The 72,089-nt window shown below is 27.0% G+C and overlaps 1 protein-coding gene across 1 annotated transcript; it reads right to left on the bottom strand.

The window, feature by feature from the left end:
• Window positions 1–38,300: 38,300 nt before the first annotated feature.
• LOC149063292 (uncharacterized) lies at window positions 38,301–44,885 on the bottom strand. Its single transcript, XM_089216944.1, has 2 exons — window positions 44,852–44,885; window positions 38,301–38,947 (listed from the first exon to the last, which is right to left on the bottom strand). The coding sequence occupies exon 2, from the start codon at window positions 38,945–38,947 to the stop codon at window positions 38,324–38,326; it is 624 nt and encodes a 207-aa protein (XP_089073070.1). The 5' UTR covers window positions 44,852–44,885; the 3' UTR covers window positions 38,301–38,323.
• Between the last annotated feature and the right edge of the window lie 27,204 nt (window positions 44,886–72,089).

The raw sequence follows: 72,089 nt of genomic DNA, 5'->3' as shown, positions 1-72,089 counted from the left end.
ATATTCACCCAAATGTATTGTAAAGACGTGTTTTAGATGTAAAATAATGTGAACTTAACGTTAAAAATATAAAAAGTATGATTGGTTTAATAGAAATGACTTAAGACGATATTTAGCGGATTCATCACCTGTATTTCAAAATTTTTTTACGACCTTTTATATTCACCCAAATGTATTGTAAAGACGTGTTTTAGATGTAAAATTATGTGAACTTAACGATAAAAATATAAAAAGTATGATTAGTTCAATACAAATGACTTTAAACGATATTTAGCGGAATTATCACCATTTTTTACCCAATTTTTTCCCAAATTTTTTTTCTATTTTTTTATTCACCCAAATGTATTGTAAATACGTGTTTTAGATGTAAAATAATGTGAACTTAACGTTAAAAATATAAAAAGTATGATTAGTTCAATACAAATGACTTTAATCGATATTTAGCGAAATTATCACCATTTTTTACCAAATTTTTTCCCAAATTTTTTTTCTATTTTTTTATTCACCCAAATGTATTGTAAAGACGTGTTTTAGATGTAAAATAATGTGAACTTAACGTTAAAAATATAAAAAGTATGATTAGTTTAATAGAAATGACTTAGGACGATATTTAGCGGATTCATCACCTGTATTTCAAAATTTTTTTACGACCTTTTATATTCACCCAAATGTATTGTAAAGACGTGTTTTAGATGTAAAATAATGTGAACTTAACGTTAAAAATATAAAAAGTATGATTAGTTTAATAGAAATGACTGAGGACGATATTTAGCGGATTCATCACCTGTATTTCAAAATTTTTTTACGACCTTTTATATTCACCCAAATGTATTGTAAAGACGTGTTTTAGATGTAAAATTATGTGAACTTAACGATAAAAATATAAAAAGGTATGATTAGTTCAATACAAATGACTTTAAACGATATTTAGCGGAATTATCACCTGTATTTCAAAATTTTTTTACGACCTTTTATATTCACCCAAATGTATTGTAAAGACGTGTTTTAGATGTAAAATAATGTGAACTTAACGATAAAAATATAAAAAGTATGATTAGTTCAATACAAATGACTTTAAACGTAATTTGGCGGAATTATCACCATTTTATACCCAATTTTTTCCCAAATTTTTTTTCTATTTTTTGTATTCACCCAAATGTATTGTAAATACGTGTTTTAGATGGAAAATAATGTGAATTTAACGTTAAAAATATAAAAAGTATGATTAGTTTAATAGAAATGACTTAAGACAATATTTAGCGGTTTCATCACCTGTATTTCAAAATTTTTTTACGACCTTTTATATTCACCCAAATGTATTGTAAAGACGTGTTTTAGATGTAAAATAATGTGAACTTAACGATAAAAATATAAAAAGTATGATTAGTTCAATACAAATGACTTTAAACGATATTTAGCGGAATTATCACCATTTTTTACCAAATTTTTTCCCAAATTTTTTTACGACCTTTTATATTCTCCCAAATGTATTGTAAAGACGTGTTTTAGATGTAAAATAATGTGAACTTAACGTTAAAAATATAAAAAGTATGATTAGTTTAATAGAAATGACTTAGGAAGATATTTAGCGGATTCATCACCTGTATTTCAAAATTTTTTTACGACCTATTATATTCACCCAAATGTATTATAAAGACGTGTTTTAGATGTAAAATTATGTGAACGTAACGATAAAAATATAAAAAGTATGATTAGTTCAATACAAATGACTTTAAACGATATTTAGCGGAATTATCACCATTTTTTACCCAATTTTTTCCCAAATTTTTTTTCTATTTTTTTATTCACCCAAATGTATTGTAAAGACGTGTTTTAGATGTAAAATAATGTGAACTTAACGTTAAAAATATAAAAAGTATGATTAGTTTAATAGAAATGACTTAGGACGATATTTATCAGATTCATCACCTGTATTTCAAAATTTTTTTACGACCTTTTATATTCACCCAAATGTATTATAAAGACGTGTTTTAGATGTAAAATTATGTGAACGTAACGATAAAAATATAAAAAGTATGATTAGTTCAATACAAATGACTTTAAACGATATTTAGCGGAATTATCACCATTTTTTACCCAATTTTTTCCCAAATTTTTTTTCTATTTTTTGTATTCACCCAAATGTATTGTAAACACGTGTTTTAGATGTAAAATAATGTGAACTTAACGTTAAAAATATAAAAAGTATGATTAGTTTAATAGAAATGACTTAGGACGATATTTAGCGGATTCATCACCTGTATTTCAAAATTTTTTTACGACCTTTTATATTCACCCAAATGTATTGTAAAGACGTGTTTTAGATGTAAAATTATGTGAACGTAACGATAAAAATATAAAAAGTATGATTAGTTCAATACAAATGACTTTAAACGATATTTAGCGGAATTATCACCATTTTTTACCCAATTTTTTCCCAAATTTTTTTTCTATTTTTTGTATTCACCCAAATGTATTGTAAACACGTGTTTTAGATGTAAAATAATGTGAACTTAACGTTAAAAATATAAAAAGTATGATTAGTTTAATAGAAATGACTTAGGACGATATTTAGCGGATTCATCACCTGTATTTCAAAATTTTTTTACGACCTTTTATATTCACCCAAATGTATTGTAAAGACGTGTTTTAGATGTAAAATTATGTGAACTTAACGATAAAAATATAAAAAGGTATGATTAGTTCAATACAAATGACTTTAAACGATATTTAGCGGAATTATCACCATTTTTTACCAAATTTTTTTTCTATTTATTGTATTCACCCAAATGTATTGTAAACACGTGTTTTAGATGTAAAATAATGTGAACTTAACGTTAAAAATATAAATAGTATGATTAGTTTAATAGAAATGACTTAAGACGATATTTAGCGGATTCATCACCTGTATTTCAAAATTTTTTTACGACCTTTTATATTCACCCAAATGTATTGTAAAGACGTGTTTTAGATGTAAAATAATGTGAACTTAACGATAAAAATATAAAAAGTATGATTAGTTCAATACAAATGACTTTAAACGATATTTAGCGGAATTATCACCATTTTTTACCAAATTTTTTTTCTATTTATTGTATTCACCCAAATGTATTGTAAACACGTGTTTTAGATGTAAAATAATGTGAACTTAACGTTAAAAATATAAATAGTATGATTAGTTTAATAGAAATGACTTAAGACGATATTTAGCGGATTCATCACCTGTATTTCAAAATTTTTTTACGACCTTTTATATTCACCCAAATGTATTGTAAAGACGTGTTTTAGATGTAAAATAATGTGAACTTAACGTTAAAAATATAAAAAGTATGATTAGTTTAATAGAAATGACTTAGGACGATATTTAGCGGATTCATCACCTGTATTTCAAAATTTTTTTACGACCTTTTATATTCACCCAAATGTATTGTAAAGACGTGTTTTAGATGTAAAATTATGTGAACGTAACGATAAAAATATAAAAAGTATGATTAGTTCAATACAAATGACTTTAAACGATATTTAGCGGAATTATCACCATTTTTTACCCAATTTTTTCCCAAATTTTTTTTCTATTTTTTGTATTCACCCAAATGTATTGTAAATACGTGTTTTAGATGTAAAATAATGTGAACGTAACGATAAAAATATAAAAAGTATGATTAGTTCAATACAAATGACTTTAAACGATATTTAGCGGAATTATCACCATTTTTTAACCAATTTTTTCCCAAATTTTTTTTCTATTTTTTCATTCACCCAAATGTATTGTAAAGACGTGTTTTAGATGTAAATTAATGTGAACTTAACGTTAAAAATATAAAAAGTATGATTAGTTTAATAGAAATGACTTAAGTCGATATTTGACGGATTCATCACCTGTATTTCAAAATTTTTTACGACCATTTATATTCACCCAAATGTATTGTAAAGACGTGTTTTAGATGTAAAATTATGTGAACTTAACGTTAAAAATATAAAATGTATGATTAGTTTAATAGAAATGACTTAGGACGATATTTAGCGGATTCATCACCTGTATTTCAAAATTTTTTTACGACCTTTTATATTCACCCAAATGTATTATAAAGACGTGTTTTAGATGTAAAATTATGTGAACGTAACGATAAAAATATAAAAAGTATGATTAGTTCAATACAAATGACTTTAAACGATATTTAGCGGAATTATCACCATTTTTTACCCAATTTTTTCCCAAATTTTTTTTCTATTTTTTTATTCACCCAAATGTATTGTAAATACGTGTTTTAGATGTAAAATAATGTGAACTTAACGTTAAAAATATAAAAAGTATGATTAGTTCAATACAAATGACTTTAATCAATATTTAGCGAAATTATCACCATTTTTTACCAAATTTTTTCCCAAATTTTTTTTCTATTTTTTTATTCACCCAAATGTATTGTAAATACGTGTTTTAGATGTAAAATAATGTGAACTTAACGTTAAAAATATAAAAAGTATGATTAGTTTAATAGAAATGACTTAGGACGATATTTAGCGGATTCATCACCTGTATTTCAAAATTTTTTTACGACCTTTTATATTCACCCAAATGTATTGTAAAGCCGTGTTTTAGATGTAAAATTATGTGAACTTAACGTTAAAAATATAAAAAGTATGATTAGTTCAATACAAATGACTTTAATCGATATTTAGCGAAATTATCACCATTTTTTACCAAATTTTTTCCCAAATTTTTTTTCTATTTTTTTATTCACCCAAATGTATTATAAAGACGTGTTTTAGATGTAAAATTATGTGAACGTAACGATAAAAATATAAAAAGTATGATTAGTTCAATACAAATGACTTTAAACGATATTTAGCGGAATTATCACCATTTTTTAACCAATTTTTTCCCAAATTTTTTTTCTATTTTTTTATTCACCCAAATGTATTGTAAAGACGTGTTTTAGATGTAAAATTATGTGAACATAACGTTAAAAATATAAAAAGTATGATTAGTTTTTAATAGAAATGACTTAGGACGATATTTAGCGGATTCATCACCTGTATTTCAAAATTTTTTTACGACCTTTTATATTCACCCAAATGTATTGTAAAGACGTGTTTTAGATGTAAAATAATGTGAACTTAACGTTAAAAATATAAAAAGTATGATTAGTTTAATAGAAATGACTTAGGACGATATTTAGCGGATTCATCACCTGTATTTCAAAATTTTTTTACGACCTTTTATATTCACCCAAATGTATTGTAAAGACGTGTTTTAGATGTAAAATTATGTGAACTTAACGTTAAAAATATAAAAAGTATGATTAGTTTAATAGAAATGACTTAGGACGATATTTAGCGGATTCATCACCTGTATTTCAAAATTTTTTTACGACCTTTTATATTCACCCAAATGTATTGTTAAGACGTGTTTTAGATGTAAAATTATGTGAACGTAACGATAAAAATATAAAAAGTATGATTAGTTCAATACAAATGACTTTAAACGATATTTAGCGGAATTATCACCATTTTTTACCCAATTTTTTCCCAAATTTTTTTTCTATTTTTTTATTCACCCAAATGTATTGTAAAGACGTGTTTTAGATGTAAAATTATGTGAACTTAACGATAAAAATATAAAAAGGTATGATTAGTTCAATACAAATGACTTTAAACGATATTTAGCGGAATTATCACCATTTTTTACCAAATTTTTTTTCTATTTATTGTATTCACCCAAATGTATTGTAAACACGTGTTTTAGATGTAAAATAATGTGAACTTAACGTTAAAAATATAAATAGTATGATTAGTTTAATAGAAATGACTTAAGACGATATTTAGCGGATTCATCACCTGTATTTCAAAATTTTTTTACGACCTTTTATATTCACCCAAATGTATTGTAAAGACGTGTTTTAGATGTAAAATTATGTGAACTTAACGATAAAAATATAAAAAGTATGATTAGTTCAATACAAATGACTTTAAACGATATTTAGCGGAATTATCACCATTTTTTACCCAATATTTTCCCAAATTTTTTTTCTATTTTTTGTATTCACCCAAATGTATTGTAAATACGTGTTTTAGATGTAAAATAATGTGAACGTAACGATAAAAATATAAAAAGTATGATTAGTTCAATACAAATGACTTTAAACGATATTTAGCGGAATTATCACCATTTTTTAACCAATTTTTTCCCAAATTTTTTTTCTATTTTTTTATTCACCCAAATGTATTGTAAAGACGTGTTTTAGATGTAAATTAATGTGAACTTAACGTTAAAAATATAAAAAGTATGATTAGTTTAATAGAAATGACTTAAGTCGATATTTGACGGATTCATCACCTGTATTTCAAAATTTTTTACGACCATTTATATTCACCCAAATGTATTGTAAAGACGTGTTTTAGATGTAAAATTATGTGAACTTAACGTTAAAAATATAAAATGTATGATTAGTTTAATAGAAATGACTTAGGACGATATTTAGCGGATTCATCACCTGTATTTCAAAATTTTTTTACGACCTTTTATATTCACCCAAATGTATTATAAAGACGTGTTTTAGATGTAAAATTATGTGAACGTAACGATAAAAATATAAAAAGTATGATTAGTTCAATACAAATGACTTTAAACGATATTTAGCGGAATTATCACCATTTTTTACCCAATTTTTTCCCAAATTTTTTTTCTATTTTTTTATTCACCCAAATGTATTGTAAATACGTGTTTTAGATGTAAAATAATGTGAACTTAACGTTAAAAATATAAAAAGTATGATTAGTTCAATACAAATGACTTTAATCAATATTTAGCGAAATTATCACCATTTTTTACCAAATTTTTTCCCAAATTTTTTTTCTATTTTTTTATTCACCCAAATGTATTGTAAAGACGTGTTTTAGATGTAAAATAATGTGAACATAACGTTAAAAATATAAAAAGTATGATTAGTTTAATAGAAATGACTTAGGACGATATTTAGCGGATTCATCACCTGTATTTCAAAATTTTTTTACGACCTTTTATATTCACCCAAATGTATTGTAAAGACGTGTATTAGATGTAAAATAATGTTAACTTAACGTTAAAAATATAAAAAGTATGATTAGTTTAATAGAAATGACTTAAGACGATATTTGGCGGATTCATCACCTGTATTTCAAAATGTTTTACGACCTTTTATATTCATCCAAATGTATTGTAAAGACGTGTTTTAGATGTAAAATAATGTGAACTTAACGTTAAAAATATAAAAAGTATGATTAGTTTAAAAGAAATGACTTAGAACGATATTTAGCGGATTCATCACCTGTATTTCAAAATTTTTTTACGACCTTTTATATTCACCCAAATGTATTGTAAAGACGTGTTTTAGATGTAAAATTATGTGAACTTAACGATAAAAATATAAAAAGGTATGATTAGTTCAATACAAATAACTTTAAACGATATTTAGCGGAATTATCACCATGTTTTACCAAATTTTTTCCCAAATTTTTTTTCTATTTTTTTATTCACCCAAATGTATTGTAAATACGTGTTTTAGATGTAAAATAATGTGAACTTAACGTTAAAAATATAAAAAGTATGATTAGTTTAATAGAAATGACTTAGGACGATATTTAGCGGATTCATCACCTGTATTTCAAAATTTTTTTACGACCTTTTATATTCACCCAAATGTATTGTAAAGCCGTGTTTTAGATGTAAAATTATGTGAACTTAACGTTAAAAATATAAAAAGTATGATTAGTTCAATACAAATGACTTTAATCGATATTTAGCGAAATTATCACCATTTTTTACCAAATTTTTTCCCAAATTTTTTTTCTATTTTTTTATTCACCCAAATGTATTGTAAAGACGTGTTTTAGATGTAAAATAATGTGAACATAACGTTAAAAATATAAAAAGTATGATTAGTTTAATAGAAATGACTTAGGACGATATTTAGCGGATTCATCACCTGTATTTCAAAATTTTTTTACGACCTTTTATATTCACCCAAATGTATTGTAAAGACGTGTTTTAGATGTAAAATAATGTGAACTTAACGTTAAAAATATAAAAAGTATGATTAGTTTAATAGAAATGACTTAGGACGATATTTAGCGGATTCATCACCTGTATTTCAAAATTTTTTTACGACCTTTTATATTCACCCAAATGTATTGTAAAGACGTGTTTTAGATGTAAAATTATGTGAACTTAACGATAAAAATATAAAAAGGTATGATTAGTTCAATACAAATGACTTTAAACGATATTTAGCGGAATTATCACCTGTATTTCAAAATTTTTTTACGACCTTTTATATTCACCCAAATGTATTGTAAAGACGTGTTTTAGATGTAAAATAATGTGAACTTAACGTTAAAAATATAAAAAGTATGATTAGTTCAATACAAATGACTTTAAACGATATTTAGCGGAATTATCACCATTTTATACCCAATTTTTTCCCAAATTTTTTTTCTATTTTTTGTATTCACCCAAATGTATTGTAAATACGTGTTTTAGATGGAAAATAATGTGAATTTAACGTTAAAAATATAAAAAGTATGATTAGTTTAATAGAAATGACTTAAGACGATATTTAGCGGTTTCATCACCTGTATTTCAAAATTTTTTTACGACCTTTTATATTCACCCAAATGTATTGTAAAGACGTGTTTTAGATGTAAAATAATGTGAACTTAACGATAAAAATATAAAAAGTATGATTAGTTCAATACAAATGACTTTAAACGATATTTAGCGGAATTATCACCATTTTTTACCAAATTTTTTTTCTATTTATTGTATTCACCCAAATGTATTGTAAACACGTGTTTTAGATGTAAAATAATGTGAACTTAACGTTAAAAATATAAATAGTATGATTAGTTTAATAGAAATGACTTAAGACGATATTTAGCGGATTCATCACCTGTATTTCAAAATTTTTTTACGACCTTTTATATTCACCCAAATGTATTGTAAAGACGTGTTTTAGATGTAAAATAATGTGAACTTAACGTTAAAAATATAAAAAGTATGATTAGTTTAATAGAAATGACTTAGGACGATATTTAGCGGATTCATCACCTGTATTTCAAAATTTTTTACGACCTTTTATATTCACCCAAATGTATTGTAAAGACGTGTTTTAGATGTAAAATTATGTGAACGTAACGATAAAAATATAAAAAGTATGATTAGTTCAATACAAATGACTTTAAACGATATTTAGCGGAATTATCACCATTTTTTACCCAATTTTTTCCCAAATTTTTTTTCTATTTTTTTATTCACCCAAATGTATTGTAAATACGTGTTTTAGATGTAAAATAATGTGAACTTAACGTTAAAAATATAAAAAGTATGATTAGTTTAATAGAAATGACTTAGGACGATATTTAGCGGATTCATCACCTGTATTTCAAAATTTTTTTACGACCTTTTATATTCACCCAAATGTATTGTAAAGCCGTGTTTTAGATGTAAAATTATGTGAACTTAACGTTAAAAATATAAAAAGTATGATTAGTTCAATACAAATGACTTTAATCGATATTTAGCGGAATTATCACCATTTTTTACCCAATTTTTTCCCAAATTTTTTTTCTATTTTTTTATTCACCCAAATGTATTGTAAAGACGTGTTTTAGATGTAAAATAATGTGAACTTAACGATAAAAATATAAAAAGTATGATTAGTTCAATACAAATGACTTTAAACGATATTTAGCGGAATTATCACCATTTTATACCCAATTTTTTCCCAAATTTTTTTTCTATTTTTTGTATTCACCCAAATGTATTGTAAATACGTGTTTTAGATGGAAAATAATGTGAATTTAACGTTAAAAATATAAAAAGTATGATTAGTTTAATAGAAATGACTTAAGACGATATTTAGCGGTTTCATCACCTGTATTTCAAAATTTTTTTACGACCTTTTATATTCACCCAAATGTATTGTAAAGACGTGTTTTAGATGTAAAATTTTGTGAACTTAACGATAAAAATATAAAAAGTATGATTAGTTCAATACAAATGACTTTAAACGATATTTAGCGGAATTATCACCATTTTTTACCAAATTTTTTCCCAAATTTTTTTACGACCTTTTATATTCACCCAAATGTATTGTAAATACGTGTTTTAGATGTAAAATAATGTGAACTTAACGTTAAAAATATAAAAAGTATGATTAGTTCAATACAAATGACTTAGGACGATATATAGCGGATTCATCACCTGTATTTCAAAATTTTTTTACGACCTTTTATATTCACCCAAATGTATTGTAAAGACGTGTATTAGATGTAAAATAATGTTAACTTAACGTTAAAAATATAAAAAGTATGATTAGTTTAATAGAAATGACTTAAGACGATATTTGGCGGATTCATCACCTGTATTTCAAAATTTTTTACGACCTTTTATATTCACCCAAATGTATTGTAAAGACGTGTTTTAGATGTAAAATAATGTGAACTTAACGTTAAAAATATAAAAAGTATGATTAGTTTAATAGAAATGACTTAGGACGATATTTAGCGGATTCATCACCTGTATTTCAAAATTTTTTTACGACCTTTTATATTCACCCAAATGTATTGTAAAGACGTGTATTAGATGTAAAATAATGTTAACTTAACGTTAAAAATATAAAAAGTATGATTAGTTTAATAGAAATGACTTAAGACGATATTTGGCGGATTCATCACCTGTATTTCAAAATGTTTTACGACCTTTTATATTCATCCAAATGTATTGTAAAGACGTGTTTTAGATGTAAAATAATGTGAACTTAACGTTAAAAATATAAAAAGTATGATTAGTTTAAAAGAAATGACTTAGGACGATATTTAGCGGATTCATCACCTGTATTTCAAAATTTTTTTACGACCTTTTATATTCACCCAAATGTATTGTAAACACGTGTTTTAGATGTAAAATAATGTGAACTTAACGTTAAAAATATAAAAAGTATGATTAGTTTAATAGAAATGACTTAGGACGATATTTAGCGGATTCATCACCTGTATTTCAAAATTTTTTTACGACCTTTTATATTCACCCAAATGTATTGTAAAGACGTGTTTTAGATGTAAAATTATGTGAACTTAACGATAAAAATATAAAAAGGTATGATTAGTTCAATACAAATGACTTTAAACGATATTTAGCGGAATTATCACCATTTTTTACCAAATTTTTTTTCTATTTATTGTATTCACCCAAATGTATTATAAAGACGTGTTTTAGATGTAAAATTATGTGAACGTAACGATAAAAATATAAAAAGTATGATTAGTTCAATACAAATGACTTTAAACGATATTTAGCGGAATTATCACCATTTTTTAACCAATTTTTTCCCAAATTTTTTTTCTATTTTTTTATTCACCCAAATGTATTGTAAAGACGTGTTTTAGATGTAAATTAATGTGAACTTAACGTTAAAAATATAAAAAGTATGATTAGTTTAATAGAAATGACTTAAGTCGATATTTGACGGATTCATCACCTGTATTTCAAAATTTTTTACGACCATTTATATTCACCCAAATGTATTGTAAATACGTGTTTTAGATGTAAAATAATGTGAACTTAACGTTAAAAATATAAAAAGTATGATTAGTTCAATACAAATGACTTTAATCAATATTTAGCGAAATTATCACCATTTTTTACCAAATTTTTTCCCAAATTTTTTTTCTATTTTTTTATTCACCCAAATGTATTGTAAAGACGTGTTTTAGATGTAAAATAATGTGAACATAACGTTAAAAATATAAAAAGTATGATTAGTTTAATAGAAATGACTTAGGACGATATTTAGCGGATTCATCACCTGTATTTCAAAATTTTTTTACGACCTTTTATATTCACCCAAATGTATTGTAAAGACGTGTTTTAGATGTAAAATAATGTGAACTTAACGTTAAAAATATAAAAAGTATGATTAGTTTAATAGAAATGACTTAGGACGATATTTAGCGGATTCATCACCTGTATTTCAAAATTTTTTTACGACCTTTTATATTCACCCAAATGTATTGTAAAGACGTGTATTAGATGTAAAATAATGTTAACTTAACGTTAAAAATATAAAAAGTATGATTAGTTTAATAGAAATGACTTAAGACGATATTTGGCGGATTCATCACCTGTATTTCAAAATGTTTTACGACCTTTTATATTCATCCAAATGTATTGTAAAGACGTGTTTTAGATGTAAAATAATGTGAACTTAACGTTAAAAATATAAAAAGTATGATTAGTTTAAAAGAAATGACTTAGGACGATATTTAGCGGATTCATCACCTGTATTTCAAAATTTTTTTACGACCTTTTATATTCACCCAAATGTATTGTAAAGACGTGTTTTAGATGTAAAATTATGTGAACTTAACGATAAAAATATAAAAAGGTATGATTAGTTCAATACAAATAACTTTAAACGATATTTAGCGGAATTATCACCATGTTTTACCAAATTTTTTCCCAAATTTTTTTTCTATTTTTTTATTCACCCAAATGTATTGTAAATACGTGTTTTAGATGTAAAATAATGTGAACTTAACGTTAAAAATATAAAAAGTATGATTAGTTTAATAGAAATGACTTAGGACGATATTTAGCGGATTCATCACCTGTATTTCAAAATTTTTTTACGACCTTTTATATTCACCCAAATGTATTGTAAAGCCGTGTTTTAGATGTAAAATTATGTGAACTTAACGTTAAAAATATAAAAAGTATGATTAGTTCAATACAAATGACTTTAATCGATATTTAGCGAAATTATCACCATTTTTTACCAAATTTTTTCCCAAATTTTTTTTCTATTTTTTTATTCACCCAAATGTATTGTAAAGACGTGTTTTAGATGTAAAATAATGTGAACATAACGTTAAAAATATAAAAAGTATGATTAGTTTAATAGAAATGACTTAGGACGATATTTAGCGGATTCATCACCTGTATTTCAAAATTTTTTTACGACCTTTTATATTCACCCAAATGTATTATAAAGACGTGTTTTAGATGTAAAATTATGTGAACGTAACGATAAAAATATAAAAAGTATGATTAGTTCAATACAAATTACTTTAAACGATATTTAGCGGAATTATCACCATTTTTTACCAAATTTTTTCCCAAATTTTTTTTCTATTTTTTGTATTCACCAAAATGTATTGTAAACACGTGTTTTAGATGTAAAATAATGTGAACTTAACGTTAAAAATATAAAAAGTATGATTAGTTTAATAGAAATGACTTAGGACGATATTTAGCAGATTCATCACCTGTATTTCAAAATTTTTTTACGACCTTTTATATTCACCCAAATGTATTATAAAGACGTGTTTTAGATGTAAAATTATGTGAACGTAACGATAAAAATATAAAAAGTATGATTAGTTCAATACAAATGACTTTAAACGATATTTAGCGGAATTATCACCATTTTTTACCCAATTTTTTCCCAAATTTTTTTTCTATTTTTTGTATTCACCCAAATGTATTGTAAACACGTGTTTTAGATGTAAAATAATGTGAACTTAACGTTAAAAATATAAAAAGTATGATTAGTTTAATAGAAATGACTTAGGACGATATTTAGCGGATTCATCACCTGTATTTCAAAATTTTTTTACGACCTTTTATATTCACCCAAATGTATTGTAAAGACGTGTTTTAGATGTAAAATTATGTGAACTTAACGATAAAAATATAAAAAGGTATGATTAGTTCAATACAAATGACTTTAAACGATATTTAGCGGAATTATCACCATTTTTTACCAAATTTTTTTTCTATTTATTGTATTCACCCAAATGTATTGTAAACACGTGTTTTAGATGTAAAATAATGTGAACTTAACGTTAAAAATATAAATAGTATGATTAGTTTAATAGAAATGACTTAAGACGATATTTAGCGGATTCATCACCTGTATTTCAAAATTTTTTTACGAACTTTTATATTCACCCAAATGTATTATAAAGACGTGTTTTAGATGTAAAATTATGTGAACGTAACGATAAAAATATAAAAAGTATGATTAGTTCAATACAAATGACTTTAAACGATATTTAGCGGAATTATCACCATTTTTTACCCAATTTTTTCCCAAATTTTTTTTCTATTTTTTTATTCACCCAAATGTATTGTAAATACGTGTTTTAGATGTAAAATAATGTGAACTTAACGTTAAAAATATAAAAAGTATGATTAGTTCAATACAAATGACTTTAATCAATATTTAGCGAAATTATCACCATTTTTTACCAAATTTTTTCCCAAATTTTTTTTCTATTTTTTTATTCACCCAAATGTATTGTAAAGACGTGTTTTAGATGTAAAATAATGTGAACATAACGTTAAAAATATAAAAAGTATGATTAGTTTAATAGAAATGACTTAGGACGATATTTAGCGGATTCATCACCTGTATTTCAAAATTTTTTTACGACCTTTTATATTCACCCAAATGTATTGTAAAGACGTGTTTTAGATGTAAAATAATGTGAACTTAACGTTAAAAATATAAAAAGTATGATTAGTTTAATAGAAATGACTTAGGACGATATTTAGCGGATTCATCACCTGTATTTCAAAATTTTTTTACGACCTTTTATATTCACCCAAATGTATTGTAAAGACGTGTATTAGATGTAAAATAATGTTAACTTAACGTTAAAAATATAAAAAGTATGATTAGTTTAATAGAAATGACTTAAGACGATATTTGGCGGATTCATCACCTGTATTTCAAAATGTTTTACGACCTTTTATATTCATCCAAATGTATTGTAAAGACGTGTTTTAGATGTAAAATAATGTGAACTTAACGTTAAAAATATAAAAAGTATGATTAGTTTAAAAGAAATGACTTAGGACGATATTTAGCGGATTCATCACCTGTATTTCAAAATTTTTTTTCGACCTTTTATATTCACCCAAATGTATTGTAAAGACGTGTTTTAGATGTAAAATTATGTGAACTTAACGATAAAAATATAAAAAGGTATGATTAGTTCAATACAAATAACTTTAAACGATATTTAGCGGAATTATCACCATGTTTTACCAAATTTTTTCCCAAATTTTTTTTCTATTTTTTTATTCACCCAAATGTATTGTAAATACGTGTTTTAGATGTAAAATAATGTGAACTTAACGTTAAAAATATAAAAAGTATGATTAGTTTAATAGAAATGACTTAGGACGATATTTAGCGGATTCATCACCTGTATTTCAAAATTTTTTTACGACCTTTTATATTCACCCAAATGTATTGTAAAGCCGTGTTTTAGATGTAAAATTATGTGAACTTAACGTTAAAAATATAAAAAGTATGATTAGTTCAATACAAATGACTTTAATCGATATTTAGCGAAATTATCACCATTTTTTACCAAATTTTTTCCCAAATTTTTTTTCTATTTTTTTATTCACCCAAATGTATTGTAAAGACGTGTTTTAGATGTAAAATAATGTGAACATAACGTTAAAAATATAAAAAGTATGATTAGTTTAATAGAAATGACTTAGGACGATATTTAGCGGATTCATCACCTGTATTTCAAAATTTTTTTACGACCTTTTATATTCACCCAAATGTATTATAAAGACGTGTTTTAGATGTAAAATTATGTGAACGTAACGATAAAAATATAAAAAGTATGATTAGTTCAATACAAATGACTTTAAACGATATTTAGCGGAATTATCACCATTTTTTACCCAATTTTTTCCCAAATTTTTTTTCTATTTTTTTATTCACCCAAATGTATTGTAAATACGTGTTTTAGATGTAAAATAATGTGAACTTAACGTTAAAAATATAAAAAGTATGATTAGTTCAATACAAATGACTTTAATCAATATTTAGCGAAATTATCACCATTTTTTACCAAATTTTTTCCCAAATTTTTTTTCTATTTTTTTATTCACCCAAATGTATTGTAAAGACGTGTTTTAGATGTAAAATAATGTGAACATAACGTTAAAAATATAAAAAGTATGATTAGTTTAATAGAAATGACTTAGGACGATATTTAGCGGATTCATCACCTGTATTTCAAAATTTTTTTACGACCTTTTATATTCACCCAAATGTATTGTAAAGACGTGTTTTAGATGTAAAATAATGTGAACTTAACGTTAAAAATATAAAAAGTATGATTAGTTTAATAGAAATGACTTAGGACGATATTTAGCGGATTCATCACCTGTATTTCAAAATTTTTTTACGACCTTTTATATTCACCCAAATGTATTGTAAAGACGTGTATTAGATGTAAAATAATGTTAACTTAACGTTAAAAATATAAAAAGTATGATTAGTTTAATAGAAATGACTTAAGACGATATTTGGCGGATTCATCACCTGTATTTCAAAATGTTTTACGACCTTTTATATTCATCCAAATGTATTGTAAAGACGTGTTTTAGATGTAAAATAATGTGAACTTAACGTTAAAAATATAAAAAGTATGATTAGTTTAAAAGAAATGACTTAGGACGATATTTAGCGGATTCATCACCTGTATTTCAAAATTTTTTTACGACCTTTTATATTCACCCAAATGTATTGTAAAGACGTGTTTTAGATGTAAAATTATGTGAACTTAACGATAAAAATATAAAAAGGTATGATTAGTTCAATACAAATAACTTTAAACGATATTTAGCGGAATTATCACCATGTTTTACCAAATTTTTTCCCAAATTTTTTTTCTATTTTTTTATTCACCCAAATGTATTGTAAATACGTGTTTTAGATGTAAAATAATGTGAACTTAACGTTAAAAATATAAAAAGTATGATTAGTTTAATAGAAATGACTTAGGACGATATTTAGCGGATTCATCACCTGTATTTCAAAATTTTTTTACGACCTTTTATATTCACCCAAATGTATTGTAAAGCCGTGTTTTAGATGTAAAATTATGTGAACTTAACGTTAAAAATATAAAAAGTATGATTAGTTCAATACAAATGACTTTAATCGATATTTAGCGAAATTATCACCATTTTTTACCAAATTTTTTCCCAAATTTTTTTTCTATTTTTTTATTCACCCAAATGTATTGTAAAGACGTGTTTTAGATGTAAAATAATGTGAACATAACGTTAAAAATATAAAAAGTATGATTAGTTTAATAGAAATGACTTAGGACGATATTTAGCGGATTCATCACCTGTATTTCAAAATTTTTTTACGACCTTTTATATTCACCCAAATGTATTGTAAAGACGTGTATTAGATGTAAAATAATGTTAACTTAACGTTAAAAATATAAAAAGTATGATTAGTTTAATAGAAATGACTTAAGACGATATTTGGCGGATTCATCACCTGTATTTCAAAATGTTTTACGACCTTTTATATTCATCCAAATGTATTGTAAAGACGTGTTTTAGATGTAAAATAATGTGAACTTAACGTTAAAAATATAAAAAGTATGATTAGTTTAAAAGAAATGACTTAGAACGATATTTAGCGGATTCATCACCTGTATTTCAAAATTTTTTTACGACCTTTTATATTCACCCAAATGTATTGTAAAGACGTGTTTTAGATGTAAAATTATGTGAACTTAACGATAAAAATATAAAAAGTATGATTAGTTCAATACAAATGACTTTAAACGATATTTAGCGGAATTATCACCATTTTTTACCAAATTTTTTCCCAAATTTTTTTTCTTTTTTTTGTATTCACCCAAATGTATTGTAATACGTGTTTTAGATGTAAAATAATGTGAACATAACGATAAAAATATAAAATGTATGATTAGTTTAATAGAAATGACTTAGGACGATATTTAGCGGATTCATCACCTGTATTTCAAAATTTTTTTACGACCTTTTATATTCACCTAAATGTATTATAAAGACGTGTTTTAGATGTAAAATTATGTGAACGTAACGATAAAAATATAAAAAGTATGATTAGTTCAATACAAATGACTTTAAACGATATTTAGCGGAATTATCACCATTTTTTACCCAATTTTTTCCCAAATTTTTTTTCTATTTTTTGTATTCACCCAAATGTATTGTAATACGTGTTTTAGATGTAAAATAATGTGAATTTAACGTTAAAAATATAAAAAGTATGATTAGTTTAATAGAAATGACTTAAGACGATATTTAGCGGTTTCATCACCTGTATTTCAAAATTTTTTTACGACCTTTTATATTCACCCAAATGTATTGTAAAGACGTGTTTTAGATGTAAAATAATGTGAACTTAACGATAAAAATATAAAAAGTATGATTAGTTCAATACAAATGACTTTAAACGATATTTAGCGGAATTATCACCATTTTTTACCAAATTTTTTCCCAAATTTTTTTACGACCTTTTATATTCACTCAAATGTATTGTAAAGACAAGTTTTAGATGTAAAATAATGTGAACTTAACGATACAAATATAAAAAGTTTGATTAGTTCAATACAAATGACTTTAAACGATATTTAGCGGAATTATCACCATTTTTTACCAAATTTTTTCCCAAATTTTTTTTCTATTTTTTGTATTCACCCAAATGTATTGTAAATACGTGTTTTAGATGTAAAATAATTGTGAACTTAACGATAAAAAATATAAAAAGTATGATTAGTTCAATACAAATGACTTTAAACGATATTTAGCGGAATTATCACCATTTTTTACCAAATTTTTTTTCTATTTATTGTATTCACCCAAATGTATTGTAAACACGTGTTTTAGATGTAAAATAATGTGAACTTAACGTTAAAAATATAAATAGTATGATTAGTTTAATTGAAATGACTTAAGTCGATATTTGGCGGATTCATCACCTGTATTTCAAAATTTTTTACGACCATTTATATTCACCCAAATGTATTGTAAAGACGTGTTTTAGATGTAAAATAATGTGAACTTAACGTTAAAAATATAAAGAGTATGATTAGTTTAATAGAAATGACTTAGGACGATATTTAGCGGATTCATCACCTGTATTTCAAAATTTTTTTACGACCTTTTATATTCACCTAAATGTATTATAAAGACGTGTTTTAGATGTAAAATTATGTGAACGTAACGATAAAAATATAAAAAGTATGATTAGTTCAATACAAATGACTTTAAACGATATTTAGCGGAATTATCACCATTTTTTACCCAATTTTTTCCCAAATTTTTTTTCTATTTTTTTATTCACCCAAATGTATTGTAAATACGTGTTTTAGATGTAAAATAATGTGAACTTAACGTTAAAAATATAAAAAGTATGATTAGTTTAATAGAAATGACTTAGGACGATATTTAGCGGATTCATCACCTGTATTTCAAAATTTTTTTACGACCTTTTATATTCACCCAAATGTATTGTAAAGACGTGTTTTAGATGTAAAATAATGTGAACTTAACGTTAAAAATATAAAAAGTATGATTAGTTTAATAGAAATGACTTAAGACGATATTTGGCGGATTCATCACCTGTATTTCAAAATTTTTTACTACCTTTTATATTCACCCAAATGTATTGTAAAGACGTGTTTTAGATGTAAAATAATGTGAACTTAACGTTAAAAATATAAAAAGTATGATTAGTTTAATAGAAATGACTTAGAACGATATTTAGCGGATTCATCACCTGTATTTCAAAATTTTTTTACGACCTTTTATATTCACCCAAATGTATTGTAAAGAAGTGTTTTAGATGTAAAATAATGTGAACTTAACGTTAAAAATATAAAAAGTATGATTAGTTTAATAGAAATGATTTTAAACGATATTTAGCGGAATTATCACCATTTTTTACCCATTTTTTTTCTATTTTTGTATTCACCCAAATGTATTGTAAATACGTGTTTTAGATGTAAAATAATGTGAACTTAACGTTAAAAATATAAAAAGTATGATTAGTTTAATAGAAATGACTTAGGACGATATTTAGCGGATTCATCACCTGTATTTCAAAATTTTTTTACGACCTTTTATATTCACCCAAATGTATTATAAAGACGTGTTTTAGATGTAAAATTATGTGAACGTAACGATAAAAATATAAAAAGTATGATTAGTTCAATACAAATGACTTTAAACGATATTTAGCGGAATTATCACCATTTTTTACCCAATTTTTTCCCAAATTTTTTTTCTATTTTTTTATTCACCCAAATGTATTGTAAAGTCGTGTTTTAGATGTAAAATAATGTGAACTTAACGTTAAAAATATAAAAAGTATGATTAGTTTAATAGAAATGACTTAAGACGATATTTGGCGGATTCATCACCTGTATTTCAAAATGTTTTACGACCTTTTATATTCATCCAAATGTATTGTAAAGACGTGTTTTAGATGTAAAATAATGTGAACTTAACGTTAAAAATATAAAAAGTATGATTAGTTTAAAAGAAATGACTTAGGACGATATTTAGCGGATTCATCACCTGTATTTCAAAATTTTTTTACGACCTTTTATATTCACCCAAATGTATTGTAAAGACGTGTTTTAGATGTAAAATTATGTGAACTTAACGATAAAAATATAAAAAGGTATGATTAGTTCAATACAAATAACTTTAAACGATATTTAGCGGAATTATCACCATTTTTTACCAAATTTTTTCCCAAATTTTTTTTCTATTTTTTTATTCACCCAAATGTATTGTAAATACGTGTTTTAGATGTAAAATAATGTGAACTTAACGTTAAAAATATAAAAAGTATGATTAGTTTAATAGAAATGACTTAGGACGATATTTAGCGGATTCATCACCTGTATTTCAAAATTTTTTTACGACCTTTTATATTCACCCAAATGTATTGTAAAGCCGTGTTTTAGATGTAAAATTATGTGAACTTAACGTTAAAAATATAAAAAGTATGATTAGTTCAATACAAATGACTTTAATCGATATTTAGCGAAATTATCACCATTTTTTACCAAATTTTTTCCCAAATTTTTTTTCTATTTTTTTATTCACCCAAATGTATTGTAAAGACGTGTTTTAGATGTAAAATAATGTGAACATAACGTTAAAAATATAAAAAGTATGATTAGTTTAATAGAAATGACTTAGGACGATATTTAGCGGATTCATCACCTGTATTTCAAAATTTTTTTACGACCTTTTATATTGACCCAAATGTATTGTAAAGACGTGTATTAGATGTAAAATAATGTTAACTTAACGTTAAAAATATAAAAAGTATGATTAGTTTAATAGAAATGACTTAAGACGATATTTGGCGGATTCATCACCTGTATTTCAAAATGTTTTACAACCTTTTATATTCATCCAAATGTATTGTAAAGACGTGTTTTAGATGTAAAATAATGTGAACTTAACGTTAAAAATATAAAAAGTATGATTAGTTTAAAAGAAATGACTTAGAACGATATTTAGCGGATTCATCACCTGTATTTCAAAATTTTTTTACGACCTTTTATATTCACCCAAATGTATTGTAAAGACGTGTTTTAGATGTAAAATTATGTGAACTTAACGATAAAAATATAAAAAGTATGATTAGTTCAATACAAATGACTTTAAACGATATTTAGCGGAATTATCACCATTTTTTACCAAATTTTTTCCCAAATTTTTTTTCTTTTTTTTGTATTCACCCAAATGTATTGTAATACGTGTTTTAGATGTAAAATAATGTGAACATAACGATAAAAATATAAAATGTATGATTAGTTTAATAGAAATGACTTAGGACGATATTTAGCGGATTCATCACCTGTATTTCAAAATTTTTTTACGACCTTTTATATTCACCTAAATGTATTATAAAGACGTGTTTTAGATGTAAAATTATGTGAACGTAACGATAAAAATATAAAAAGTATGATTAGTTCAATACAAATGACTTTAAACGATATTTAGCGGAATTATCACCATTTTTTACCCAATTTTTTCCCAAATTTTTTTTCTATTTTTTTATTCACCCAAATGTATTGTAAATACGTGTTTTAGATGTAAAATAATGTGAACTTAACGTTAAAAATATAAAAAGTATGATTAGTTTAATAGAAATGACTTAGGACGATATTTAGCGGATTCATCACCTGTATTTCAAAATTTTTTTACGACCTTTTATATTCACCCAAATGTATTGTAAAGACGTGTTTTAGATGTAAAATTATGTGAACTTAACGATAAAAATATAAAAAGGTATGATTAGTTCAATACAAATGACTTTAAACGATATTTAGCGGAATTATCACCTGTATTTCAAAATTTTTTTACGACCTTTTATATTCACCCAAATGTATTGTAAAGACGTGTTTTAGATGTAAAATTATGTGAACTTAACGATAAAAATATAAAAAGTATGTTTAGTTCAATACAAATGACTTTAAACGATATTTAGCGGAATTATCACCATTTTTTACCCAATTTTTTCCCAAATTTTTTTTCTATTTTTTTATTCACCCAAATGTATTGTAAATACGTGTTTTAGATGTAAAATAATGTGAATTTAACGTTAAAAATATAAAAAGTATGATTAGTTTAATAGAAATGACTTAAGACGATATTTAGCGGTTTCATCACCTGTATTTCAAAATTTTTTTACGACCTTTTATATTCACCCAAATGTATTGTAAAGACGTGTTTTAGATGTAAAATAATGTGAACTTAACGATAAAAATATAAAAAGTATGATTAGTTCAATACAAATGACTTTAAACGATATTTAGCGGAATTATCACCATTTTTTACCAAATTTTTTCCCAAATTTTTTTACGACCTTTTATATTCACTCAAATGTATTGTAAAGACAAGTTTTAGATGTAAAATAATGTGAACTTAACGTTAAAAATATAAAAAGTATGATTAGTTTAATTGAAATGACTTAAGTCGATATTTGGCGGATTCATCACCTGTATTTCAAAATTTTTTACGACCATTTATATTCACCCAAATGTATTGTAAAGACGTGTTTTAGATGTAAAATAATGTGAACTTAACGTTAAAAATATAAAGAGTATGATTAGTTTAATAGAAATGACTTAGGACGATATTTAGCGGATTCATCACCTGTATTTCAAAATTTTTTTACGACCTTTTATATTCACCTAAATGTATTATAAAGACGTGTTTTAGATGTAAAATTATGTGAACGTAACGATAAAAATATAAAAAGTATGATTAGTTCAATACAAATGACTTTTAACGATATTTAGCGGAATTATCACCATTTTTTACCCAATTTTTTCCCAAATTTTTTTTCTATTTTTTTATTCACCCAAATGTATTGTAAATACGTGTTTTAGATGTAAAATAATGTGAACTTAACGTTAAAAATATAAAAAGTATGATTAGTTTAATAGAAATGACTTAGGACGATATTTAGCGGATTCATCACCTGTATTTCAAAATTTTTTTACGACCTTTTATATTCACCCAAATGTATTGTAAAGACGTGTTTTAGATGTAAAATAATGTGAACTTAACGTTAAAAATATAAAAAGTATGATTAGTTTAATAGAAATGACTTAAGACGATATTTAGCGGATTCATCACCTGTATTTCAAAATTTTTTTACGACCTTTTATATTCACCCAAATGTATTGTAAAGACGTGTTTTAGATGTAAAATAATGTGAACTTAACGTTAAAAATATAAAAAGTATGATTAGTTTAATAAAAATGATTTTAAACGATATTTAGCGGAATTATCACCATTTTTTACCCATTTTTTTTCTATTTTTGTATTCACCCAAATGTATTGTAAATACGTGTTTTAGATGTAAAATAATGTGAACTTAACGTTAAAAATATAAAAAGTATGATAAGTTTAATAGAAATGACTTAGGACGATATTTAGCGGATTCATCACCTGTATTTCAAAATTTTTTTACGACCTTATATATTCACCCAAATGTATTGTAAAGCCGTGTTTTAGATGTAAAATTATGTGAACTTAACGTTAAAAATATAAAAAGTATGATTAGTTCAATACAAATGACTTTAAACGATATTTAGCGGAATTATCACCATTTTTTACCAAATTTTTTTTCTATTTATTGTATTCACCCAAATGTATTGTAAACACGTGTTTTAGATGTAAAATAATGTGAACTTAACGTTAAAAATATAAATAGTATGATTAGTTTAATAGAAATGACTTAAGACGATATTTAGCGGATTCATCACCTGTATTTCAAAATTTTTTTACGACCTTTTATATTCACCCAAATGTATTGTAAAGACGTGTTTTAGATGTAAAATTATGTGAACTTAACGATAAAAATATAAAAAGTATGATTAGTTCAATACAAATGACTTTAAACGATATTTAGTGGAATTATCACCATTTTTTACCAAATTTTTTTTCTATTTTTTGTATTCACCCAAATGTATTGTAAATACGTGTTTTAGATGTAAAATAATGTGAACTTAACGTTAAAAATATAAAAAGTATGATTAGTTTAATAGAAATGACTTAGGATGATATTTAGCGGATTCATCACCTGTATTTCAAAATTTTTTTACGACCTTTTATATTCACCCAAATGTATTATAAAGACGTGTTTTAGATGTAAAATTATGTGAATGTTACGATAAAAATATAAAAGTATGATTAGTTCAATACAAATGACTTTAAACGATATTTAGCGGAATTATCACCATTTTTTACCAAATTTTTTTTCTATTTATTGTATTCACCCAAATGTATTGTAAACACGTGTTTTAGATGTAAAATAATGTGAACTTAACGTTAAAAATATAAATAGTATGATTAGTTTAATAGAAATGACTTAGGACGATATTTAGCGGATTCATCACCTGTATTTCAAAATTTTTTTACGACCTTTTATATTCACCCAAATGTATTATAAAGACGTGTTTTAGATGTAAAATTATGTGAACTTAACGATAAAAATATAAAAAGTATGATTAGTTCAATACAAATGACTTTAAACGATATTTAGCGGAATTATCACAATTTTTTACCCAATTTTTTCCCAAATTTTTTTTCTATTTTTTTTATTCACCCAAATGTTTTGTAAATACGTCTTTTAGATGTAACATAATGTGAACTTAACGTTAAAAATATAAAAAGTATGATTAGTTTAATAAAAATGATTTAAGACGATATTTAGCGGATTCATCACCTGTATTTCAAAATTTTTTTACGACCTTTTATATTCACCCAACTGTATTGTAAAGACGTGTTTTATAATGTAAAATAATGTGAACTTAACGTTAAAAATATAAAAAGTATGATTAGTTTAATAAAAATGACTTTAAACGATATTTAGCGGAATTATCTCCATTTTTTACCCAATTTTTTCCCAAATTTTTTTTCTATTTTTTGTATTCACCCAAATGTATTGTAAATGCGTGTTTTAGATGTAAAATAATGTGAACTTAACGTTAAAAATATAAAAAGTATGATTAGTTCAATACAAATGACTTTAAACGATATTTAGCGGAATTATCACCATTTTTTAACCAATTTTTTCCCAAATTTTTTTTCTATTTTTTTATTCACCCAAATGTATTGTAAATACGTGTTTTAGATGTAAAATAATGTGAACTTAACGTTAAAATATAAAAAGTATGATTAGTTTAATAGAAATGACTAAAGACGATATTTAGCGGATTCATCACCTGTATTTCAAAATTTTTTTACGACCTTTTATATTCACCCAAATGTATTGTAAATACGTGTTTTAGATGTAAAATAATGTGAACTAAACGTTAAAAATATAAAAAGTATGATTAGTTTAATAGAAATGACTTAGGATGATATTTAGCGGATTCATCACCTGTATTTCAAAATTTTTTTACGACCTTTTATATTCACCCAAATGTATTATAAAGACGTGTTTTAGATGTAAAATTATGTGAATGTTACGATAAAAATATAAAAGTATGATTAGTTCAATACAAATGACTTTAAACGATATTTAGCGGAATTATCACCATTTTTTACCAAATTTTTTTTCTATTTATTGTATTCACCCAAATGTATTGTAAACACGTGTTTTAGATGTAAAATAATGTGAACTTAACGTTAAAAATATAAATAGTATGATTAGTTTAATAGAAATGACTTAGGACGATATTTAGCGGATTCATCACCTGTATTTCAAAATTTTTTTACGACCTTTTATATTCACCCAAATGTATTATAAAGACGTGTTTTAGATGTAAAATTATGTGAACTTAACGATAAAAATATAAAAAGTATGATTAGTTCAATACAAATGACTTTAAACGATATTTAGCGGAATTATCACCATTTTTTACCCAATTTTTTCCCAAATTTTTTTTCTATTTTTTTTATTCACCCAAATGTTTTGTAAATACGTCTTTTAGATGTAACATAATGTGAACTTAACGTTAAAAATATAAAAAGTATGATTAGTTTAATAGAAATGATTTAAGACGATATTTAGCGGATTCATCCCCTGTATTTCAAAATTTTTTTACGACCTTTTATATTCACCCAAATGTATTGTAAAGACGTGTTTTAGATGTAAAATAATGTGAACTTAACGTTAAAAATATAAAAAGTATGATTAGTTTAATAAAAATGACTTTAAACGATATTTAGCGGAATTATCTCCATTTTTTACCCAATTTTTTCCCAAATTTTTTTTCTATTTTTTGTATTCACCCAAATGTATTGTAAATGCGTGTTTTAGATGTAAAATAATGTGAACTTAACGTTAAAAATATAAAAAGTATGATTAGTTCAATACAAATGACTTTAAACGATATTTAGCGGAATTATCACCATTTTTTAACCAATTTTTTCCCAAATTTTTTTTCTATTTTTTTATTCACCCAAATGTATTGTAAATACGTGTTTTAGATGTAAAATAATGTGAACTTAACGTTAAAATATAAAAAGTATGATTAGTTTAATAGAAATGACTAAAGACGATATTTAGCGGATTCATCACCTGTATTTCAAAATTTTTTTACGACCTTTTATATTCACCCAAATGTATTGTAAAGACGTGTTTTAGATGTAAAATAATGTGAACTTAACGTTAAAAATATAAAAAGTATGATTAGTTTAATATAAATGACTTAGGACGATATTTAGCGGATTCATCACCTGTATTTCAAAATCTTTTTACGACCTTTTATATTCACCCAAATGTATTGTAAAGACGTGTTTTAGATGTAAAATTATGTGAACTTAACGATAAAAATATAAAAAGGTATGATTAGTTCAATACAAATGACTTTAAACGATATTTAGCGGAATTATCACCTGTATTTCAAAATTTTTTTACGACCTTTTATATTCACCCAAATGTATTGTAAAGACGTGTTTTAGATGTAAAATTATGTGAACTTAACGATAAAAATATAAAAAGTATGATTAGTTCAATACAAATGACTTTAAACGATATTTAGCGGAATTATCACCATTTTTTACCCAATTTTTTCCCAAATTTTTTTTCTATTTTTTTATTCACCCAAATTTATTGTAAATACGTGTTTTAGATGTAAAATAATGTGAACTTAACGTTAAAAATATAAAAAGTATGATTAGTTCAATACAAATGACTTTAAACGATATTTAGCGGAATTATCACCATTTTTTACCCAATTTTTTCCCAAATTTTTTTTCTATTTTTTTATTCACCCAAATGTATTGTAAAGACGTGTTTTAGATGTAAAATAATGTGAACTTAACGTTAAAAATATAAAAAGTATGATTAGTTTAATAGAAATGACTTAAGACGATATTTGGCGGATTCATCACCTGTATTTCAAAATGTTTTACGACCTTTTATATTCATCCAAATGTATTGTAAAGACGTGTTTTAGATGTAAAATAATGTGAACTTAACGTTAAAAATATAAAAAGTATGATTAGTTTAAAAGAAATGACTTAGGACGATATTTAGCGGATTCATCACCTGTATTTCAAAATTTTTTTACGACCTTTTATATTCACCCAAATGTATTGTAAAGACGTGTTTTAAATGTAAAATTATGTGAACTTAACGATAAAAATATAAAAAGGTATGATTAGTTCAATACAAATAACTTTAAACGATATTTAGCGGAATTATCACCATGTTTTATCAAATTTTTTCCCAAATTTTTTTTCTATTTTTTTATTCACCCAAATGTATTGTAAATACGTGTTTTAGATGTAAAATAATGTGAACTTAACGTTAAAAATATAAAAAGTATGATTAGTTTAATAGAAATGACTTAGGACGATATTTAGCGGATTCATCACCTGTATTTCAAAATTTTTTTACGACCTTTTATATTCACCCAAATGTATTATAAAGCCGTGTTTTAGATGTAAAATTATGTGAACTTAACGTTAAAAATATAAAAAGTATGATTAGTTCAATACAAATGACTTTAATCGATATTTAGCGAAATTATCACCATTTTTTACCAAATTTTTTCCCAAATTTTTTTTCTATTTTTTTATTCACCCAAATGTATTGTAAAGACGTGTTTTAGATGTAAAATAATGTGAACATAACGTTAAAAATATAAAAAGTATGATTAGTTTAATAGAAATGACTTAGGACGTTATTTAGCGGATTCATCACCTGTATTTCAAAATTTTTTTACGACCTTTTATATTCACCCAAATGTATTATAAAGACGTGTTATAGATGTAAAATTATGTGAATGTTACGATAAAAATATAAAAGTATGATTAGTTCAATACAAATGACTTTAAACGATATTTAGCGGAATTATCACCATTTTTTACCAAATTTTTTTTCTATTTATTGTATTCACCCAAATGTATTGTAAACACGTGTTTTAGATGTAAAATAATGTGAACTTAACGTTAAAAATATAAATAGTATGATTAGTTTAATAGAAATGACTTAGGACGATATTTAGCGGATTCATCACCTGTATTTCAAAATTTTTTTACGACCTTTTATATTCACCCAAATGTATTGTAAAGACGTGTTTTAGATGTAAAATTATGTGAACTTAACGATAAAAATATAAAAAGGTATGATTAGTTCAATACAAATGACTTTAAACGATATTTAGCGGAATTATCACCTGTATTTCAAAATTTTTTTACGACCTTTTATATTCACCCAAATGTATTGTAAAGACGTGTTTTAGATGTAAAATAATGTGAACTTAACGATAAAAATATAAAAAGTATGATTAGTTCAATACAAATGACTTTAAACGATATTTAGCGGAATTATCACCATTTTTTACCAATTTTTTTTTCTATTTATTGTATTCACCCAAATGTATTGTAAACACGTGTTTTAGATGTAAAATAATGTGAACTTAACGTTAAAAATATAAATAGTATGATTAGTTTAATAGAAATGACTTAAGACGATATTTAGCGGATTCATCACCTGTATTTCAAAATTTTTTTACGACCTTTTATATTCACCCAAATGTATTGTAAAGACGTGTTTTAGATGTAAAATTATGTGAACTTAACGATTAAAATATAAAAAGTATGATTAGTTCAATACAAATGACTTTAAACGATATTTAGTGGAATTATCACCATTTTTTACCCAATTTTTTCCCAAATTTTTTTTCTATTTTTTGTATTCACCCAAATGTATTGTAAATACGTGTTTTAGATGTAAAATAATGTGAACTTAACGTTAAAAATATAAAAAGTATGATTAGTTTAATAGAAATGACTTAGGATGATATTTAGCGGATTCATCACCTGTATTTCAAAATTTTTTTACGACCTTTTATATTCACCCAAATGTATTATAAAGACGTGTTTTAGATGTAAAATTATGTGAATGTTACGATAAAAATATAAAAGTATGATTAGTTCAATACAAATGACTTTAAACGATATTTAGCGGAATTATCACCATTTTTTACCAAATTTTTTTTCTATTTATTGTATTCACCCAAATGTATTGTAAACACGTGTTTTAGATGTAAAATAATGTGAACTTAACGTTAAAAATATAAATAGTATGATTAGTTTAATAGAAATGACTTAGGACGATATTTAGCGGATTCATCACCTGTATTTCAAAATTTTTTTACGACCTTTTATATTCACCCAAATGTATTATAAAGACGTGTTTTAGATGTAAAATTATGTGAACTTAACGATAAAAATATAAAAAGTATGATTAGTTCAATACAAATGACTTTAAACGATATTTAGCAGAATTATCACCATTTTTTACCCAATTTTTTCCCAAATTTTTTTTCTATTTTTTTTATTCACCCAAATGTTTTGTAAATACGTCTTTTAGATGTAACATAATGTGAACTTAACGTTAAAAATATAAAAAGTATGATTAGTTTAATAGAAATGATTTAAGACGATATTTAGCGGATTCATCACCTGTATTTCAAAATTATTTTACGACCTTTTATATTCACCCAAATGTATTGTAAAGACGTGTTTTAGATGTAAAATAATGTGAACTTAACGTTAAAAATATAAAAAGTATGATTAGTTTAATAAAAATGACTTTAAACGATATTTAGCGGAATTATCTCCATTTTTTACCCAATTTTTTCCCAAATTTTTTTTCTATTTTTTGTATTCACCCAAATGTATTGTAAATGCGTGTTTTAGATGTAAAATAATGTGAACTTAACGTTAAAAATATAAAAAGTATGATTAGTTCAATACAAATGACTTTAAACGATATTTAGCGGAATTATCACCATTTTTTAACCAATTTTTTCCCAAATTTTTTTTCTATTTTTTTATTCACCCAAATGTATTGTAAATACGTGTTTTAGATGTAAAATAATGTGAACTTAACGTTAAAATATAAAAAGTATGATTAGTTTAATAGAAATGACTAAAGACGTTATTTAGCGGATTCATCACCTGTATTTCAAAATTTTTTTACGACCTTTTATATTCACCCAAATGTATTGTAAAGACGTGTTTTAGATGTAAAATAATGTGAACTTAACGTTAAAAATATAAAAAGTATGATTAGTTTAATAGAAATGACTTAGGACGATATTTAGCGGATTCATCACCTGTATTTCAAAATTTTTTTACGACCTTTTATATTCACCCAAATGTATTGTAAAGACGTGTTTTAGATGTAAAATTATGTGAACTTAACGATAAAAATATAAAAAGGTATGATTAGTTCAATACAAATGACTTTAAACGATATTTAGCGGAAATATCACCTGTATTTCAAAATTTTTTTACGACCTTTTATATTCACCCAAATGTATTGTAAAGACGTGTTTTAGATGTAAAATTATGTGAACTTAACGATAAAAATATAAAAAGTATGATTAGTTCAATACAAATGACTTTAAACGATATTTAGCGGAATTATCACCATTTTTTACCCAATTTTTTCCCAAATTTTTTTTCTATTTTTTTATTCACCCAAATGTATTGTAAATACGTGTTTTAGATGTAAAATAATGTGAATTTAACGTTAAAAATATAAAAAGTATGATTAGTTTAATAGAAATGACTTAAGACGATATTTAGCAGTTTCATCACCTGTATTTCAAAATTTTTTTACGACCTTTTATATTCACCCAAATGTATTGTAAAGACGTGTTTTAGATGTAAAATAATGTGAACTTAACGATAAAAATATAAAAAGTATGATTAGTTCAATACAAATGACTTTAAACGATATTTAGCGGAATTATCACCATTTTTTACCAAATTTTTTCCCAAATTTTTTTACGACCTTTTATATTTACTCAAATGTATTGTAAAGACGTGTTTTAGATGTAAAATAATGTGAACTTAACGTTAAAAATATAAAAAGTATGATTAGTTTAATTGAAATGACTTAAGTCGATATTTGGCGGATTCATCACCTGTATTTCAAAATTTATTACGACCATTTATATTCACCCAAATGTATTGTAAAGACGTGTTTTAGATGTAAAATAATGTGAACTTAACGTTAAAAATATAAATAGTATGATTAGTTTAATAGAAATGACTTAAGACGATATTTAGCGGATTCATCACCTGTATTTCAAAATTTTTTTACGACCTTTTATATTCACCCAAATGTATTGTAAAGACGTGTTTTAGATGTAAAATTATGTGAACTTAACGATAAAAATATAAAAAGTATGATTAGTTCAATACAAATGACTTTAAACGATATTTAGCGGAATTATCACCATTTTTTACCAAATTTTTTCCCAAATTTTTTTTCTTTTTTTTGTATTCACCCAAATGTATTGTAATACGTGTTTTAGATGTAAAATAATGTGAACTTAACGATAAAAATATAAAATGTATGATTAGTTTAATAGAAATGACTTAGGACGATATTTAGCGGATTCATCACCTGTATTTCAAAATTTTTTTACGACCTTTTATATTCACCTAAATGTATTATAAAGACGTGTTTTAGATGTAAAATTATGTGAACGTAACGATAAAAATATAAAAAGTATGATTAGTTCAATACAAATGACTTTAAACGATATTTAGCGGAATTATCACCATTTTTTACCCAATTTTTTCCCAAATTTTTTTTCTATTTTTTTATTCACCCAAATGTATTGTAAATACGTGTTTTAGATGTAAAATAATGTGAACTTAACGTTAAAAATATAAAAAGTATGATTAGTTTAATAGAAATGACTTAGGACGATATTTAGCGGATTCATCACCTGTATTTCAAAATTTTTTTACGACCTTTTATATTCACCCAAATGTATTGTAAAGACGTGTTTTAGATGTAAAATAATGTGAACTTAACGTTAAAAATATAAAAAGTATGATTAGTTTAATAGAAATGACTTAAGACGATATTTGGCGGATTCATCACCTGTATTTCAAAATTTTTTACGACCTTTTATATTCACCCAAATGTATTGTAAAGACGTGTTTTAGATGTAAAATAATGTGAACTTAACGTTAAAAATATAAAAAGTATGATTAGTTTAATAGAAATGACTTAAGACGATATTTAGCGGATTCATCACCTGTATTTCAAAATTTTTTTACGACCTTTTATATTCACCCAAATGTATTGTAAAGACGTGTTTTAGATGTAAAATAATGTGAACTTAACGATAAAAATATAAAATGTATAATTAGTTTAATAGAAATGACTTAGGACGATATTTAGCGGATTCATCACCTGTATTTCAAAATTTTTTTACGACCTTTTATATTCACCTAAATGTATTATAAAGACGTGTTTTAGATGTAAAATTATGTGAACGTAACGATAAAAATATAAAAAGTATGATTAGTTCAATACAAATGACTTTAAACGATATTTAGCGGAATTATCACCATTTTTTACCCAATTTTTTCCCAAATTTTTTTTCTATTTTTTTATTCACCCAAATGTATTGTAAATACGTGTTTTAGATGTAAAATAATGTGAACTTAACGTTAAAAATATAAAAAGTATGATTAGTTTAATAGAAATGACTTAGGACGATATTTAGCGGATTCATCACCTGTATTTCAAAATTTTTTTACGACCTTTTATATTCACCCAAATGTATTGTAAAGACGTGTTTTAGATGTAAAATAATGTGAACTTAACGTTAAAAATATAAAAAGTATGATTAGTTTAATAGAAATGACTTAAGACGATATTTGGCGGATTCATCACCTGTATTTCAAAATTTTTTACGACCTTTTATATTCACCCAAATGTATTGTAAAGACGTGTTTTAGATGTAAAATAATGTGAACTTAACGTTAAAAATATAAAAAGTATGATTAGTTTAATAGAAATGACTTAAGACGATATTTAGCGGATTCATCACCTGTATTTCAAAATTTTTTTACGACCTTTTATATTCACCCAAATGTATTGTAAAGACGTGTTTTAGATGTAAAATAATGTGAACTTAACGTTAAAAATATAAAAAGTATGATTAGTTTAATAGAAATGATTTTAAACGATATTTAGCGGAATTATCACCATTTTTTACCCATTTTTTTCCCAAATTTTTTTTCTATTTTTGTATTCACCCAAATGTATTGTAAATACGTGTTTTAGATGTAAAATAATGTGAACTTAACGTTAAAAATATAAAAAGTATGATTAGTTTAATAGAAATGACTTAGGACGATATTTAGCGGATTCATCACCTGTATTTCAAAATTTTTTTTCGACCTTTTATATTCACCCAAATGTATTATAAAGACGTGTTTTAGATGTAAAATTATGTGAACGTAACGATAAAAATATAAAAAGTATGATTAGTTCAATACAAATGACTTTAAACGATATTTAGCGGAATTATCACCATTTTTTACCCAATTTTTTCCCAAATTTTTTTTCTATTTTTTTATTCACCCAAATGTATTGTAAAGACGTGTTTTAGATGTAAAATAATGTGAACTTAACGTTAAAAATATAAAAAGTATGATTAGTTTAATAGAAATGACTTAGGACGATATTTAGCGGATTCATCACCTGTATTTCAAAATTTTTTTACGACCTTTTATATTCACCCAAATGTATTGTAATGACGTGTTTTAGATGTAAAATAATGTGAACTTAACGTTAAAAATATAAAAAGTATGATTAGTTTAATAGAAATGACTTAAGACGATATTTAGCGGATTCATCACCTGTATTTCAAAATTTTTTTACGACCTTTTATATTCACCCAAATGTATTGTAAAGACGTGTTTTAGATGTAAAATAATGTGAACTTAACGTTAAAAATATAAAAAGTATGATTAGTTTAATAGAAATGATTTTAAACGATATTTAGCGGAATTATCACCATTTTTTACCCATTTTTTTCCCAAATTTTTTTTCTATTTTTGTATTCACCCAAATGTATTGTAAATACGTGTTTTAGATGTAAAATAATGTGAACTTAACGTTAAAAATATAAAAAGTATGATTAGTTTAATAGAAATGACTTAGGACGATATTTAGCGGATTCATCACCTGTATTTCAAAATTTTTTTTCGACCTTTTATATTCACCCAAATGTATTATAAAGACGTGTTTTAGATGTAAAATTATGTGAACGTAACGATAAAAATATAAAAAGTATGATTAGTTCAATACAAATGACTTTAAACGATATTTAGCGGAATTATCACCATTTTTTACCCAATTTTTTCCCAAATTTTTTTACGACCTTTTATATTCACTCAAATTTATTGTAAAGACGTGTTTTAGATGTAAAATAATGTGAACTTAACGTTAAAAATATAAAAAGTATGATTAGTTTAATAGAAATGACTTAAGTCGATATTTGGCGGATTCATCACCTGTATTTCAAAATTTTTTACGACCATTTATATTCACCCAAATGTATTGTAAAGACGTGTTTTAGATGTAAAATAATGTGAACTTAACGTTAAAAATATAAATAGTATGATTAGTTTAATAGAAATGACTTAAGACGATATTTAGCGGATTCATCACCTGTATTTCAAAATTTTTTTACGACCTTTTATATTCACCTAAATGTATTATAAAGACGTGTTTTAGATGTAAAATTATGTGAACGTAACGATAAAAATATAAAAAGTATGATTAGTTCAATACAAATGACTTTAAACGATATTTAGCGGAATTATCACCATTTTTTACCCAATTTTTTCCCAAAATTTTTTCTATTTTTTTATTCACCCAAATGTATTGTAAATACGTGTTTTAGATGTAAAATAATGTGAACTTAACGTTAAAAATATAAAAAGTATGATTAGTTTAATAGAAATGACTTAGGACGATATTTGGCGGATTCATCACCTGTATTTCAAAATTTTTTACGACCTTTTATATTCACCCAAATGTATTGTAAAGACGTGTTTTAGATGTAAAATAATGTGAACTTAACGTTAAAAATATAAAAAGTATGATTAGTTTAATAGAAATGACTTAAGACGATATTTGGCGGATTCATCACCTGTATTTCAAAATTTTTTACGACCTTTTATATTCACCCAAATGTATTGTAAAGACGTGTTTTAGATGTAAAATAATGTGAACTTAACGTTAAAAATATAAAAAGTATGATTAGTTTAATAGAAATGACTTAAGACGATATTTAGCGGATTCATCACCTGTATTTCAAAATTTTTTTACGACCTTTTATATTCACCCAAATGTATTGTAAAGACGTGTTTTAGATGTAAAATAATGTGAACTTAACGTTAAAAATATAAAAAGTATGATTAGTTTAATAGAAATGATTTTAAACGATATTTAGCGGAATTATCACCATTTTTTACCCAATTTTTTCCCAAATTTTTTTTCTATTTTTTGTATTCACCCAAATGTATTGTAAACACGTGTTTTAGATGTAAAATAATGTGAACTTAACGTTAAAAATATAAAAAGTATGATTAGTTTAATAGAAATGACTTAGGACGATATTTAGCGGATTCATCACCTGTATTTCAAAATTTTTTTACGAAATTTTATATTCACCCAAATGTATTGTAAAGACGTGTTTTAGATGTAAAATAATGTGAACTTAACGATAAAAATATAAAAAGTATGATTAGTTCAATACAAATGACTAAGGACGATATTTAGCGGATTCATCACCTGTATTTCAAAATTTTTTTACGACCTTTTATATTCACCCAAATGTATTGTAAAGACGTGTTTTAGATGTAAAATAATGTGAACTTAACGTTAAAAATATAAAAAGTATGATTAGTTTAATAGAAATGACTTAAGACGATATTTGGCGGATTCATCACCTGTATTTCAAAATTTTTTAGGACCTTTTATATTCTCCCAAATGTATTGTAAAGACGTGTTTTAGATGTAAAATAATGTGAACTTAACGTTAAAAATATAAAAAGTATGATTAGTTTAATAGAAATGACTTAAGACGATATTTAGCGGATTCATCACCTGTATTTCAAAATTTTTTTACGACCTTTTATATTCACCCAAATGTATTGTAAAGACGTATTTTAGATGTAAAATAATGTGAACTTAACGATAAAAATATAAAAAGTATGATAAGTTCAATACAAATGACTTTAAACGATATTTAGCGGAATTATCACCATTTTTTACCCATTTTTTTCCCAAATTTTTTTTCTATTTTTGTATTCACCCAAATGTATTGTAAATACGTGTTTTAGATGTAATATAATGTGAACTTAACGTTAAAAATATAAAAAGTATGATTAGTTTAATAGAAATGACTTAGGACGATATTTAGCGGATTCATCACCTGTATTTCAAAATTTTTTTACGACCTTTTATATTCACCCAAATGTATTATAAAGACGTGTTTTAGATGTAAAATTATGTGAACGTAACGATAAAAATATAAAAAGTATGATTAGTTCAATACAAATGACTTTAAACGATATTTAGCGGAATTATCACCATTTTTTACCCAATTTTTTCCCAAATTTTTTTTCTATTTTTTTATTCACCCAAATGTATTGTAAAGACGTGTTTTAGATGTAAAATAATGTGAACTTAACGTTAAAAATATAAAAAGTATGATTAGTTTAATAGAAATGACTTAGGACGATATTTAGCGGATTCATCACCTGTATTTCAAAATTTTTTTACGACCTTTTATATTCACCCAAATGTATTGTAAAGACGTGTTTAAGATGTAAAATTATGTGAACTTAACGTTAAAAATATAAAAAGTATGATTAGTTTAATAGAAATGACTTAGGACGATATTTAGCGGATTCATCACCTGTATTTCAAAATTTTTTTACGACCTTTTATATTCACCCAAATGTATTGTAAAGACGTGTTTTAGATGTAAAATAATGTGAACTTAACGTTAAAAATTTAAAAAGTATGATTAGTTTAATAGAAATGACTTAAGACGATATTTAGCGGATTCATCACCCGTATTTCAAAATTTTTTTACGACCTTTTATATTCACTTAAATGTATTGTAAAGACGTGTTTTAGATGTAAAATTATGTGAACTTAACGATAAAAATATAAAAAGTATGATTAGTTTAATAGAAATGACTTAGGACGATATTTAGCGGATTCATCACCTGTATTTCAAAATTTTTTTACGACCTTTTATATTCACCCAAATGTATTGTAAAGACGTGTTTTAGATGTAAAATAATGTGAACTTAACGTTAAAAATATAAAAAGTATGATTAGTTTAATAGAAATGACTTAAGACGATATGTAGGTGTAGGAACGGTTTGGAACTTAAATAAATAAATACTACAACGTATTATTTAGACACACACGTTTATTATCCGAATACAATATATATATATATTACGATTGTCACTGCGTACGACGTTGACGGCGGTCCGGCTAAAGCTGTCAGGCGGCGGCCATACCGGTTGTCGGTCGCGATCTCGCGGACGTCGATAGAGACGCTGCGGTCGTTGCGATAACGACCGCGACATACTCCTCCCCGAGTCCACGAGACGCGACCGAGCAACCTAGTCCACGTGGAGGATTACCGGGTCCCCGGGCGTCACCTCCATGGCCTGGATCCACCGCTCCACCGTGGCTAGCTGCTGCTCCTGGGTGCCTGCTGGTGGAGTTAGCTGCTGCTCTGCTGGCTGCTGCACCACGGGCTGCTGGGCTTGCGGCTGCACCACGGGCTGCTGGGCTTGCGGCTGCACCACGGGCCGCTCGTCGGTCGGGTCGGCTTGCGGCTGCCTCGCTGGCCGCCGGAACCGGCCACGTCCATCCCGGACGTCGTGGCGCTGGTACGCCGGTGCTCTTCGACGAGGTGGCACTCGCCCGGGTGGTCCTGCCCTGGGCCTGGCGGCTTCGGGCTGTGGGGTGTTCGCTCGGGTGGACCGGCGTCCCTCGGCGAAACCCCGCTCGAACAAGGCCCATGCAGTCGGGCTTGCTCGTATCCGGCCGAACGACGCGGTGGCCGCGCGTTCGGCCGACCAACCGCCCACCGTGTCCTCCGGTCCATCCCCGGAGAGCCTCCTGGCTTCCCGCAACAACTGCTTGGCCATTGCCCGGAGCTTCTCCACGTGAGTGGCAATCATGCCACGGGATGGCCGGTTGTTGCGGTTTGGTGGCGGGTTATTGGCGCGTTCTGCCATCTGAAACAAGGTATGATTAGTTAGTGTTCTCTGACGGTCCTACAGCTCGCTTCATCGCTGAGACATGTAACTTAGTAGGGTGTTTACCCTCCGTCAAGAACACTCCAGTTCCTAGTGGTTTACCCAACTTAACCGGACCTAACCATTTCGGGGCGAACTCCGCGTGAAAACGCTTCTCCGCACTTGACTGCGGATGCGCTTTGTAGTATACCCAATCCACTACCGACAGATTGTTTCTTCCCGGGGATTCTGGGGGTATATGGGTCCTGGGGCCCTTGGGGCCGGAAACCACCGGGTCCCCCCCCTCTACCACAGGAATATCATCTGGTTCCACCGGAGAATCTTCGATTTCTACCGGAGGTTTCCGCGCTGCTCCGGACAACTCCGGACCATTTTTGCCCGCGTCCCGGGATCCTTCGGCCAGCTCGAGCTGCCAATCTCCGGGGGCCTTGATCTCCCGACCAAACATCATTTTGGCCGGTGACTGTCCGGTGTTTCGGTTTTCCCTGTTTCTTACGGAGAACAACACGTGTGGCAGGTAGACATCCCACAGATGATGAGGCTTATCAACAAGTAAGGTTCGAAACCCTTTCTTCAACTCTTGATTTTGCCTTTCTACCGGGTTGGCACGCGGGTGGTATATTGGAGTCGTCCATCCTTCCACTCCCCACCTCCTTAGTGCGTCTCCCATTGCCTTGGACACGAACTGCGGGCCATTATCTGACAATAATGCCCTCGGGTATCCGAACCGTGGGAACAACTCCCGTTCGAATGTATCCACAATCGATTTGGTCGTCGCCTTTCCTAAGGGGTACGCCTCTACCCAGCGACTGTAACAATCAGTTACTACCAAAATCGTTGTCTTACCCCTCTGCGTTCGTGGGTATGGACCCATAAGATCGATGCTCAGCACCTCCCCAAGGTTGCCGTGGGACTCGGGTGCATATCCGATCTTCTGGTTTGCGATTCAGTGGTTTTACACGTGCACAAACGTCGCACGCCCGCACGTAATTTCGCACTGCTTCACGCATACCGGCCCAAAAGAAACGACTCTTTATGCTTCGGTACGTTTCTTTCCACCCTGGGTGATTCGCTGTATCGTGGTCGTGAAACCTTTGTAGCAGAATCTGGGCCTTGTCCACCGGAACAACCACCCCCTCTTCTCCATGCGCGATGGATCGTGGGTGGCGGTGCAACACCTTGTCCCGGATGATGTACAACTTCCGAAGACGACCGAACCTTGCACCGTCTCCGGAGAGTTTACCAACTATCTCCCGTATGTTCGGGTCATTTTGTTGCCACTCTCGGACAACTTGCCATGTGACGTTTTCGTCATCCCTCTTCGGCTGGATCGCTCCACACTGGGTTGCACCCACACCGGATCCTCCGGACACGCCGGACAGATCACCGAAGACTCCGGAAGTTTCTTCGGACACTCCGGGCCGAATCACAGGGGGATCGTGGATATTGTTCTCCAACGATTCTTCGTCCACTGTATTCGGTCCCACCAGACAACGGGATAGCGCGTCGGCTGCTTCATTTTCTACTCCAGGCACGTGCCGGATTTCAAAATCGAAAGCCCCGAGTTGCGCCCATCGCGTTAGTTTGCTGTTGGTACAGCGGGCTTGCTGTAACCATCGGAGTGCCGCGTTATCCGTGAATAACATAAACTTACCAGACTCAAGATATGGCCTAAACCTGTCAACCGCCCAAACTATGGCTAGACATTCACGTTCGACTGCCGAGTATCTTCCCTGTGCTGGATTGAGTTTTTTGCTGGCGTAGGAAATGATTTTCCTATCACCACTCTCCCCCCGCTGGAAGAGCACGGCACCAACTCCGACTTCGCTTGCGTCGGTCTGTAGATTGAATGGCTTACCCGGAAGAGGAGGGCAGAGCCGTGGTGCGGACACCAAAGACTCCTTCAACTTCCGGAACGCCTCTTGCTCAATTTCTGACCAACGCCATTTGGTCCCTTTGGCCAACAGACTCGTGAGTGGTGCTGTGATCTCGGCGTAGTGTGGCACGAATTGGCTGCACCAACCACAAACGCCTAATACCCGTAACACGTCCTTTGTCTTTTTTGGGACCGGTAGTTCTTGAATCGCCGTCAGTTTCTCCGGTTCCCGGTCTATTCCTTCACCGTCCACGACGTGTCCTAGGAATTTGATCTGTGCCACCCCGAATGTACATTTTTTCGGTTGGCACGTCAGACCGTAAGACTGGAGTCGCTCCAAGACTCTCTGCAAGTGGTTTAGATGTTGATCGGGACTCTCCGAGTATACCACAATATCATCCAAATAAACCAACACAAATTTACCAACTAACCCACGGAAGACCTCGCTTACCAAGCGACAGAATGTGGCGGGGGCGTTTTTAAGTCCAAAAGGCATTACTCTGAACTGGAATAATCCTCTTTGGGTCCTAAACGCCGTGAGTGGACGTGTCTCTGGTGAGAGACCCACCTGCCAGTATCCTGATTTCAAATCCATGGTGCTGTAAATCTTCGCTCCACCCATTCCTCGGACCATGTCATGGAGATCCGGCATCGGGTGAGCGTCCGACTCCGTCTGCATGTTCAGACGGCGATAGTCAACGCAGAATCTACGTGAGCCATCCTTTTTCTTCACGAGTACCACCGGTGCAGCCCATGGAGAGATGCTAGGTTCAACAAAACCCTGTTCTTCCATGTCTCGCACCATTTCGGCAATCACCTCGTTTTTCTCTCGGGAGTACCCGTAAGCGTTTAGAGCCACCGGATTTGGATCCTTGAGACGGATCTGGTGCTCTATCACCCGAGTTCTGCCTACTTCTCCGGAGAAAACCTCCGGATATTGGCATAGGACTTCTTTGACCCGCATACCGTACTCTCCTTCGGGTAATCCTGCGGTTGTTAGGTCCACTCCTACGGTGACCGGAGTTACTGGATTTCTCCAACTCACGGAAACACGTCTTTCTTTCCCCAGGTGGATTATGCAACCGCTATAGTCCCAAGCGACTTGTTGCTCCACGAGGAAATCATGGCCCAGGAAGACATCTCCGATGAGATCGTCTAACACTACTGCCCTGAAGCTTACCTCCAGATCCACTATCTGTGCCCGAAATTCGGAAAACTCCGTAATTTCTTGGGTCCGACCCTCCACCATCCGGACAGTCTCCGGTTCTTCGGTAAAACTCCGGCCAAACTTCTTTGCCACCCACGGTTTGACGTATGTCCTCGCCGCCTGGGAGTCCAGTAGCGCTACTACTGCCCCGAGTGCAAACTCTAGTTCTATGGCCGGTAACGGAATATCCGTTACTGTAGTTTTCCCCGTTGACACCGTTGCAATGGCTGGAGACTCTAACACTCCGGTCCGCAGATCCGAAAAGCGTTCTCTCAACTCGAACTTTGAGTCCGTATCTGAGTCTCTCCTCTTGCACTTTTCCCGTGGATAAGGAATAAACTCCTCGGAAAAATCTTCGGCTGTGACCGGACAAATTAACAACTCCTGTGTTAACTCATCTTGTTCCGCATCACTTGAAATGCTGTCCGCGACATTTTTATTGGAAACATCACTCACCTCGGTGGGATTTTCACTTTTGTCCGGAACACTTTTGACTCTTAAAGATTTTCCCGACCTGTTGTCCAGGTGGTCGGAACCCGTTTCCATCACCGAATCATTTTCCCGGTCCATTGTCACGAACTGTGGTTCCTTTACCGGAACGTCGTTTTCAATGGGTTTTCTCGGGTGATTTCGGCGCTTTCTCCGGTGTTTCTCCGGAGGCTCGACGGTTTTCACCTGACAACTCCTCACTCCGGAGCTTATCTTCGGGTGACCAAAGTTTTTCTCCGGAGGAATGCCGTTCTTACCGGATTTTACCGGTTCAGAACTCTTTTGGTCCGACTTCTTCGGGCCATTTCCCGAGTCTCCGGTCCGTATTGCTCCGAAGTTCCGTTTTTTCGGGTCAGTTCTTGTAATTTGTGGTTCCTGTATCGGAACGTTACTCACTGCCCGAGTTGAACTTCGTTGCTTACCATTCTTCGGACGACTCGTGACTTTTCCGCCGGTTACTTCCTGGCCGGCCGGGACCCGGCGGTCCCGCCCGTCGTTTTGGCGTTTCCCGACTCCGACTTTCTTTTTGGACATGCAGCTTGCCAGTGGTCATGACTACCACATACCCTGCATCCTGCTCCCGAAGATAGTCGTTGCTTCGGATTCGGCACCTGGGATTTCTCAGCACTCTCAGCTTTTCGTTTATCCAACCATTTTAACTTTGGTGCTACGTTGGTGCTCACTCCCGCCTTATCCGATATTACGGCCTTGCTACCATCCAGAACATGGGCAAGCGCTCGTAATTCGCTGAACGATTTCAGTCGCTGTATACGTGCATGAATTCTAAATTCATCACGCATGAGTCCAATCACTGTCATTACCACCGCTTCTTCTGTCAGACCAAGGTTTAACCTCCGATACAACTGGTACTTGTGTAGGACATACTCCCCCAGTGTTTCGGTCTTGGTCTGAGCGGTGCTCAACAATTCTGATTGCAGACTCGACTGCAACTCGTCCCCGTTGAACTTTTCCAATAGTTCAGACCTGAACTCTTGCCATGGTAAGTCCAACGCTCTCATGGTTCCCCACCATGTTCCTGCCTGTGCCTTCAGCTGAGGGGCCAAAACGGTCACCCATCTAGCCTTGTGGATACCAGTTTCTTCAAGTATTGCCTCGGCCTGGAGCAAAAACCGCACTGGGTCTTCCTCCCTCTTACCGGCAAACTCTGGTATCGACGCACGGGCCATATTTAGCTCATTTTGAGGGATGAGCAGGCTGTCCGGGAAATGCACGCGTTTTACTCCGGAAAAACTACTCCGTAACGCTTCCTCATGACTTCCGCCGGACACTTCACCGGACACTCCGGACAGATTACCGAAGACTCCGGACATTTCACCGGACTCTCCGGACCGGTTACCGGAAACTCCGGAAGAACTCCGATTTCTCGGGTTTTCCCCGGTCAATCTGCTCCGTATGTTCGCCCATCGGCTCTCAAAACTCACACTTTGAGTTTTGACCGGACGATTTTGACTTTCGTCCGGGCAAATCTGATTGGCTCCGGATATATGGCTGGTTGATGGTTGTTGGGAATTTTCACGGCATGAGCAACTTGCTTGCTCCACCCGCTCGGTCGACCTATGCTTTTCTTCTGCTAACTCCCGCTCCAAGCGTTCCACGCTCTCGCTGAGAGTAGCGATTGTCAATTGTTGCTTGTCGACCGTTGTTTCCAACCCCTCCAGCCTGTCTAACATCTGCTCCATAAACTGATTTATCAAGTTCTTTTCAGAGTTGACCTCATCCTCCTCAGTTTGAGCCTCCGATGTTTTCCCTTCCGGTACCTGGGCTGACGTCTCGTCAGTTTCCCCAAACCGTACTGATCTTGGGTCAATGCTTTCCTTGGTCCGAATATACTCTTCTAAAGCCAAGAGTTTATCGGCCTTGGACCCCCCGGTCTCAATACCACGTTTCAATAATTCCCTGTTAATATCGACAATATTTAACTCACTAATGCATTTAGTAACCATTGTGCAGATTAAATTTAATTGCTATTATCTATCTAATTAAATTACGATGGATACGATATTACGTAACTCGGGCTATCGCTGGTAGAGATATGTACTTTCCAATCTATAAATAGCCTAAACCAAGTTTAGCACTGTAGGAATTACGCTAAATTTTGCAAATTTTGCTACAATTTACCACCTTAGATTGGACAAGCCCTTAATATTTTATTAATAATAAAAAAAAAAAATCTGAACAAAAATATTAGGAACCGGTATGATCAGGACACCTATTGTAGGTTCTTTTAACCTGATATGTGCTAATTTACTTTAATTTACGTAAAATTATTTTTAATAAAATTAGCACTTACCTTACTCCTTACTCGACTGCGCCAATGTAGGTGTAGGAACGGTTTGGAACTTAAATAAATAAATACTACAACGTATTATTTAGACACACACGTTTATTATCCGAATACAATATATATATATATATTACGATTGTCACTGCGTACGACGTTGACGGCGGTCCGGCTAAAGCTGTCGCCGCCGTCACCGCCGCTGGCCGGGCCGGCGGCCGTGCCGCAGGCGGCGGCCAGACCGGTTGTCGGTCGCGATCTCGCGGACGTCGATAGAGACGCCGCGGTCGTTGCGATAACGACCGCGACAGATATTTAGCGGATTCATCACCTGTATTTCAAAATTTTTTTACGACCTTTTATATTCACCCAAATGTATTGTAAAGACGTGTTTTAGATGTAAAAATATGTGAACTTAACGATAAAAATATAAAAAGTATGATTAGTTCAATACAAATGACTTTAAACGATATTTAGCGGAATTATCACCATTTTTTACCAAATTTTTTCCCAAATTTTTTTTCTATTTTTTGTATTCACCCAAATGTATTGTAAATACGTGTTTTAGATGTAAAATAATGTGAACTTAACGTTAAAAATATAAAAAGTATGATTAGTTTAATAGAAATGACTTAAGACGATATTTAGCGGATTCATCACCCGTATTTCAAAATTTTTTTACGACCTTTTATATTCACCCAAATGTATTGTAAAGACGTGTTTTAGATGTAAAATAATGTGAACTTAACGATAAAAATATAAAAAGTATGATTAGTTCAATACAAATGACTTTAATCGATATTTAGCGAAATTATCACCATTTTTTACCAAATTTTTTCCCAAATTTTTTTTCTATTTTTTGTATTCACCCAAATGTATTGTAAACACGTGTTTTAGATGTAAAATAATGTGAACTTAACGTTAAAAATATAAAAACTATGATTAGTTTAATAGAAATGACTTAGGACAATATTTAGCGGATTCATCACCCGTATTTCAAAATTTTTTTACGACCTTTTATATTCACCCAAATGTATTGTAAAGACGTGTTTTAGATGTAAAATAATGTGAACTTAACGATAAAAATATAAACAGTATGATTAGTTTAATACAAATGACTTTAAACGATATTTATCGGATTCATCACCCGTATTTCAAAATTTTTTTACGACCTTTTATATTCACCCAAATGTATTGTAAAGACGTGTTTTAGATGTAAAATAATGTGAACTTAACGATAAAAATATAAAAAGTATGATTAATTCAATACAAATGACTTTAAACGATATTTAGCGGAATTATCACCATTTTTCACCAAATTTTTTCCCAAATTTTTTTTCTATTTTTTGTATTCACCCAAATGTATTGTAAAGACATGTTTTAGATGTAAAATTATGTGAACTTAACGATAAAAATATAAAAAGTATGATTAGTTCAATACAAATGAATTTAAACGATATTTAGCGGAATTATCACCATTTTTTACCCAATTTTTTCCCAAATTTTTTTTCTAGTTTTTGTATTCACCCAAATGTATTGTAAATACGTGTTTAAGATGTAAAATAATGTGAACTTAACGATAAAAATATAAAAAGTATGATTAGTTCAATACAAATGACTTTAATCGATATTTATCGAAATTATCACCATTTTTTACCAAATTTTTTCCCAAATTTTTTTTCTATTTTTTGTATTCACCAAAATTTATTGTAAACACGTGTTTTAGATGTAAAATAATGTGAACTTAACGTTAAAAATATAAAAAGTATGATTAGTTTAATAAAAATGACTTTAGACGATATTTAGCGGATTCATCACCCGTATTTCAAAATTTTTTTACGAACTTTTATATTCACCCAAATGTATTGTAAAGACGTGTTTTAGATGTAAAATTATGTGAGCTTAACGATAATAATATAAAAAGTATGATTAGATCAATACAAATGACTTTAAATGATATTTAGCGGAATTATCACCATTTTTTACCCAATTTTTTCCCAAATTTTTTTTCTATTTTTTGTATTCACCCAAATGTATTGTAAATACGTGTTTTAGATGTAAAATAATGTGAACTTAACGATAAAAATATAAAAAGTATGATTAGTTCAATACAAATGACTTTAATCGATATTTAGCGAAATTATCACCATTTTTTACCAAATTTTTTCCCAAATTTTTTTTTCTATTTTTTGTATTCACCCAAATCTATTGTAAACACGTGTTTTAGATGTAAAATAATGTGAACTTAACGTTAAAAATATAAAAAGTATGATTAGTTTAATAGAAATGACTAAAGACGATATTTAGCGGATTCATCACCTGTATTTCAAAATTTCTTTACGACCTTTTATATTCACCCAATTGTATTGTAAAGACGTGTTATAGATGTAAAATTATGTGAACTTAACGATAAAAATATAAAAAGTATGATTAGTTCAATACAAATGACTTTAAACGATATTTAGCGGAATTATCACCATTTTTTACCAAATTTTTTTTCTATTTTTTGTATTCACCCAAATGTATTGTAAACACGTGTTTTAGATGTAAAATAATGTGAAATTAACGTTAAAAATATAAAAAGTATAATTAGTTTAATAGAAATGACTTAGGACGATATTTAGCGGATTCATCACCTGTATTTCAAAATTTCTTTACGACCTTTTATATTCACCCAATTGTATTGTAAAGACGTGTTTTAGATGTAAAATTATGTGAACTTAACGATAAAAATATAAAAAGTATGATTAGTTTAATAGAAATAACTTAGGACGATATTTAGCGGATTTATCACCTGTATTTCAAAATTTTTTTACGACCTTTTATATTCACCCAAATGTATTGTAAAGACGTGTTTTAGATGTTAAAATATGTGAACTTAACGATAAAAATATAAAAAGTATGATAAGTTCAATACAAATGACTTTAAACGATATTTAGCGGAATTATCACCATTTTTTACCAAATTTTTTCCCAAATTTTTTTTCTATTTTTTGTATTCACCCAAATGTATTGTAAATACGTGTTTTAGATGTAAAATAATGTGAACTTAACGTTAAAAATATAAACAGTATGATTAGTTTAATACAAATGACTTTAAACGATATTTAACGGATTCATCATCCGTATTTCAAAATTTTTTTACGACCTTTTATATTCACCCAAATGTATTGTAAAGACGTGTTTTAGATGTAAAATAATGTGAACTTAACGATAAAAATATAAAAAGTATGATTAATTCAATACAAATGACTTTAAACGATATTTAGCGGAATTATCACCATTTTTCACCAAATTTTTTTTCTATTTTTTGTATTCACCCAAATGTATTGTAAAGACATGTTTTAGATGTAAAATTATGTGAACTTAACGATAAAAATATAAAAAGTATGTTTAGTTCAATACAAATGAATTTAAACGATATTTAGCGGAATTATCACCATTTTTTACCCAATTTTTTCCCAAATTTTTTTTCTAGTTTTTGTATTCACCCAAATGTATTGTAAATACGTGTTTAAGATGTAAAATAATGTGAACTTAACGATAAAAATATAAAAAGTATGATAAGTTCAATACAAATGACTTTAAACGATATTTAGCGGAATTATCACCATTTTTTACCAAATTTTTTCCCAAATTTTTTTTCTATTTTTTGTATTCACCCAAATGTATTGTAAATACGTGTTTTAGATGTAAAATAATGTGAACTTAACGTTAAAAATATAAAAAGTATGATTAGTTTAATAGAAATGACTTAAGACGATATTTAGCGGATTCATCACCCGTATTTCAAAATTTTTTTACGACCTTTTATATTCACCCAAATGTATTGTAAAGACGTGTTTTAGATGTAAAATAATGTGAACTTAACGATAAAAATATAAAAAGTATGATTAGTTCAATACAAATGACTTTAATCGATATTTAGCGAAATTATCACCATTTTTTACCAAATTTTTTCCCAAATTTTTTTTCTATTTTTTGTATTCACCCAAATGTATTGTAAACACGTGTTTTAGATGTAAAATAATGTGAACTTAACGTTAAAAATATAAAAACTATGATTAGTTTAATAGAAATGACTTAGGACAATATTTAGCGGATTCATCACCCGTATTTCAAAATTTTTTTACGACCTTTTATATTCACCCAAATGTATTGTAAAGACGTGTTTTAGATGTAAAATAATGTGAACTTAACGATAAAAATATAAACAGTATGATTAGTTTAATACAAATGACTTTAAACGATATTTATCGGATTCATCACCCGTATTTCAAAATTTTTTTACGACCTTTTATATTCACCCAAATGTATTGTAAAGACGTGTTTTAGATGTAAAATAATGTGAACTTAACGATAAAAATATAAAAAGTATGATTAATTCAATACAAATGACTTTAAACGATATTTAGCGGAATTATCACCATTTTTCACCAAATTTTTTCCCAAATTTTTTTTCTATTTTTTGTATTCACCCAAATGTATTGTAAAGACATGTTTTAGATGTAAAATTATGTGAACTTAACGATAAAAATATAAAAAGTATGTTTAGTTCAATACAAATGACTTTAATCGATATTTATCGAAATTATCACCATTTTTTACCAAATTTTTTCCCAAATTTTTTTTCTATTTTTTGTATTCACCAAAATGTATTGTAAACACGTGTTTTAGATGTAAAATAATGTGAACTTAACGTTAAAAATATAAAAAGTATGATTAGTTTAATAAAAATGACTTTAGACGATATTTAGCGGATTCATCACCCGTATTTCAAAATTTTTTTACGAACTTTTATATTCACCCAAATGTATTGTAAAGACGTGTTTTAGATGTAAAATTATGTGAGCTTAACGATAAAAATATAAAAAGTATGATTAGTTCAATACAAATGACTTTAAATGATATTTAGCGGAATAATCACCATTTTTTACCCAATTTTTTCCCAAATTTTTTTTCTATTTTTTGTATTCACCCAAATGTATTGTAAATACGTGTTTTAGATGTAAAATAATGTGAACTTAACGATAAAAATATAAAAAGTATGATTAGTTCAATACAAATGACTTTAATCGATATTTAGCGAAATTATCACCATTTTTTACCAAATTTTTTCCCAAATTTTTTTTTCTATTTTTTGTATTCACCCAAATCTATTGTAAACACGTGTTTTAGATGTAAAATAATGTGAACTTAACGTTAAAAATATAAAAAGTATGATTAGTTTAATAGAAATGACTTAAGACTATATTTAGCGGATTCATCACCTGTATTTCAAAATTTCTTTACGACCTTTTATATTCACCCAATTGTATTGTAAAGACGTGTTTTAGATGTAAAATTATGTGAACTTAACGATAAAAATATAAAAAGTATGATTAGTTCAATACAAATGACTTTAAACGATATTTAGCGGAATTATCACCATTTTTTACCAAATTTTTTCCCAAATTTTTTTTCTATTTTTTGTATTCACCCAAATGTATTGTAAACACGTGTTTTAGATGTAAAATAATGTGAAATTAACGTTAAAAATATAAAAAGTATAATTAGTTTAATAGAAATGACTTAGGACGATATTTAGCGGATTCATCACCTGTATTTCAAAATTTCTTTACGACCTTTTATATTCACCCAATTGTATTGTAAAGACGTGTTTTAGATGTAAAATTATGTGAACTTAACGATAAAAATATAAAAAGTATGATTAGTTTAATAGAAATAACTTAGGACGATATTTAGCGGATTCATCACCTGTATTTCAAAATTTTTTTACGACCTTTTATATTCACCCAAATGTATTGTAAAGACGTGTTTTAGATGTTAAAATATGTGAACTTAACGATAAAAATATAAAAAGTATGATAAGTTCAATACAAATGATTTTAAACGATATTTAGCGGAATTATCACCATTTTTTACCAAATTTATCCCAAATTTTTTTTCTATTTTTTGTATTCACCCAAATGTATTGTAAATACGTGTTTTAGATGTAAAATAATGTGAACTTAACGTTAAAAATATAAAAAGTATGATTAGTTTAATAGAAATGACTTAAGACGATATTTAGCGGATTCATCACCCGTATTTCAAAATTTTTTTACGACCTTTTATATTCACCCAAATGTATTGTAAAGACGTGTTTTAGATGTAAAATAATGTGAACTTAACGATAAAAATATAAAAAGTATGATTAGTTCAATACAAATGACTTTAATCGATATTTAGCGAAATTATCACCATTTTTTACCAAATTTTTTCCCAAATTTTTTTTCTATTTTTTGTATTCACCCAAATGTATTGTAAACACGTGTTTTAGATGTAAAATAATGTGAACTTAACGTTAAAAATATAAAAACTATGATTAGTTTAATAGAAATGACTTAGGACAATATTTAGCGGATTCATCACCAGTATTTCAAAATTTTTTTACGACCTTTTATATTCACCCAAATGTATTGTAAAGACGTGTTTTAGATGTAAAATAATGTGAACTTAACGATAAAAATATAAACAGTATGATTAGTTTAATACAAATGACTTTAAACGATATTTATCGGATTCATCACCCGTATTTCAAAATTTTTTTACGACCTTTTATATTCACCCAAATGTATTGTAAAGACGTGTTTTAGATGTAAAATAATGTGAACTTAACGATAAAAATATAAAAAGTATGATTAATTCAATACAAATGACTTTAAACGATATTTAGCGGAATTATCACCATTTTTCACCAAATTTTTTCCCAAATTTTTTTTCTATTTTTTGTATTCACCCAAATGTATTGTAAAGACATGTTTTAGATGTAAAATTATGTGAACTTAACGATAAAAATATAAAAAGTATGATTAGTTCAATACAAATGACTTTAATCGATATTTATCGAAATTATCACCATTTTTTACCAAATTTTTTCCCAAATTTTTTTTCTATTTTTTGTATTCACCAAAATGTATTGTAAACACGTGTTTTAGATGTAAAATAATGTGAACTTAACGGTAAAAATATAAAAAGTATGATTAGTTTAATAAAAATGACTTTAGACGATATTTAGCGGATTCATCACCCGTATTTCAAAATTTTTTTACGAACTTTTATATTCACCCAAATGTATTGTAAAGACGTGTTTTAGATGTAAAATTATGTGAGCTTAACGATAAAAATATAAAAAGTATGATTAGTTCAATACAAATGACTTTAAATGATATTTAGCGGAATTATCACCATTTTTTACCCAATTTTTTCCCAAATTTTTTTTCTATTTTTTGTATTCACCCAAATGTATTGTAAATACGTGTTTTAGATGTAAAATAATGTGAACTTAACGATAAAAATATAAAAAGTATGATTAGTTCAATACAAATGACTTTAATCGATATTATCGAAATTATCACCATTTTTTACCAAATTTTTTCCCAAATTTTTTTTTCTATTTTTTGTATTCACCCAGATCTATTGTAAACACGTGTTTTAGATGTAAAATAATGTGAACTTAACGTTAAAAATATAAAAAGTATGATTAGTTTAATAGAAATGACTTAAGACGATATTTAGCGGATTCATCACCTGTATTTCAAAATTTCTTTACGACCTTTTATATTCACCCAATTGTATTGTAAAGACGTGTTTTAGATGTAAAATTATGTGAACTTAACGATAAAAATATAAAAAGTATGATTAGTTTAATAGAAATGACTTAGGACGATATTTAGGGGATTCATCACCTGTATTTCAAAATTTTTTTACGACCTTTTATATTCACCCAAATGTATTGTAAAGACGTGTTTTAGATGTTAAAACATGTGAACTTAACGATAAAAATATAAAAAGTATGATAAGTTCAATACAAATGACTTTAAACGATATTTAGCGGAATTATCACCATTTTTTACCAAATTTTTTTTCTATTTTTTGTATTCACCCAAATGTATTGTAAATACGTGTTTTAGATGTAAAATAATGTGAACTTAACGTTAAAAATATAAAAAGTATGATTAGTTTAATAGAAATGACTTAAGACGATATTTAGCGGATTCATCACCCGTATTTCAAAATTTTTTTACGACCTTTTATATTCACCCAAATGTATTGTAAAGTCGTGTTTTAGATGTAAAATTATGTGAACTTAACGATAAAAATATAAAAAGTATGATTAGTTCAATACAAATGACTTTAATCGATATTTAGCGAAATTATCACCATTTTTTACCAAATTTTTTCCCAAATTTTTTTTCTATTTTTTGTATTCACCCAAATGTATTGTAAACACGTGTTTTAGATGTAAAATAATGTGAACTTAACGTTAAAAATATAAAAACTATGATTAGTTTAATAGAAATGACTTAGGACAATATTTAGCGGATTCATCACCCGTATTTCAAAATTTTTTTACGACCTTTTATATTCACCCAAATGTATTGTAAAGACGTGTTTTAGATGTAAAATAATGTGAACTTAACGATAAAAATATAAACAGTATGATTAGTTTAATACAAATGACTTTAAACGATATTTAGCGGATTCATCACCCGTATTTCAAAATTTTTTTACGACCTTTTATATTCACCCAAATGTATTGTAAAGACGTGTTTTAGATGTAAAATAATGTGAACTTAACGATAAAAATATAAAAAGTATGATTAATTCAATACAAATGACTTTAAACGATATTTAGCGGAATTATCACCATTTTTCACCAAATTTTTTCCCAAATTTTTTTTCTATTTTTTGTATTCACCCAAATGTATTGTAAAGACATGTTTTAGATGTAAAATTTTGTGAACTTAACGATAAAAATATAAAAAGTATGATTAGTTCAATACAAATGAATTTAAACGATATTTAGCGGAATTATCACCATTTTTTACCCAATTTTTTCCCAAATTTTTTTTCTAGTTTTTGTATTCACCCAAATGTATTGTAAATACGTGTTTTAGATGTAAAATAATGTGAACTTAACGATAAAAATATAAAAAGTATGATTAGTTCAATACAAATGACTTTAATCGATATTTATCGAAATTATCACCATTTTTTACCAAATTTTTTCCCAAATTTTTTTTCTATTTTTTGTATTCACCAAAATGTATTGTAAACACGTGTTTTAGATGTAAAATAATGTGAACTTAACGTTAAAAATATAAAAAGTATGATTAGTTTAATAAAAATGACTTTAGACGATATTTAGCGGATTCATCACCCGTATTTCAAAATTTTTTTACGAACTTTTATATTCACCCAAATGTATTGTAAAGACGTGTTTTAGATGTAAAATTATGTGAGCTTAACGATAAAAATATAAAAAGTATGATTAGTTCAATACAAATGACTTTAAATGATATTTAGCGGAATTATCACCATTTTTTACCCAATTTTTTCCCAAATTTTTTTTCTATTTTTTGTATTCACCCAAATGTATTGTAAATACGTGTTTTAGATGTAAAATAATGTGAACTTAACGATAAAAATATAAAAAGTATGATTAGTTCAATACAAATGACTTTAATCGATATTTAGCGAAATTATCACCATTTTTTCCCAAATTTTTTTTTCTATTTTTTGTATTCACCCAAATCTATTGTAAACACGTGTTTTAGATGTAAAATAATGTGAAATTAACGTTAAAAATATAAAAAGTATAATTAGTTTAATAGAAATGACTTAGGACGATATTTAGCGGATTCATCACCTGTATTTCAAAATTTCTTTACGACCTTTTATATTCACCCAATTGTATTGTAAAGACGTGTTTTAGATGTAAAATTATGTGAACTTAACGATAAAAATATAAAAAGTATGATTAGTTTAATAGAAATAACTTAGGACGATATTTAGCGGATTCATCTCCTGTATTTCAAAATTTTTTTACGACCTTTTATATTCACCCAAATGTATTGTAAAGACGTGTTTTAGATGTTAAAATATGTGAACTTAACGATAAAAATATAAAAAGTATGATTAGTTCAATACAAATGACTTTAATCGATATTTAGCGAAATTATCACCATTTTTTACCAAATTTTTTCCCAAATTTTTTTTCTATTTTTTGTATTCACCCAAATGTATTGTAAACACGTGTTTTAGATGTAAAATAATGTGAACTTAACGTTAAAAATATAAAAACTATGATTAGTTTAATAGAAATGACTTAGGACAATATTTAGCGGATTCATCACCCGTATTTCAAAATTTTTTTACGACCTTTTATATTCACCCAAATGTATTGTAAAGACGTGTTTTAGATGTAAAATAATGTGAACTTAACGATAAAAATATAAACAGTATGATTAGTTTAATACAAATGACTTTAAACGATATTTAGCGGATTCATCACCCGTATTTCAAAATTTTTTTACGACCTTTTATATTCACCCAAATGTATTGTAAAGACGTGTTTTAGATGTAAAATAATGTGAACTTAACGATAAAAATATAAAAAGTATGATTAATTCAATACAAATGACTTTAAACGATATTTAGCGGAATTATCACCATTTTTCACCAAATTTTTTCCCAAATTTTTTTTCTATTTTTTGTATTCACCCAAATGTATTGTAAAGACATGTTTTAGATGTAAAATTTTGTGAACTTAACGATAAAAATATAAAAAGTATGATTAGTTCAATACAAATGAATTTAAACGATATTTAGCGGAATTATCACCATTTTTTACCCAATTTTTTCCCAAATTTTTTTTCTAGTTTTTGTATTCACCCAAATGTATTGTAAATACGTGTTTTAGATGTAAAATAATGTGAACTTAACGATAAAAATATAAAAAGTATGATTAGTTCAATACAAATGACTTTAATCGATATTTATCTAAGTTATCACCATTTTTTACCAAATTTTTTCCCAAATTTTTTTTCTATTTTTTGTATTCACCAAAATGTATTGTAAACACGTGTTTTAGATGTAAAATAATGTGAACTTAACGTTAAAAATATAAAAAGTATGATTAGTTTAATAAAAATGACTTTAGACGATATTTAGCGGATTCATCACCCGTATTTCAAAATTTTTTTACGAACTTTTATATTCACCCAAATGTATTGTAAAGACGTGTTTTAGATGTAAAATTATGTGAGCTTAACGATAAAAATATAAAAAGTATGATTAGTTCAATACAAATGACTTTAAATGATATTTAGCGGAATTATCACCATTTTTTACCCAATTTTTTCCCAAATTTTTTTTCTATTTTTTGTATTCACCCAAATGTATTGTAAATACGTGTTTTAGATGTAAAATAATGTGAACTTAACGATAAAAATATAAAAAGTATGATTAGTTCAATACAAATGACTTTAATCGATATTTAGCGAAATTATCACCATTTTTTCCCAAATTTTTTTTTCTATTTTTTGTATTCACCCAAATCTATTGTAAACACGTGTTTTAGATGTAAAATAATGTGAAATTAACGTTAAAAATATAAAAAGTATAATTAGTTTAATAGAAATGACTTAGGACGATATTTAGCGGATTCATCACCTGTATTTCAAAATTTCTTTACGACCTTTTATATTCACCCAATTGTATTGTAAAGACGTGTTTTAGATGTAAAATTATGTGAACTTAAAAATAAAAATATAAAAAGTATGATTAGTTTAATAGAAATAACTTAGGACGATATTTAGCGGATTCATCTCCTGTATTTCAAAATTTTTTTACGACCTTTTATATTCACCCAAATGTATTGTAAAGACGTGTTTTAGATGTTAAAATATGTGAACTTAACGATAAAAATATAAAAAGTATGATAAGTTCAATACAAATGACTTTAAACGATATTTAGCGGAATTATCACCATTTTTTACCAAATTTTTTCCCAAATTTTTTTTCTATTTTTTGTATTCACCCAAATGTATTGTAAATACGTGTTTTAGATGTAAAATAATGTGAACTTAACGTTAAAAATATAAAAAGTATGATTAGTTTAATAGAAATGACTTAAGACGATATTTAGCGGATTCATCACCCGTATTTCAAAATTTTTTTACGACCTTTTATATTCACCCAAATGTATTGTAAAGACGTGTTTTAGATGTAAAATAATGTGAACTTAACGATAAAAATATAAAAAGTATGATTAGTTCAATACAAATGACTTTAATCGATATTTAGCGAAATTATCACCATTTTTTACCAAATTTTTTCCCAAATTTTTTTTCTATTTTTTGTATTCACCCAAATGTATTGTAAACACGTGTTTTAGATGTAAAATAATGTGAACTTAACGTTAAAAATATAAAAACTATGATTAGTTTAATAGAAATGACTTAGGACAATATTTAGCGGATTCATCACCCGTATTTCAAAATTTTTTTACGACCTTTTATATTCACCCAAATGTATTGTAAAGACGTGTTTTAGATGTAAAATAATGTGAACTTAACGATAAAAATATAAACAGTATGATTAGTTTAATACAAATGACTTTAAACGATATTTATCGGATTCATCACCCGTATTTCAAAATTTTTTTACGACCTTTTATATTCACCCAAATGTATTGTAAAGACGTGTTTTAGATGTAAAATAATGTGAACTTAACGATAAAAATATAAAAAGTATGATTAATTCAATACAAATGACTTTAAACGATATTTAGCGGAATTATCACCATTTTTCACCAAATTTTTTTTCTATTTTTTGTATTCACCCAAATGTATTGTAAAGACATGTTTTAGATGTAAAATTATGTGAACTTAACGATAAAAATATAAAAAGTATGATTAGTTCAATACAAATGAATTTAAACGATATTTAGCGGAATTATCACCATTTTTTACCCAATTTTTTCCCAAATTTTTTTTCTAGTTTTTGTATTCACCCAAATGTATTGTAAATACGTGTTTAAGATGTAAAATAATGTGAACTTAACGATAAAAATATAAAAAGTATGATTAGTTCAATACAAATGACTTTAATCGATATTTATCGAAATTATCACCATTATTTACCAAATTTTTTCCCAAATTTTTTTTCTATTTTTTGTATTCACCAAAATGTATTGTAAACACGTGTTTTAGATGTAAAATAATGTGAACTTAACGTTAAAAATATAAAATGTATGATTAGTTTAATAAAAATGACTTTAGACGATATTTAGCGGATTCATCACCCGTATTTCAAAATTTTTTTACGAACTTTTATATTCACCCAAATGTATTGTAAAGACGTGTTTTAGATGTAAAATTATGTGAGCTTAACGATAAAAATATAAAAAGTATGATTAGTTCAATACAAATGACTTTAAATGATATTTAGCGGAATTATCACCATTTTTTACCCAATTTTTTCCCAAATTTTTTTTCTATTTTTTGTATTCACCCAAATGTATTGTAAATACGTGTTTTAGATGTAAAATAATGTGAACTTAACGATAAAAATATAAAAAGTATGATTAGTTCAATACAAATGACTTTAATCGATATTTAGCGAAATTATCACCATTTTTTACCAAATTTTTTCCCAAATTTTTTTTTCTATTTTTTGTATTCACCCAAATCTATTGTAAACACGTGTTTTAGATGTAAAATAATGTGAACTTAACGTTAAAAATATAAAAAGTATGATTAGTTTAATAGAAATGACTTAAGACGATATTTAGCGGATTCATCACCTGTATTTCAAAATTTCTTTACGACCTTTTATATTCACCCAATTGTATTGTAAAGACGTGTTTTAGATGTAAAATTATGTGAACTTAACGATAAAAATATAAAAAGTATGATTAGTTTAATAGAAATGACTTAGGACGATATTTAGCGGATTCATCACCTGTATTTCAAAATTTTTTTACGACCTTTTATATTCACCCAAATGTATTGTAAATACGTGTTTAAGATGTAAAATAATGTGAACTTAACGATAAAAATATAAAAAGTATGATTAGTTCAATACAAATGACTTTAATCGATATTTATCGAAATTATCACCATTTTTTACCAAATTTTTTCCCAAATTTTTTTTCTATTTTTTGTATTCACCAAAATGTATTGTAAACACGTGTTTTAGATGTAAAATAATGTGAACTTAACGTTAAAAATATAAAAAGTATGATTAGTTTAATAAAAATGACTTTAGACGATATTTAGCGGATTCATCACCCGTATTTCAAAATTTTTTTACGAACTTTTATATTCACCCAAATGTATTGTAAAGACGTGTTTTAGATGTAAAATTATGTGAGCTTAACGATAAAAATATAAAAAGTATGATTAGTTCAATACAAATGACTTTAAATGATATTTAGCGGAATTATCACCATTTTTTACCCAATTTTTTCCCAAATTTTTTTTCTATTTTTTGTATTCACCCAAATGTATTGTAAATACGTGTTTTAGATGTAAAATAATGTGAACTTAACGATAAAAATATAAAAAGTATGATTAGTTCAATACAAATGACTTTAATCGATATTTAGCGAAATTATCACCATTTTTTACCAAATTTTTTCCCAAATTTTTTTTTCTATTTTTTGTATTCACCCAAATCTATTGTAAACACGTGTTTTAGATGTAAAATAATGTGAACTTAACGTTAAAAATATAAAAAGTATGATTAGTTTAATAAAAATGACTTTAGACGATATTTAGCGGATTCATCACCCGTATTTCAAAATTTTTTTACGAACTTTTATATTCACCCAAATGTATTGTAAAGACGTGTTTTAGATGTAAAATTATGTGAGCTTAACGATAAAAATATAAAAAGTATGATTAGTTCAATACAAATGACTTTAAATGATATTTAGCGGAATTATCACCATTTTTTACCCAATTTTTTCCCAAATTTTTTTTCTATTTTTTGTATTCACCCAAATGTATTGTAAATACGTGTTTTAGATGTAAAATAATGTGAACTTAACGATAAAAATATAAAAAGTATGATTAGTTCAATACAAATGACTTTAATCGATATTTAGCGAAATTATCACCATTTTTTACCAAATTTTTTCCCAAATTTTTTTTTCTATTTTTTGTATTCACCCAAATCTATTGTAAACACGTGTTTTAGATGTAAAATAATGTGAACTTAACGTTAAAAATATAAAAAGTATGATTAGTTTAATAGAAATGACTTAAGACGATATTTAGCGGATTCATCACCTGTATTTCAAAATTTCTTTACGACCTTTTATATTCACCCAATTGTATTGTAAAGACGTGTTTTAGATGTAAAATTATGTGAACTTAACGATAAAAATATAAAAAGTATGATTAGTTTAATAGAAATGACTTAGGACGATATTTAGCGGATTCATCACCTGTATTTCAAAATTTTTTTACGACCTTTTATATTCACCCAAATGTATTGTAAAGACGTGTTTTAGATGTTAAAATATGTGAACTTAACGATAAAAATATAAAAAGTATGATAAGTTCAATACAAATGACTTTAAACGATATTTAGCGGAATTATCACCATTTTTTACCAAATTTTTTTTCTATTTTTTGTATTCACCAAAATGTATTGTAAATACGTCTTTTAGATGTAAAATAATGTGAACTTAACGTTAAAAATATAAAAAGTATGATTAGTTTAATAGAAATGACTTAAGACGATATTTAGCGGATTCATCACCCGTATTTCAAAATTTTTTTACGACCTTTTATATTCACCCAAATGTATTGTAAAGACGTGTTTTAGATGTAAAATAATGTGAACTTAACGATAAAAATATAAAAAGTATGATTAGTTCAATACAAATGACTTTAATCGATATTTATCGAAATTATCACCATTTTTTACCAAATTTTTTCCCAAATTTTTTTTCTATTTTTTGTATTCACCAAAATGTATTGTAAACACGTGTTTTAGATGTAAAATAATGTGAACTTAACGTTAAAAATATAAAAAGTATGATTAGTTTAATAAAAATGACTTTAGACGATATTTAGCGGATTCATCACCCGTATTTCAAAATTTTTTTACGAACTTTTATATTCACCCAAATGTATTGTAAAGACGTGTTTTAGATGTAAAATTATGTGAGCTTAACGATAAAAATATAAAAAGTATGATTAGTTCAATACAAATGACTTTAAATGATATTTAGCGGAATTATCACCATTTTTTACCCAATTTTTTCCCAAATTTTTTTTCTATTTTTTGTATTCACCCAAATGTATTGTAAATACGTGTTTTAGATGTAAAATAATGTGAACTTAACGATAAAAATATAAAAAGTATGATTAGTTCAATACAAATGACTTTAATCGATATTTAGCGAAATTATCACCATTTTTTACCAAATTTTTTTTTCTATTTTTTGTATTCACCCAAATCTATTGTAAACACGTGTTTTAGATGTAAAATAATGTGAACTTAACGTTAAAAATATAAAAAGTATGATTAGTTTAATAGAAATGACTTAAGACGATATTTAGCGGATTCATCACCTGTATTTCAAAATTTCTTTACGACCTTTTATATTCACCCAATTGTATTGTAAAGACGTGTTTTAGATGTAAAATTATGTGAACTTAACGATAAAAATATAAAAAGTATGATTAGTTTAATAGAAATGACTTAGGACGATATTTAGCGGATTCATCACCTGTATTTCAAAATTTTTTTACGACCTTTTATATACACCCAAATGTATTGTAAAGACGTGTTTTAGATGTTAAAATATGTGAACTTAACGATAAAAATATAAAAAGTATGATAAGTTCAATACAAATGACTTTAAACGATATTTAGCGGAATTATCACCATTTTTTACCAAATTTTTTCCCAAATTTATTTCAATTTTTTGTATTCACCCAAATGTATTGTAAATACGTGTTTTAGATGTAAAATAATGTGAACTTAACGTTAAAAATATAAAAAGTATGATTAGTTTAATAGAAATGACTTAAGACGATATTTAGCGGATTCATCACCCGTATTTCAAAATTTTTTTACGACCTTTTATATTCACCCAAATGTATTGTAAAGACGTGTTTTAGATGTAAAATAATGTGAACTTAACGATAAAAATATAAAAAGTATGATTAGTTCAATACAAATGACTTTAATCGATATTTAGCGAAATTATCACCATTTTTTACCAAATTTTTTCCCAAATTTTTTTTCTATTTTTTGTATTCACCAAAATGTATTGTAAACACGTGTTTTAGATGTAAAATAATGTGAACTTAACGTTAAAAATATAAAAAGTATGATTAGTTTAATAAAAATGACTTTAGACGATATTTAGCGGATTCATCACCCGTATTTCAAAATTTTTTTACGAACTTTTATATTCACCCAAATGTATTGTAAAGACGTGTTTTAGATGTAAAATTATGTGAGCTTAACGATAAAAATATAAAAAGTATGATTAGTTCAATACAAATGACTTTAAATGATATTTAGCGGAATTATCACCATTTTTTACCCAATTTTTTCCCAAATTTTTTTTCTATTTTTTGTATTCACCCAAATGTATTGTAAATACGTGTTTTAGATGTAAAATAATGTGAACTTAACGATAAAAATATAAAAAGTATGATTAGTTCAATACAAATGACTTTAATCGATATTTAGCGAAATTATCACCATTTTTTACCAAATTTTTTCCCAAATTTTTTTTTCTATTTTTTGTATTCACCCAAATCTATTGTAAACACGTGTTTTAGATGTAAAATAATGTGAACTTAACGTTAAAAATATAAAAAGTATGATTAGTTTAATAGAAATGACTTAAGACGATATTTAGCGGATTCATCACCTGTATTTCAAAATTTCTTTACGACCTTTTATATTCACCCAATTGTATTGTAAAGACGTGTTTTAGATGTAAAATTATGTGAACTTAACGATAAAAATATAAAAAGTATGATTAGTTTAATAGAAATGACTTAGGACGATATTTAGCGGATTCATCACCTGTATTTCAAAATTTTTTTACGACCTTTTATATTCACCCAAATGTATTGTAAAGACGTGTTTTAGATGTTAAAATATGTGAACTTAACGATAAAAATATAAAAAGTATGATAAGTTCAATACAAATGACTTTAAACGATATTTAGCGGAATTATCACCATTTTTTACCAAATTTTTTTTCTATTTTTTGTATTCACCAAAATGTATTGTAAATACGTCTTTTAGATGTAAAATAATGTGAACTTAACGTTAAAAATATAAAAAGTATGATTAGTTTAATAGAAATGACTTAAGACGATATTTAGCGGATTCATCACCCGTATTTCAAAATTTTTTTACGACCTTTTATATTCACCCAAATGTATTGTAAAGACGTGTTTTAGATGTAAAATAATGTGAACTTAACGATAAAAATATAAAAAGTATGATTAGTTCAATACAAATGACTTTAATCGATATTTATCGAAATTATCACCATTTTTTACCAAATTTTTTCCCAAATTTTTTTTCTATTTTTTGTATTCACCAAAATGTATTGTAAACACGTGTTTTAGATGTAAAATAATGTGAACTTAACGTTAAAAATATAAAAAGTATGATTAGTTTAATAAAAATGACTTTAGACGATATTTAGCGGATTCATCACCCGTATTTCAAAATTTTTTTACGAACTTTTATATTCACCCAAATGTATTGTAAAGACGTGTTTTAGATGTAAAATTATGTGAGCTTAACGATAAAAATATAAAAAGTATGATTAGTTCAATACAAATGACTTTAAATGATATTTAGCGGAATTATCACCATTTTTTACCCAATTTTTTCCCAAATTTTTTTTCTATTTTTTGTATTCACCCAAATGTATTGTAAATACGTGTTTTAGATGTAAAATAATGTGAACTTAACGATAAAAATATAAAAAGTATGATTAGTTCAATACAAATGACTTTAATCGATATTTAGCGAAATTATCACCATTTTTTACCAAATTTTTTCCCAAATTTTTTTTTCTATTTTTTGTATTCACCCAAATCTATTGTAAACACGTGTTTTAGATGTAAAATAATGTGAACTTAACGTTAAAAATATAAAAAGTATGATTAGTTTAATAGAAATGACTTAAGACGATATTTAGCGGATTCATCACCTGTATTTCAAAATTTCTTTACGACCTTTTATATTCACCCAATTGTATTGTAAAGACGTGTTTTAGATGTAAAATTATGTGAACTTAACGATAAAAATATAAAAAGTATGATTAGTTTAATAGAAATGACTTAGGACGATATTTAGCGGATTCATCACCTGTATTTCAAAATTTTTTTACGACCTTTTATATTCACCCAAATGTATTGTAAAGACGTGTTTTAGATGTTAAAATATGTGAACTTAACGATAAAAATATAAAAAGTATGATAAGTTCAATACAAATGACTTTAAACGATATTTAGCGGAATTATCACCATTTTTTACCAAATTTTTTCCCAAATTTATTTCAATTTTTTGTATTCACCCAAATGTATTGTAAATACGTGTTTTAGATGTAAAATAATGTGAACTTAACGTTAAAAATATAAAAAGTATGATTAGTTTAATAGAAATGACTTAAGACGATATTTAGCGGATTCATCACCCGTATTTCAAAATTTTTTTACGACCTTTTATATTCACCCAAATGTATTGTAAAGACGTGTTTTAGATGTAAAATAATGTGAACTTAACGATAAAAATATAAAAAGTATGATTAGTTCAATACAAATGACTTTAATCGATATTTAGCGAAATTATCACCATTTTTTACCAAATTTTTTCCCAAATTTTTTTTCTATTTTTTGTATTCACCAAAATGTATTGTAAACACGTGTTTTAGATGTAAAATAATGTGAACTTAACGTTAAAAATATAAAAAGTATGATTAGTTTAATAAAAATGACTTTAGACGATATTTAGCGGATTCATCACCCGTATTTCAAAATTTTTTTACGAACTTTTATATTCACCCAAATGTATTGTAAAGACGTGTTTTAGATGTAAAATTATGTGAGCTTAACGATAAAAATATAAAAAGTATGATTAGTTCAATACAAATGACTTTAAATGATATTTAGCGGAATTATCACCATTTTTTACCCAATTTTTTCCCAAATTTTTTTTCTATTTTTTGTATTCACCCAAATGTATTGTAAATACGTGTTTTAGATGTAAAATAATGTGAACTTAACGATAAAAATATAAAAAGTATGATTAGTTCAATACAAATGACTTTAATCGATATTTAGCGAAATTATCACCATTTTTTACCAAATTTTTTCCCAAATTTTTTTTTCTATTTTTTGTATTCACCCAAATCTATTGTAAACACGTGTTTTAGATGTAAAATAATGTGAACATAACGTTAAAAATATAAAAAGTATGATTAGTTTAATAGAAATGACTTAAGACGATATTTAGCGGATTCATCACCTGTATTTCAAAATTTCTTTACGACCTTTTATATTCACCCAATTGTATTGTAAAGACGTGTTTTAGATGTAAAATTATGTGAACTTAACGATAAAAATATAAAAAGTATGATTAGTTTAATAGAAATGACTTAGGACGATATTTAGCGGATTCATCACCTGTATTTCAAAATTTTTTTACGACCTTTTATATTCACCCAAATGTATTGTAAAGACGTGTTTTAGATGTTAAAATATGTGAACTTAACGATAAAAATATAAAAAGTATGATAAGTTCAATACAAATGACTTTAAACGATATTTAGCGGAATTATCACCATTTTTTACCAAATTTTTTTTCTATTTTTTGTATTCACCAAAATGTATTGTAAATACGTGTTTTAGATGTAAAATAATGTGAACTTAACGTTAAAAATATAAAAAGTATGATTAGTTTAATAGAAATGACTTAAGACGATATTTAGCGGATTCATCACCCGTATTTCAAAATTTTTTTACGACCTTTTATATTCACCCAAATGTATTGTAAAGACGTGTTTTAGATGTAAAATAATGTGAACTTAACGATAAAAATATAAAAAGTATGATTAGTTCAATACAAATGACTTTAATCGATATTTATCGAAATTATCACCATTTTTTACCAAATTTTTTCCCAAATTTTTTTTCTATTTTTTGTATTCACCAAAATGTATTGTAAACACGTGTTTTAGATGTAAAATAATGTGAACTTAACGTTAAAAATATAAAAAGTATGATTAGTTTAATAAAAATGACTTTAGACGATATTTAGCGGATTCATCACCCGTATTTCAAAATTTTTTTACGAACTTTTATATTCACCCAAATGTATTGTAAAGACGTGTTTTAGATGTAAAATTATGTGAGCTTAACGATAAAAATATAAAAAGTATGATTAGTTCAATACAAATGACTTTAAATGATATTTAGCGGAATTATCACCATTTTTTACCCAATTTTTTCCCAAATTTTTTTTCTATTTTTTGTATTCACCCAAATGTATTGTAAATACGTGTTTTAGATGTAAAATAATGTGAACTTAACGATAAAAATATAAAAAGTATGATTAGTTCAATACAAATGACTTTAATCGATATTTAGCGAAATTATCACCATTTTTTACCAAATTTTTTCCCAAATTTTTTTTTCTATTTTTTGTATTCACCCAAATCTATTGTAAACACGTGTTTTAGATGTAAAATAATGTGAACTTAACGTTAAAAATATAAAAAGTATGATTAGTTTAATAGAAATGACTTAAGACGATATTTAGCGGATTCATCACCTGTATTTCAAAATTTCTTTACGACCTTTTATATTCACCCAATTGTATTGTAAAGACGTGTTTTAGATGTAAAATTATGTGAACTTAACGATAAAAATATAAAAAGTATGATTAGTTTAATAGAAATGACTTAGGACGATATTTAGCGGATTCATCACCTGTATTTCAAAATTTTTTTACGACCTTTTATATTCACCCAAATGTATTGTAAAGACGTGTTTTAGATGTTAAAATATGTGAACTTAACGATAAAAATATAAAAAGTATGATAAGTTCAATACAAATGACTTTAAACGATATTTAGCGGAATTATCACCATTTTTTACCAAATTTTTTCCCAAATTTTTTTTCTATTTTTTGTATTCACCCAAATGTATTGTAAATACGTGTTTTAGATGTAAAATAATGTGAACTTAACGTTAAAAATATAAAAAGTATGATTAGTTTAATAGAAATGACTTAAGACGATATTTAGCGGATTCATCACCCGTATTTCAAAATTTTTTTACGACCGTTTATATTCACCCAAATGTATTGTAAAGACGTGTTTTAGATGTAAAATAATGTGAACTTAACGATAAAAATATAAAAAGTATGATTAGTTCAATACAAATGACTTTAATCGATATTTAGCGAAATTATCACCATTTTTTACCAAATTTTTTCCCAAATTTTTTTTCTATTTTTTGTATTCACCAAAATGTATTGTAAACACGTGTTTTAGATGTAAAATAATGTGAACTTAACGTTAAAAATATAAAAAGTATGATTAGTTTAATAAAAATGACTTTAGACGATATTTAGCGGATTCATCACCCGTATTTCAAAATTTTTTTACGAACTTTTATATTCACCCAAATGTATTGTAAAGACGTGTTTTAGATGTAAAATTATGTGAGCTTAACGATAAAAATATAAAAAGTATGATTAGTTCAATACAAATGACTTTAAATGATATTTAGCGGAATTATCACCATTTTTTACCCAATTTTTTCCCAAATTTTTTTTCTATTTTTTGTATTCACCCAAATGTATTGTAAATACGTGTTTTAGATGTAAAATAATGTGAACTTAACGATAAAAATATAAAAAGTATGATTAGTTCAATACAAATGACTTTAATCGATATTTAGCGAAATTAACACCATTTTTTACCAAATTTTTTCCCAAATTTTTTTTTCTATTTTTTGTATTCACCCAAATCTATTGTAAACACGTGTTTTAGATGTAAAATAATGTGAACTTAACGTTAAAAATATAAAAAGTATGATTAGTTTAATAGAAATGACTTAAGACGATATTTAGCGGATTCATCACCTGTATTTCAAAATTTCTTTACGACCTTTTATATTCACCCAATTGTATTGTAAAGACGTGTTTTAGATGTAAAATTATGTGAACATAACGATAAAAATATAAAAAGTATGATTAGTTTAATAGAAATGACTTAGGACGATATTTAGCGGATTCATCACCTGTATTTCAAAATTTTTTTACGACCTTTTATATTCACCCAAATGTATTGTAAAGACGTGTTTTAGATGTTAAAATATGTGAACTTAACGATAAAAATATAAAAAGTATGATAAGTTCAATACAAATGACTTTAAACGATATTTAGCGGAATTATCACCATTTTTTACCAAATTTTTTCCCAAATTTTTTTTCTATTTTTTGTATTCACCCAAATGTATTGTAAATACGTGTTTTAGATGTAAAATAATGTGAACTTAACGTTAAAAATATAAAAAGTATGATTAGTTTAATAGAAATGACTTAAGACGATATTTAGCGGATTCATCACCCGTATTTCAAAATTTTTTTACGACCGTTTATATTCACCCAAATGTATTGTAAAGACGTGTTTTAGATGTAAAATAATGTGAACTTAACGATAAAAATATAAAAAGTATGATAAGTTCAATACAAATGACTTTAATCGATATTTAGCGAAATTATCACCATTTTTTACCAAATTTTTTCCCAAATTTTTTTTCTATTTTTTGTATTCACCAAAATGTATTGTAAACACGTGTTTTAGATGTAAAATAATGTGAACTTAACGTTAAAAATATAAAAAGTATGATTAGTTTAATAAAAATGACTTTAGACGATATTTAGCGGATTCATCACCCGTATTTCAAAATTTTTTTACGAACTTTTATATTCACCCAAATGTATTGTAAAGACGTGTTTTAGATGTAAAATTATGTGAGCTTAACGATAAAAATATAAAAAGTATGATTAGTTCAATACAAATGACTTTAAATGATATTTAGCGGAATTATCACCATTTTTTACCCAATTTTTTCCCAAATTTTTTTTCTATTTTTTGTATTCACCCAAATGTATTGTAAATACGTGTTTTAGATGTAAAATAATGTGAACTTAACGATAAAAATATAAAAAGTATGATTAGTTCAATACAAATGACTTTAATCGATATTTAGCGAAATTATCACCATTTTTTACCAAATTTTTTCCCAAATTTTTTTTTCTATTTTTTGTATTCACCCAAATCTATTGTAAACACGTGTTTTAGATGTAAAATAATGTGAACTTAACGTTAAAAATATAAAAAGTATGATTAGTTTAATAGAAATGACTTAAGACGATATTTAGCGGATTCATCACCTGTATTTCAAAATTTCTTTACGACCTTTTATATTCACCCAATTGTATTGTAAAGACGTGTTTTAGATGTAAAATTATGTGAACTTAACGATAAAAATATAAAAAGTATGATTAGTTTAATAGAAATGACTTAGGACGATATTTAGCGGATTCATCACCTGTATTTCAAAATTTTTTTACGACCTTTTATATTCACCCAAATGTATTGTAAAGACGTGTTTTAGATGTTAAAATATGTGAACTTAACGATAAAAATATAAAAAGTATGGTAAGTTCAATACAAATGACTTTAAACGATATTTAGCGGAATTATCACCATTTTTTACCAAATTTTTTTTCTATTTTTTGTATTCACCAAAATGTATTGTAAATACGTGTTTTAGATGTAAAATAATGTGAACTTAACGTTAAAAATATAAAAAGTATGATTAGTTTAATAGAAATGACTTAAGACGATATTTAGCGGATTCATCACCCGTATTTCAAAATTTTTTTACGACCTTTTATATTCACCCAAATGTATTGTAAAGACGTGTTTTAGATGTAAAATAATGTGAACTTAACGATAAAAATATAAAAAGTATGATTAGTTCAATACAAATGACTTTAATCGATATTTAGCGAAATTATCACCATTTTTTACCAAATTTTTTCCCAAATTTTTTTTCTATTTTTTGTATTCACCAAAATGTATTGTAAACACGTGTTTTAGATGTAAAATAATGTGAACTTAACGTTAAAAATATAAAAAGTATGATTAGTTTAATAAAAATGACTTTAGACGATATTTAGCGGATTCATCACCCGTATTTCAAAATTTTTTTACGAACTTTTATATTCACCCAAATGTATTGTAAAGACGTGTTTTAGACGTAAAATTATGTGAGCTTAACGATAAAAATATAAAAAGTATGATTAGTTCAATACAAATGACTTTAAATGATATTTAGCGAAATTATCACCATTTTTTACCAAATTTTTTCCCAAATTTTTTTTTCTATTTTTTGTATTCACCCAAATCTATTGTAAACACGTGTTTTAGATGTAAAATAATGTGAACTTAACGTTAAAAATATAAAAAGTATGATTAGTTTAATAGAAATGACTTAAGACGATATTTAGCGGATTCATCACCTGTATTTCAAAATTTCTTTACGACCTTTTATATTCACCCAATTGTATTGTAAAGACGTGTTTTAGATGTAAAATTATGTGAACTTAACGATAAAAATATAAAAAGTATGATTAGTTTAATAGAAATGACTTAGGACGATATTTAGCGGATTCATCACCTGTATTTCAAAATTTTTTTACGAATTTTTATATTCACCCAAATGTATTGTAAAGACGTGTTTTAGATGTTAAAATATGTGAACTTAACGATAAAAATATAAAAAGTATGATAAGTTCAATACAAATGACTTTAAACGATATTTAGCGGAATTATCACCATTTTTTACCAAATTTTTTCCCAAATTTTTTTTCTATTTTTTGTATTCACCCAAATGTATTGTAAATACGTGTTTTAGATGTAAAATAATGTGAACTTAACGTTAAAAATATAAAAAGTATGATTAGTTTAATAGAAATGACTTAAGACGATATTTAGCAAATTCATCACCCGTATTTCAAAATTTTTTTACGACCTTTTATATTCACCCAAATGTATTGTAAAGACGTGTTTTAGATGTAAAATAATGTGAACTTAACGATAAAAATATAAAAAGTATGATTAGTTCAATACAAATGACTTTAATCGATATTTAGCGAAATTATCACCATTTTTTACCAAATTTTTTCCCAAATTTTTTTTCTATTTTTTGTATTCACCCAAATGTATTGTAAACACGTGTTTTAGATGTAAAATAATGTGAACTTAACGTTAAAAATATAAAAACTATGATTAGTTTAATAGAAATGACTTAGGACAATATTTAGCGGATTCATCACCCGTATTTCAAAATTTTTTTACGACCTTTTATATTCACCCAAATGTATTGTAAAGACGTGTTTTAGATGTAAAATAATGTGAACTTAACGATAAAAATATAAACAGTATGATTAGTTTAATACAAATGACTTTAAACGATATTTAGCGGATTCATCACCTGTATTTCAAAATTTTTTTACGACCTTTTATATTCACCCAAATGTATTGTAAAGACGTGTTTTAGATGTAAAATAATGTGAACTTAACGATAAAAATATAAAAAGTATGTTTAGTTCAATACAAATGACTTTAATCGATATTTAGCGAAATTATCACCATTTTTTACCAAATTTTTTCCCAAATTTTTTTTCTATTTTTTGTATTCACCCAAATGTATTGTAAAGACATGTTTTAGATGTAAAATTATGTGAACTTAACGATAAAAATATAAAAAGTATGATTAGTTCAATACAAATGAATTTAAACGATATTTAGCGGAATTATCACCATTTTTTACCCAATTTTTTCCCAAATTTTTTTTCTAGTTTTTGTATTCACCCAAATGTATTGTAAATACGTGTTTTAGATGTAAAATAATGTGAACTTAACGATAAAAATATAAAAAGTATGATTAGTTCAATACAAATGACTTTAATCGATATTTATCGAAATTATCACCATTTTTTACCAAATTTTTTCCCAAATTTTTTTTCTATTTTTTGTATTCACCAAAATGTATTGTAAACACGTGTTTTAGATGTAAAATAATGTGAACTTAACGTTAAAAATATAAAAAGTATGATTAGTTTAATAAAAATGACTTTAGACGATATTTAGCGGATTCATCACCCGTATTTCAAAATTTTTTTACGAACTTTTATATTCACCCAAATGTATTGTAAAGACGTGTTTTAGATGTAAAATTATGTGAGCTTAACGATAAAAATATAAAAAGTATCATTAGTTCAATACAAATGACTTTAAATGATATTTAGCGGAATTATCACCATTTTTTACCCAATTTTTTCC

The sequence above is a fragment of the Diuraphis noxia genome, unplaced genomic scaffold (genome assembly GCF_037042655.1).
Source record: "Diuraphis noxia isolate RWA-SAM2 unplaced genomic scaffold, SU_Dnox_SAM2 contig0001, whole genome shotgun sequence".
In the NCBI taxonomy this organism is placed as follows: domain Eukaryota; kingdom Metazoa; phylum Arthropoda; class Insecta; order Hemiptera; family Aphididae; genus Diuraphis; species Diuraphis noxia.
Note: the sequence above shows the minus strand (reverse complement) of the source record. Positions and strands in the feature narration are given on the sequence as shown.

Bases quoted from the DNA above. Each gene is read 5' to 3' on its own strand.
- LOC149063292 (XM_089216944.1), bottom strand. From the start codon at position 38,947: ATGGCAGAACGCGCCAATAACCCGCCACCAAACCGCAACAACCGGCCA.